Source organism: Ipomoea triloba, chromosome 3 (genome assembly GCF_003576645.1).
Source record: "Ipomoea triloba cultivar NCNSP0323 chromosome 3, ASM357664v1".
Classification (NCBI taxonomy): Eukaryota; Viridiplantae; Streptophyta; class Magnoliopsida; order Solanales; family Convolvulaceae; genus Ipomoea; species Ipomoea triloba.
The window spans coordinates 5,180,181-5,250,440 of record NC_044918.1 but is presented as its reverse complement, the minus strand read 5'-3'; the positions used below and the strand labels follow the sequence as shown (position 1 = coordinate 5,250,440).

The 70,260-nt window shown below is 36.3% G+C and overlaps 7 protein-coding genes and 1 non-coding gene across 9 annotated transcripts; 4 read left to right on the top strand and 4 right to left on the bottom strand.

Moving 5' to 3' along the window:
* Positions 1 to 6,030: 6,030 nt before the first annotated feature.
* On the bottom strand, positions 6,031 to 13,591 carry LOC116013818 (zinc finger CCCH domain-containing protein 44). Of its 2 annotated transcripts, none has more exons than XM_031253751.1 (11): positions 12,954 to 13,591; positions 12,676 to 12,755; positions 12,026 to 12,213; positions 10,648 to 11,635; positions 10,423 to 10,550; positions 9,771 to 9,830; positions 9,637 to 9,687; positions 9,471 to 9,541; positions 8,781 to 8,935; positions 8,591 to 8,665; positions 6,031 to 8,507 (listed from the first exon to the last, which is right to left on the bottom strand). In XM_031253751.1, the coding sequence occupies exons 1-11, from the start codon at positions 13,355 to 13,357 to the stop codon at positions 6,265 to 6,267; spliced, it is 4,443 nt and encodes a 1,480-aa protein (XP_031109611.1). In that variant the 5' UTR covers positions 13,358 to 13,591; the 3' UTR covers positions 6,031 to 6,264. The 2 variants fall into 2 exon arrangements, with proteins under 2 accessions (XP_031109611.1, XP_031109612.1); XM_031253752.1 differs by having other exon boundaries at positions 10,648 to 11,632.
* Positions 13,592 to 20,102: 6,511 nt separating this feature from the next.
* Positions 20,103 to 24,874, top strand: LOC116014372 (UPF0183 protein At3g51130). The gene is made up of 15 exons (XM_031254419.1): positions 20,103 to 20,471; positions 21,052 to 21,134; positions 21,406 to 21,480; positions 21,748 to 21,815; positions 21,897 to 22,002; positions 22,109 to 22,169; positions 22,257 to 22,423; positions 22,707 to 22,769; positions 22,963 to 23,010; positions 23,104 to 23,217; positions 23,324 to 23,423; positions 23,506 to 23,579; positions 23,884 to 23,988; positions 24,345 to 24,401; positions 24,541 to 24,874. The coding sequence occupies exons 1-14, from the start codon at positions 20,372 to 20,374 to the stop codon at positions 24,390 to 24,392; spliced, it is 1,212 nt and encodes a 403-aa protein (XP_031110279.1). The 5' UTR covers positions 20,103 to 20,371; the 3' UTR covers positions 24,393 to 24,401; positions 24,541 to 24,874.
* A 1,716-nt stretch (positions 24,875 to 26,590) lies between these two features.
* Positions 26,591 to 26,663, bottom strand: TRNAE-CUC. Its single transcript has one exon. It is a non-coding gene; the product is annotated as a tRNA-Glu (tRNA).
* A 58-nt stretch (positions 26,664 to 26,721) lies between these two features.
* LOC116012210 (protein CHAPERONE-LIKE PROTEIN OF POR1, chloroplastic) lies at positions 26,722 to 29,994 on the top strand. Its single transcript, XM_031251699.1, has 5 exons — positions 26,722 to 26,843; positions 28,203 to 28,357; positions 28,449 to 28,549; positions 28,973 to 29,417; positions 29,676 to 29,994. The coding sequence occupies exons 2-5, from the start codon at positions 28,242 to 28,244 to the stop codon at positions 29,824 to 29,826; spliced, it is 813 nt and encodes a 270-aa protein (XP_031107559.1). The 5' UTR covers positions 26,722 to 26,843; positions 28,203 to 28,241; the 3' UTR covers positions 29,827 to 29,994.
* A 1,448-nt stretch (positions 29,995 to 31,442) lies between these two features.
* LOC116014433 (fructose-bisphosphate aldolase 2, chloroplastic) lies at positions 31,443 to 33,602 on the top strand. The gene is made up of 6 exons (XM_031254486.1): positions 31,443 to 31,700; positions 32,005 to 32,274; positions 32,397 to 32,506; positions 32,599 to 32,689; positions 32,779 to 33,048; positions 33,149 to 33,602. Exons 1-6 carry the CDS (start codon positions 31,527 to 31,529, stop codon positions 33,425 to 33,427), a joined length of 1,194 nt encoding a protein of 397 aa, XP_031110346.1. The 5' UTR covers positions 31,443 to 31,526; the 3' UTR covers positions 33,428 to 33,602.
* A 157-nt stretch (positions 33,603 to 33,759) lies between these two features.
* LOC116014431 (probable serine protease EDA2) lies at positions 33,760 to 39,963 on the bottom strand. Its single transcript, XM_031254485.1, has 12 exons — positions 39,659 to 39,963; positions 38,641 to 38,766; positions 37,779 to 37,934; positions 36,853 to 37,035; positions 36,466 to 36,582; positions 35,972 to 36,025; positions 35,816 to 35,887; positions 35,180 to 35,373; positions 34,949 to 35,043; positions 34,770 to 34,844; positions 34,486 to 34,569; positions 33,760 to 34,136 (listed from the first exon to the last, which is right to left on the bottom strand). Exons 1-12 carry the CDS (start codon positions 39,824 to 39,826, stop codon positions 34,021 to 34,023), a joined length of 1,440 nt encoding a protein of 479 aa, XP_031110345.1. The 5' UTR covers positions 39,827 to 39,963; the 3' UTR covers positions 33,760 to 34,020.
* An 11,589-nt stretch (positions 39,964 to 51,552) lies between these two features.
* On the bottom strand, positions 51,553 to 53,016 carry LOC116014044 (lactoylglutathione lyase-like). The gene is made up of 3 exons (XM_031254031.1): positions 52,765 to 53,016; positions 52,540 to 52,657; positions 51,553 to 52,207 (listed from the first exon to the last, which is right to left on the bottom strand). The coding sequence occupies exons 1-3, from the start codon at positions 52,935 to 52,937 to the stop codon at positions 51,860 to 51,862; spliced, it is 639 nt and encodes a 212-aa protein (XP_031109891.1). The 5' UTR covers positions 52,938 to 53,016; the 3' UTR covers positions 51,553 to 51,859.
* A 3,984-nt stretch (positions 53,017 to 57,000) lies between these two features.
* On the top strand, positions 57,001 to 61,073 carry LOC116014426 (probable serine/threonine-protein kinase abkC). Its single transcript, XM_031254479.1, has 5 exons — positions 57,001 to 57,240; positions 57,821 to 59,150; positions 59,323 to 59,592; positions 60,474 to 60,629; positions 60,799 to 61,073. Exons 1-5 carry the CDS (start codon positions 57,233 to 57,235, stop codon positions 60,916 to 60,918), a joined length of 1,884 nt encoding a protein of 627 aa, XP_031110339.1. The 5' UTR covers positions 57,001 to 57,232; the 3' UTR covers positions 60,919 to 61,073.
* Positions 61,074 to 70,260: the final 9,187 nt, after the last annotated feature.

The following is a 70,260-nucleotide window of genomic DNA, read 5'->3' as shown; positions in this document are numbered from 1 at the left end:
TACAGTTGGACATTGTTATACAAAAATTACCATTAACTTCTAAATGTTAAATTCTCCACTTTTTTTTCATATGGATAAGCCTCAAATGACATTGAGCTATTTATGAAAGTGAATTTAAAAAACTCCAATTAGACAGTTAAATTTAGAAAAAGAAAAGGTGCAATTAATTCTATTTAACATATTATTGCAGGTAATTTTTAAGTTAAAAATAATGCCAAAGACCTTGTGGTCTAGTGGCACTCGGTATCCCGGTTTACACTCCCACATGAATGATGAGAGTGGGTTTGAGCCTCAGTGGAGACAACTGTTGACTCGATACTAAATACGCAAATTTTACTGTGGACGTCGGATGTTAAATCAAATAATAATATGTTTTGATGACTTAAATGTTCAATTCAAATAATAATAATAATAATAATAATAATTTATTGGAAATTAAATATTTAAAAAAATTTAAAAGCTTATGGTCAAACTTTAAATTTTACTATTATTAATAATAATAATTTATTAAAAATTAAATATTTAACCAAAAAAAAAAAAAAAAAGCTTGCGGTCAAGCCTTAAATTTTTTAAAATAATATTAGTATTATTATTACTATTAGTATTTTACCGGTGCGATACACAGAAAAGGTTATGTTATTATTAATTTAAATTAAAAAAATAGAAAAATAAAAAGATGTTAAAAGGTACAATATAATAATGTAATTAGACTTCCATATATTTGGCCAAGTATCTATTTTCATATCATACAAAATTTAAATTTAACTTTTATATTTTTAATATAGTCACTAATCATATACATATTTAAATAAATTTATAGAAAAAATTTACATAATTAAATTGATTTATTCATAATTGTGTTTCATATATAATATAATTCCAATAGTATGAATAATAACTAAAATAAATATATTTAGAAAAGAAAGAAAAAAAATTTTAAATTTTGTATGAGTAAAATTTAAATTCTAATTGGACACATTTTCTTATATGATTGTATAATATATTGTATATGCACATAATATTTATTAATATCTATATAGACAAATTTTATAATATAATTTTTGTAATTATAATTTATATTGCTAAATTTGTAATTAAAATAATTACATTTAGAAATTAAAAAATTTAATTTTTTAATTTTGTATGATTAATATAGTGCAAAATATATGTATGTATTTATGAAAAAATACTAAATATTTATGAAATTTTATAATTTCATTTCCTTAATTATATTTCATGTTTTATTAATTATAATTAAAAATTACATTTAAAAACTAAAAGAATTTAATTTTTAAATTTGTATGGAATAATGCAATACCTAACTATATTACGTATTTAGACACTTTTATACATACATACATATGCAAAAAAAAAAAATATTGTAAAAATGAACCTACAACATTTTGAAAATTACTCAATATTACATTCAAAATTAATATAATATAATAATTTAATATAATTATATGTTAATTTAAAACATTAAATAAAAATATCAATATAGGTGTAATTTAAAATAGAGTAAATACCCAAAATAGTCCCTCGACTATAGCATAATTCACAAATTGGTCCTCGACTTATGATTTAATGTGGTCCTCCGTTAATGAGCCCGTCAACTCGCCGTGAAACAGAAGGGTAGTCACGTAATTTCACATGCTCCATGTCTTCTCCCTTAACCCGGTCGTTATAAGCTCTTGAAGAAGCATGTTTATAGCAGAAGCCATCTTTTTCAAGCTTGGCTGCAGAAGCAGATCAAAATCTAGGTTGAAATTAACCAGGTAATTGAGCAAGAAAGTCAATATTAAAAGATTCCATCAAAACTCGCACTCTCTCTCATTTCCACGTCTACTCTGAATCTGAGCTATGGCGAATTGGTCGATGAACTCTTCCCTCGCTCTTCTCGTTCTTCTTCCTTCCTGTTGCTTCGCTCTCCTCCACCACCGGCACCGCTTCCGTGAGATCTCTCAGAACCCAGCGTTCAGTTCTTCCGTAATCGCTAGGTTAATTTCTTGGAACAACTGGATCTTGATCTCAACCCGGATCCGTTGCGTGTTCTGTTTTGCATGTAATATTGTAAGAGAAATTGGAGTTTTGGCGAGAAGTTGATGCGTTAGGTGGCGGTGGTTGAGCGTCGGTGAAGTGGTGAATTGAGTTAGGAAACGGTGCCTAGGATTCTTCGCTCGGAATCGGTGTTGGTGGCTCTAATTCGCCGGATTTCGTGATTTTTTTCTCCGCCGAGTTCTTAATTTGGGAATTTGATCCGCGATCTTGTGGGAGGACGCGAAGGAAACGACGTCGTTAGTGCAGCTGTTAGGTTGCTAGAAGATGCAACAAGATCAGCGCAAGAAGAATTCCAAGGAGGTGGAATTTTTTACAGAGTATGGGGATGCCAACAGGTATAAGATTCTGGAGATTATAGGGGAAGGGAGCTATGGTGTTGTTTGTGCAGCCCTGGACACTCATACTGGGGAAAAGGTAGCAATAAAGAAAATAAATGACATTTTTTAGCACATCTCTGATGCAATTAGAATTTTGCGTGAAGTGAAGTTGCTTAGGATTTTGAGGCACCCTGATATTGTTGAAATCAAACGCATTATGATTCCTCCTTCGAGGCGGGACTTCAAAGATATATATGTTGTTTTTGAGCTTATGGAATCTGATCTTCATCAAGTTATTAAAGCCAATGATGACTTACGCACGAGCACCACCGGTTTTTCCTCTACCAGATGCTACGGGCTTTGAAATATATGCACACAGCCAATGTTTATCATAGAGATCTTAAACCAAAAAATATATTGGCGAATGCGAACTGCGAATGAGAAGACATGGAGCATGTGAAATTACGTGACTGCCCTTGTGTTTCACGGAGAGTTGACGTCCTCATTAACGGAGGACTACATTAGGTAAAAATTGGAAAGTCATGGATGTTATTGGTTAAAATCATAAGTTGATGACCAATTTGTGAATTATGCTATAGTCGAGGGACCATTTTGAGTATTTACTCTTTAAAATATCTTAATTATAACATTTTAATGATATATTTTTTATGTTAACTTAATGTGTATTTAAGAATCTAAATCTAAGTTTTTAAAAAAATATGAGTTTTCTCAACAACAAAAATATGAGTTAATATCCAAAATAGTCTCGACTATAATGGATTTTCTCAATTTCGTCTAAATGACTTTGGTGACCTAATGTAGTCCCAACTTTTGTGTTTTTACTTATTATAGTCCTCCGTTTGTTAATCCGTCAAGTAGGTGTTAACTAGAGCGTCAATCATGTAATTTCAATACTTCCTTCTTTTTACTCCACCAGTGAGAGCAACTGTGACTGAAGCAGTCAATGAACCAATGATAGAAGGAGAGGTGATTGCAGTATGAAATTACAGAAGCCAGAATTGAAGTTATAGCATTCGCAAGTGGAGCAAAAAGAAGCATACCAAATCATCTCACAACCATTATCACAGATTGCGCACACAAATTCAAACTGGTCATCTTCATCGTCATAATAGCCATCTTCAAAAGTTTCATCATCACCTAGATCATCAACTATAAACCCTGAAAGGGTTTTATCATTTACCTACGAAAAGACAGTCAACATGCTAATAGAATTGTTGATAGCCTATTTTTAACTTACCCTACATCCTATCTACTCTTGAATTTTTAAACTGCAGGAGTGTTGTGTAAATGTGTAATGAGTTTTTCAGATGTAATCCTAACCTCATCAAGAATTATCTTCTTTAATTTTCAGGCCTCTCTTTAAGGAGTGTAAGTAATACCTGAAGAACAAAGCATGAATTATTCTATAATCAAAGATTATATATAAGAATAAAGAATTAACAATAATATTTTTATAATAATGTGGTAAAAAGCCTCAAGATCAATAAATAAATATTTTGCACACTCCCACATACACATAAATACAGATGCTTTAGTTTCCAAAGGAATATTTCAGAAGGAAAATAAAATTTAAAAAAAATCATTAGCAGATTGAGAGATTCTCTGCATGAAGCATATCGATCAATAACTCATAAGAAGGTTCACAAGCCTTGAATTTAGCCAATACATCATCATATTTTACAACTTCGCCTATAAGGTCCATATGATCCACTAGATCATTGTCTGAAGGCCTTGGCTCAAACTACAAACAGAGGAATAACATTTAAAAACCAAAAAACAAATATAAAAGATGCCAAAGACGTTGTGGTCTAGTGGCATCCGGTGTCACTACTACATTGTAACAGAGTGAGACTGTTTGTGCTTCAGTAGGTTGAGAAAGAAAATCCAACTATTGTTTTTATGTAGCACCCAAATGTGTGATTTTATGCTTGATAAATCAAATTTCCAAGCAGTAACTTTCTCATAAACCTTCATATTGCCATTATCAGCATCCCCACGTAAAAATATATGTTTCTTCTTCCCATTCAAACGCTCACCCTCTTTCTACTGAACTGATAAACCAAGAGAATGAAATAGGTTAATCGTTATCGTCCACAAAGTCATCGCAAGTGGAGTAAAAAGAAGCCAGTATTGAAATTACATAATTAACCCTCTAATAAGTGTAATAGCGCATGTTTATAATTTGGGATGAGGATTTTCAATAAGTGGAATTGTGCATTTTAACACACGTTGTGGTGCATTTGAATACGTAGAATGGTGTATATTTTAGCACATGTTTTCTAATATGTGTAATAGTGCATGTTTATAATCTGACATGAGGCACGTTGTGGTGCATTTTAATACGTAGAATGATGCATTTTATTACGTATGTTGATGCATTTTAAGTGAATAGGTGCATTTGGCTATAGTGTGGAATGGTGTGTTTTGATCTATCCTCTGGTGCATTTTAGTACGTAGAATTGTGGGTATTTCAACACATATATATTGAACGTTGATTTGCTGACTTGTTGTAATCTAGTGGCTGCAAAATAGCCGCACTGTCGCACCTAAGAAGTAGGTCGCACCTGAACTCTACTATATATATATATACACACACACACATATATACACACACACAATCATAAGAGTCAATAAAGTTTATTCTCAAAAAAAAAAAAAGAGTCAATAAAGTTTATTCTCAAAAAAAAAAAAAGTCAATAAAGTTAAGTCTATAACGGGAACTAAAAAATGACCGTCAAATTATTTGATCAAATAAATTGTTCAGATTATTTTGATTTTAGTATTTGATAATGGCAGGACCAAATGTAATATAAATTACATAGTCATGCACCTAATTAAAATTAGAAAGTTTCCACCTACAATCGAGAGGTCGTAGGTTCGAACCTCAAACTCCTGGGTTTGAGCCAGTCAGCTATGGGTGATCTAAGCTGGTTTACCTCCTCATAGTCCTTTGTCGGCTAGGGTCACACAGCGAGGAAGCGTTAAAACAACAACAAGAATTAGAAAGTTTTAATAGTCAAAAGAGCAAATGTAATTCATGTATAATAGTTTAGGACTAAAAGTAAAAGTTCTTTTTATCTCATACTCCGTATAAACGTAACAATCACGTTTAGAGAGTACATGAAAGTGGAAGAAACATTGAAACAAGTATACAATTGTACAAATCCAATAGAACAATAAACATACCTATAACCTATTACGTACACGGAAGCATTGACTATGATAAATGAAATTACGGAGTAAAAAAGAGCCATCTACCCACGCTTTACGATTTTCTTTCCTTAATTCCTCCCGTTCTGGCCAGTCCTTTTCATCTTGATCGGTTTTGAAATGTTTCTCTTCTGATTGCGAAATCTAATATTCCCACTATTATAAAATTAATAATCATCATAATCTAATACCTCCACGGCTCCACTACTATAACACTAATCCACATTCGATTGAAGTTACACCCACTACAATCCAAATTCAACTTCAACGTAAATTACACATGTAAAGTTTGACGGTAACTCTTACTCGAAGAAAGCTTACATATTTTTGGATTTTCGGGTATCAGATAATTTGGTATTCAAAGTAAAAGAAAACAAATGAAATAATAACAATCATAGATACTACTGCAAAATGACAACAAAAAAAAAAAAATCTAAATACATATATCTTTACGACACAACAGAGAGCCATAGCGGATAACCCTATTTATGATAGTATGCCATTATTTGGAAGGAAAAATTTTTACTTTATGCCATTTAGCTAATAATTTCCAGGGGAGTTAAAAACATTAGCAGCTTACTCTAAACAATTGATTGCACATCAAAAATAAACAATAAAAAGGTAATTGCAGTTTAAGCGGCATACTGATGGATGGTATTCACGGGTGTAGATAGTCGCATGATGCACCCTTTTTGCAACGCCCACTCTCGTAAAATTTACATACCCGTGCTTTGGGAGGAGGTCTTGAATGCCCTCCGCCACTGCCACCGCCACCGCTAAATGATTGCCTATTCCACGCTGGTCTACTCCTACCATGACCTGAGTACCCTCCTTGAAATGCCCAGTCTCTTGGACCAGGAAACCTCTCTGCCGCGTGCCTCCTTTGGCTATCCCATGCTGGATTCCCATTGAACGCACTGCGATTAGTGTTTGGATTTCTCCAAGCTGGCTTGGAACTGGTACCTGGACCTGGATTTGCATATCCCTGAACTGATTGGGGTGCTCCATAGTTTGCATTTCCTTGGGTAGTCCCCCAGGCGGTAACCATAGCTTCTGATCCTCTGCTTTGATCCATTGCTGAGACTACTGTATTTTGACTCACAGTGCAAGGCACATGAGGACGAACTTCTGAACCAGAGTGCCCCTTACTAAAGGACACATCAGTTGATTTTGTTTCTCCCTCACTACTGGTAGATGAATGCCCATTGCACCTCTTTGAAGGATCAAAACCATCTGTCTGACCTCCCCTAACTAGTTCATTTGTCACAGGTGATTGACAAGGTAATTGTATATCCCCTGTGGAGCTATAAGCATCACTTTTGGCAGGACCAAGTGCAGGGCTCATCTCCTCGATGGAGCTAAAGTCACTCTTACTCCATTGCATCAGGTCCACATTGCACCTCATGGCTGAAGTAGGTGAACCTAGACCACTTTGAGCTTGCGATTCCATTGCATCAACTTCAGCTAATAGATCAGATACTGACTCCTCAGCCAAAGTGCTGAACTCAATCACATTTGAGGGTGGAGATGAATGAGTCAGTTGGTCGGCATTTGAAGCAGGAGTTGCAACTTGATCACCAAGTACTTCTGGTGGTTTCAGTGATGAAACAGATACAAGACCAGGATCCCAATCCTCGACAGGAGGTTTAGGAGTTGGTGAATTACCGCCCCATTCAGTTACTTCAGGAAGTTGCACCCCATCAACAACTAGACTAGTATTCGGGCTTGGACCTGAATCTTGAATAGGAATATTTGAAGGCAAATGTTCCTTGGTTTCAGTAGTCTGTCCACATTGATTATCATTGTTTGCCTTTGGTGGTGGACTTGGCATATCCTGGATACCTGAACGGTGAAAAGGAATATCTGAAGATAAGGAAAGTAGTTCTTTTGCAGCTTGAAATTCCAAGCTCTCATAATTATTCTTGGGTGTGGGACTGGGAAGATCTGAGACATTTATTTTTCCATTCTGATCAGGTGAATCACTTGACTTGGTAACTGATTCCAAATGAGTGCCAGAGTCTGTGTTTTCTGAGTTTGTTACGGGTAAGGATCCAAATAATTGACCCATAACGCTCTGCATATTATATTGCATCTCATGACTGGCCATGTCAGTTAGCTGAGACATGGTGTTACCATACAATTTCTGATTTCCCTGATCTGTATCAGTATGAAGCCCACCACTGTCATGCCCTCTTTCCTGTTGTGCGAGACCCAAATGCACTTGCCCATCACTGGATGAATGCATCATGTTACATTCTTGAGGTTTCTCAGAACACGAATTATTTTCCTTCAGCAAATTCAAGCATTGCAACAAAGAACGGGGCTTCAACTCATCCGTCCTAACAGCATTTGGATGGACCTTATCATCACTATGGTGCCCTTCGCTTTCTCCAACTGTTCCATTAGAACTTCCATGCCACCCAGCATGGCCTCTGCTATCCGAAGCTGCTTCAACTCCTTCATCTTTGATTGTTGCATTATCCAAAATTTGAGAAGCTTTATGAAACTGCCCATGCAATGCATCACTTAAAAGTATTGACTCATTATGCTTGTCACTAATCCATACCCTCATATCAGGTGGAAACAATCCTGTTTTGTTCCACCTCCTCAACTGCATCATGCAAAATGGCCCTTGTATGTGACCACTAGGATCACGGTAATGCCACAATTTTTCTGTTTCACTATCATCACTAGAAGGGGCTGAATTTTCTGTTGAAAGACTCGCAACTGAAGTTTCAGAACCACATCTAACCACTGACTTATCTACCTGACCACTAATCACTGAACCACAAACAGAAGTCTGATTTCCTCGTTTCCCCAAAGTATGTACTCCAGATGTCTGTCTTTTTTCATTTGGCTTATTTTGAGCCATAAGTGCAATAACAGCCCCCTCCACTTTAACTATAAAAATATACAACATTTCTAATTATATGACAAATTGAATTTTCCAAAGACCTAATCAACACTTCAGTTGAAGATTTTACCTTTCTTCAAGGGGGGTGGTATTTGCTTGCTTCCACTCTTATTAAGCCTGGGGTTTCTTTGCCTCAGATTTTCATCTGCATAATATATCAGGGACAAAGTACTCCTCTATAACTAGACAGGTGAAGTAAAAATAAAATAAAATAAAATAAAAAGCAATCATTTGCAAAAAGATTATCATATCCCAGAGACCTTGTTTCTTGTCTTCGGATCCTCCAGCATCTTCTTCAGATTCATAATTAGGGTTCATCTTTGGATCAGTATGCACCTCAGGAATTTCAAGCATTCTCCTACGGCGTTCCTCAGGTGTCTTCAAACACTGCAATTTCTCTATACATTCTCTGAGAGTGAGATAGTTAAGGCATTCCAAATACTTAATCATGTTCCAGATTCAGCAGCTAATCTATCTTAATTAACTCAATGAGATTGAATAAAATACAATGTGATTATCTAACTGAACACTGAACTACCTCAATGTTAAAACTAAAAAGGAATCTCCCTCACAAGCTTTCTTAATATAAAGAAGCTATAGTGTCAACAATTCAAGAGCATAATCAGCAAAGCTCTGGAGAATTATAGACTGTCTTCTTCCCTCTGAAGAAAAAGAAACCAATGTTGTACTTTTATTACTTCAGAGAACAGTTTAAACCAGACTATTGGTTGACTGAATTTGTTCTTCTAGTAACGTTAACAACTTATAGCATACACATAACACAATCCTAAAACAGTATGAACTATAAATGATAACCATTGGAATACCTAAAAGTAGAAAGGACCTTTTCCTCTTCATCTTTTTCTTATCTCTTGAATTTAGGCCAAGTTTGAATTAAGATGTCAAAAACTGAAATTATAATCAACATAGACTGTACCACCAAAGGATATTCTTTCTTGCGTCCATTCTCACTTGCTCTATCACGAAGATGGTTGAGCCGCAATATCTCTGATTCCAAGGACTGTATATGAAAATGAAAAGTCAACAACAGCAAATAAAAAGAAAATGGTGGGAAAACAAAAAATATAAGTGCAAGCATTAATCAAAATATATTACTTCATTCAGTTTTACAGGTCGGAGTGCCATTGCTTTCTTCTGTATCTCACCCTACAAGAAAGTATGTGTTACCTGCTACTGGTCCTAGTAGCATTTTGCAAATACATAGAGGGAACATCAACATCAAGACTTACAACAGTCATCCGTTTTACAAGCCCACACTTAATACTTTGGCGCAATCGTCTGCATTCATCCTGAAAAATTGCAAAATCTAGTTAAAGATTAAGACATCGGTATAGAAGCAAATTCTTGATGTTATAGAAAGAATTATGACCATATAGCATTTAAGGTCATTTGTTTAGAGGATAGGAAAAGAGCCAAGAGAGAAGAAAACGTTAGCATAACATCGCATAGAAGTATAGAACAAGATCTTTTACAGCACATGCACATGAGCAAATGAGACCATCAAATTTAATGATGTACTATAAAAGGTATTCGTCTTTTCCAGATGATGGTCAATGCCAAATGTCAGAACTAGCAACACGGACTTTTTATTCAGGAAGAAAAATAATTGCATGTGAAAGGATCAATCATCAAAGACAGTTTCCTATTAAAGAGAGTCCATTAACACCCAAAAAACCAAAAGAAAAAAGGAAAGGTTTTATGTCTTCAACTTTATGGGATGATGCAAAAAAGGGATTTTAGAACTTTTTGGATCAGAGAATGCAACAGGATAGATCATATAATAACATGAGAAGTTTTGACAAAACGGAACAAGCCTATATGAAGGAGATATATGTATGTATGTCAAGAGGCACAGGAATCATACAAAACCTTTACCCTTACCTCAGAGAACTCTTGATTGGAAAGAGTATCAATAGCTACAGCTTCTTTCTTGTCCAAGTTCAATACTTCAAGCATTATATCTGTTGTCTTCTCTCCAATCTTGTATGGTGTGGACACCTTGCTTGTACCTTCATTCAAGATAACATTTTTAGTTAAGTCAGCAATACCTAACTTAGCCAACTGCAAAAGTTAATAAGTGCTTTTAAGAAAGTAATGCATTTATACCTACAACATGGACAAGCCTGTACATATCCTGCTTCTGATTGCTACCAGTTATTTTTATCCGGACAATTGACCCAACAACATCATCATGGAACTTCTGTGTGTCTTCCATGAGATTTTCCATCAAACTACGCCTCAAATATATAAGATTTATATTATGAGCATCAATTGCAGCATACTCATCAAGACTAACTTGTGGAGCTTTTTCTTCACCCTTTTTGCATGTTTTACGTTTCTTATTTTTGATTATCAAGGATGAGTTAATGCTACTTTCATCAGTCTCCAAATGGCTAGAAATATCACCAACAATTCCAGCTGGTATAAAAGCATTTTTCTGGGTATCCTCTTTTATAAGAAAGTGGAACTCTATAAGCTTCAACATTTCAATGTGTCCAAGACGTGGTTTTCCAAAGAGATTCTTGAGCCTAAGATCACAAATAATTTGACTCTTCTTGTGTGGGTCTCGAAGATTATTCCTCTTTATGTAGTCTAGCAAAAGTGCCTGAACATCAAACTGAGATAGAGCTGATATATCACCATTTTTCATGTGTGCAACAAACTCCAACAACTCTTTAGTTGCCCATTCTGTGTATCCCTTCATAGCAGAGCCATTAGCAGAGCCAAGCTTATCCTTGTTTGGAGGCACATTAGGATCCATCAGCCCCAAATGTTCATTAGAAATGGCAATACCTGCATTTTCTGATTTCGCAGTGCTTTGATTCTCAGAACTTAAAGAATCTTTCTTAGCTATCTCTTCCCTTTCCTTGTGATTATTAACTTCTATTTGCTCAGAAGACTTGCCAATAACACTTTTACTATCATTTGCATTAGCTACTTGGAGGTTGCTCTGTGCTGCAACTGCTTCTTTCCACGGATTTTTTGCTTGAATAAGCTCATTTAATGTTAATGATAACTTTCCTTTCAAGTACATCCAATATACCTTGAAAAGATACTCCCAGCTAGTTTTGTCATCAAAATCTACTTGAACCTGCTTAGGTTGTGATAAGCAGTGTAAATAATAATTGCATGAATTAAAAGCTCAGATTTTTTTTTGACTTTTTTTTTATGGTGGGGAGGATAAGAGCAAAAGAAAAGAGGCAATATCAATCATTCAATCATCATGTAAAATGATACTGTCTTATCCTTCCCATTTAAAACTTTCTAAGGCTGGGCTGGCAAGCAAAATCCAAGAAAAGACATATTAGTCAATCCTTGTTGCCAATACAGCTTGAAACGCCAGTATTTAAACATGCTGGAGCAAGAGAAACAGTAAGGGAGCAAGGAGTGCAGTGATGTTTGAATAGTCTTTTAAATGAAACTGCCCAACAAGAATTTGCAGAGCAATCAAATATGGAATTATTTTAATGTACAAAGTGCATACCATTTCCTTATTTGCTTCATCTTTGTTTTCAATCAACATGATAGTTCTCATGCACGTAGAACAAAAGCCTTTGTTTCCTCGGACAGAGAAGTAATCAGCATTTGTAATGCAACCCTTGCATAATGAATATGTACAAGTATAGCACATATAATGGGAAGCCTTCTGACACACACTACAAATATGCCAACCTGAAACCAGTTGTAATATCACTTTGTAAAACTACAGAATTCTACAATGTAATTATTGTGTGAAATATCAACTATAGCAATTAAAACAAAACACATTTTGGCATATGCCACTTAATAAAAGAAAATGAAATGGAAAGGCACACTTCAAGCATCAAGAACTATAGAAAGGATCCTAAATATCTCATGAATCATCCTATATATCAAAAGAATGGAACAAGTAACAAGAATATTATTATATTAATGCAAAGCTTAAAAGTAAACCTAGACTAATCCTCTACTCTTGAAATTGACCTCACACTTGGTATTACACCACCTGAAGGTCCATCCTTGTACAGATTTGAAGATCAATGAGCAGATAAAGTTCAGAGTCCCAAATCATTCAGATTGGAAATTTAATAATATAACAAAGTACAAATACATCATAGCCAACCTACAGTATCAATAGTTGAAATGAAAGCATACCACAATTCCATTTAGCCTTAGAGCGGAAAAATGCCTCATCCCGCTTGATACAAGCTGGATGATATGCCTTGGGGCATCCCCTATCCATTAAGAAAACAAGTTATAATAAAATTCAAGCATGCAGATACCGGAGCTCATATTTCAACTTTAATAGAGTATCAAGTAATTCCGGCATAAGATTAAAGTATATTTTGCATCCAAAAGCAATAAAGAACTCAAACAGGGCCCAAGCTACAAAAAAGTACGGAGGAGTATATACACATATCTCGACTACTCACTTGCGATCGCACAGCACTAGAGAACCACCATCGAAGCATATAAAGCACACGTCTTCCTCCTCCTCCTCTACCTTCCTTTTGGGCGGTGGAGGTTTCGCCGCAGTCTGCCCCCGCGGCGGCCGCCCCCGCTTCCTCTTCTCGGGGCCGATCACCGCCGCCACTGAAGTGTTGTTCACACCAGCAGCCACCGTAGACGGCGGATTCCCGCCACCGACCTGCATCACCGCACCACCGACCAGCTGCGCGCCATCCATAGCCTGAACAGATGAAGTACACTTCCCTTGCGCCCCTCCCAAACTCTCGCGCCGCACGGTAGTAGTAGTCGTATCGCGGTCAAACCTTTGACTCTCGGCAGCTCCCAAACTCGGCCGGTACAGCTCGGAGGAATTATTATAAGGTTCCATGGTGAAATCCGCTAACAGAAAAAACCCTAGATGAAACTAAATTGCGTAGCGGTGTCGAGCTCTGATCGAGAAATGGAGAAGCTGATCATGACTGCTCCGACGTCGTTTCAACGAGTAGAAAACTCTGAGACGAAAAACAGAGAGAGAGAGAGAGAGAAGAGCGGAGATGTAGGTGTGGTGGTGACGTACGATTGGTTGTCTGCCTGAGAAAGAGAAAGAAAAGAAAGAGAGATGAAGTAGTGGGGTGGGGGGTTGGGTAAAGTTTTCAATTTTGGGTAAACAAAGTCATGTTGCTTATTACACATGGATCGTCAAACGCGGCTCGTGGGGCTTCCTTTCTCTTTCTACGGTAAATTTGAAACCGGGAACCGGAGGGGAGGGGGGCCCTCACCACCCTTGGACGGACACCTTTGCTATATTAACTCCACGTTTTTCTTTTCTCTTTTTTTTTCTTATATTATTATTAAGACTCATTAACACCTATATTGCACCTATCTTGCACGAAAACTTCAATAATTTATATTTTCATATTTTTCTCACATAGTTGTTTTTCCGTTTCCATACATTCCAATTTATCACCAATAATCATTGTTGTGCTATTAATTTTGTCCAGGCTTTTAATCAATAATTCAATATCACCTTATATATATGTTTTACGGAGTATTATACTACACACGCACATTGCACGAAAATAATGTCCAATATGAAAAATAAATAATAATTATACTAAAATATGTTAAAGAGAACAATAAGAAATAGGTTATACTTGTGTAAGTCTTTTCACATGTTTCAATTCGTGAAATAGGTCGGTATAACATAATTTGGGTCATAAACAACAACCAAAAACCAACTCATAATACTAACTATGACCCAAACTATGTTGATCCGACCCTTCTCACGGATTAAGACTCATGAGACGATCTCACACAGGTTTTTACCATAAAGAATATATAAAATATTTTTTTAGATTTAAATCCTAGAGATTATACATTGAAAGTTTATGATGGGTTATCTGGAAGATTATGCCTTAAATGTTATGATTGGTTTATGGTTGTACTTTTTTTTTTATTTAGCTAAGTTTTTAGCTTAAATTTTTTAATGAAGCAACTTTGTGTGACACATGTTTTGAAATACATCATGTACTCTTTTTCCTTCGAGTAAGTTTTTTCTACACAATTTTTCTAGCAAGATTTTTAACGAGACATGAGTATGAGTTGATAATGGTTAAGGAGAGCGTTATAAATATTTTGTGGTGTATGGCTATTATCCACGTTTTTCGTATATTTGAGTTCATGTACGGTTATACTGAGTTATACATGTATATGAAAGAAGTTATCAATAAAAAGTGATAATTTTCCCTTGGTTTTGAACTTCTTATCGTCTTCTTCTTCTCTCATTCTCTCTTCTTTATTTGTTGTATATGGATTGAGCTCATGATTATGCATGTTGATACAAGAATACACCAAAATTACAACACAACCACTTATTTTCCTTAAAATCGATATTCAAAATAATTTATTTCCCATTTAATTTAAATTCAATTCATTTTTACAAACTGAACCAACAGTAAATCTCTTTCTATATATATAATATAAAATTTAATTAATTATATAATTTCGTCAACGGTGTTATCAAATCATTCAAGCATATCTGTTTCTTTTTATATTTTAAGAAATTATGCTGTGTATTCAATGTATCATGCATCAAATGTAAAACACTACTATTTTTAGAATTGAATCATTTAGAAGTTATATATATATTGTAGTACGTTGGAGGAGAACCTCGAAAATTTCCAATACTATTTTTAGAATTATATATATATATATATATATATATATATATATATATATATATATAGTCATAATTAGGCGTGGCTACGTTAGAAAATGCATCACACAAATATGCACTTTTAGGTACGCATCACAAAAAAACACGCCACGTAAATATACACCACATGGGGTTAAGAAATGCACCATTAGGGGCAGGGGAGTTATAGTGCATTACTTTGGGCGTGTGGAGTGTTTTTTGGTATTTTTGTGTATTTTCATTGTGTTTTATTTTCTAACATTGAGTGATATATATTTGCATACATAGTGGTATATTCCGCACTGGCCGCGACCACATTTGAATAGAAATATATATATATATTGTAGTACGTTTGAAGAGAACCTCGAAAATCTCCAATACTATTTTTAGAATCATCTAAAAAGACTATTATTACATAGTACAATTGAATATATGATTTGTATCGATTATGTTTTCTGAATTCTGATGTTATCCTTACTTGAATTGGAGTAAATAATTGCTAAATTAATAGTTTTTTTTTTGGTAAATTTCCAGGGTCTTTCTCCGTCCGTTTAAGGGTCCGGGGCCCACCCACGTTCGCGGTTGGAGTAAATAATTGCTAAATTAATAGTTTTTTTTTTGTTGGTAAATTTACAGGGTCTTTCTCCGTCCGTTTAAGGGTTCTCCCAAAATTCCTCCCCACAAAGAGAGCTCAATTGCCACTTGAGCCACCCCACTGGGTTGCTAAATTAATAGTTAATGTGTAGATGTACGCATGCGATGCTGAAACAAAAATAAAAACAGCAGTGAACGTGCTTGTCCCACAGGGTTATCGTCAATAGACTCTCCATGAATAAAAAGTAAAAACAACAATTGTCGTGCTAAAGCCTATATGTATAATTGTAGAAATAAATAAGTTATCCTAAAAAAAATACATATCGATAATTTTCAATGACGAAATCAATTAACCTTTGAGATTTTTTATTGACTAATAACTTTTGGCTCAATAATGAAAACTACATGGCCAATCAAATTTGTGAAAACCAACCAAACCATTTTAAGTTGACAGTTATAAATGAATTATTAGAATATCAAAAAAGAAATGTAAATAACACACAACAATCCAATATAGAACGAAATTGCAATAAAAAGTTACCAATTAGTATATTGTTATCCACACCTTTGGGAGTCTCCAACGACCTAAAATCCTTGAGTTTAAATATGTGTTTGGGAAAATCGGATTCATCTTGATCCGTAACACTAATAAAAGTGTCATTGTTCACTTTCATAATGTACTTGTGTTCGCAGGACGTACTTAAACCTCACGTGAGAGGTTTGCACAGCGAAATTGCGAATATCATGGATTTTCGATTCCTTCAAGAGTTTGTTGAATTTTTCGACAATTTCTTTGGGGATTTGTAAATGGGCAAATTCCTTGAGGGAGTCACTCATAAATATTAATTAATAAATAAATAATATAAACTTTATAGTCTTTCCTATCATGATATATTATTAATACATAAAATATTATTAATAGACCCGCACGACTTAAACCTCATGCGATGCACCATAAGATTATATATTTATAAGGTTTGTTATATTAATATAAAAAATAGTAATGTTAATAAAATTCATGTATGCAGAAGATATGTTACGGTTATTCTTTTACGAATGATTAGTTATTGAACATTTACAATATTTTTTTTTTGCTATATTTTGGAATGAAAAAAAAAATGATTAGAAAGTTAGGTACATAGCACTAATTATTATAAAAATTAAAGTTTATTACAAACTTTTTGGTAAACGACGTTGGTAGTTATTGAACATTTACGATATTCTTGTTGCTGCTAGACCCAGATCGAGAGAGATAAGCAAATTAAACCCAGCAGGACGCCAGCTCGTCGGAAATCGTCGTCGATCTGCTGTGTCATCACCGCTAGAGAAACATCACTTGTGGCTGCTGTGGTTGGGGAGAAAATACCGGCGAGAGTGGGAGAGAGAGGTCGGTGGCCGTCCACTGTTCGAAGGAGACCCACTCACATCGCCAGAAAGTATCGCCGCTACGTCGTCGCTTGTCGATGCTCACTACCGTCGTCACCGCTGTTGTACCAAATACAGAGGTCGTCGTTGGTTCACGCAGGTCGGAAAAGGGAAAAGAGGGATGGCGAAGAGTAGCCGGTGATGCTAGTTCGGGCGTGCTGTGTATTTCGTCTGAGAGAGAGAAAATGAGGGAGAGAGAAAAATGGCGAGAAGAACCGAAAGAGGAAGAACAAGGTGGCGGTAGGGCACTAAATTGTTACTTTTTAAAGTCAAGTACTCAAATTAACAAGTCCACATAATCACAGGACCAAAATATAATTAACTCAATAAATTAACTACTTCCACAATTATTGGAAAAAAAAAAAAAGAGGAAACAAACATCCGAAACACAAAGGTCAATTCATCTTTTACTGTATATTACTTCTTTTTTTTTTGTACTATTAACTCTGTTACAATGTAGTACCTGGTTATATTACTTAATAACCAGTATATATCTCAATTCATCTTTCCCTTTATGAGTTTGCATATCCTTTTAATTAAATGTCAATTACAAATTTACAATCAAAGAATACGGTTAAAGCCATCCATATAACACTTATTTATACTGCCAAAGACCTTGTGGTCTAGTTGCACCCCACATAGGAGGTGGTGGGTTCGAGTCTCAATAGAGGCGGTATTGGCTCTTTGTTCTTCATTTCGTGGAGAAAGTAGCTTTGAACAGATACTACATCTTATTTATGTCCATTGTGGAGTTGTTTGTGACAAATGCTAAATCTATTTGTCAACAAATTATAATTGTATACTTCATTTTTTATTATTAATGTTTTTCTTTAATATTTATAAATAGTCTAAATTTTAGCTTATTTATTTTTAATATTTACAAATATATAATATATGTCGTGCATCGTATAGGTGAATTACTAGTCCAAGAGAAGTTTATAACATTGCTATATTGCCATATTACGTAATTGATCTCTTTTTACCTTTATTTTAATTCATTAGTTATATTAACTATCATTTCTTCTGGTATTTCCTTTTAACACTTTATTATAATTGTAAAAAAAAAAAAATTAACAGTATTTTTTATGTTATTTCAAATATATAAGTTTTATATACTAATATTAATATAAATATTTTAAACTTTTTATTTATATACTAATACTAATATAAATATTTTAAACTTTTTATTTATACACTAATACTAATATAAATATTTTAGCCAACAGCCTTGACTAAAGCATGGGCATGGTGATTCATTGATCAATTAATATAGCAAACAGCGCAAGAAGCTAGGCGTGTTAATGGGAGACTCAGATGCATGCATGAATAACCGAGCTTATATAAGAACGATCTGACCCCCTACGACTGATTACACGGACTAGATTAAGACAGTCAGATTCAACCTGGACTTCCCCTACTGCTTACTTCTTTGAATTTGATCCATGACAGTGCTTCATTGCATGCCAACGCTTTCACCATGAGTGGATATTGCACATAAACTAGAGGGTCATTTGTAGCAACTATGAAAGTCCCGCCATCCTTAAATAAACAAAGTCCATAAAGAGCCCGCACCCTCTCGTAGGTGAAAGGCCAACGTCAAAACGACATATGGTTGGTTATATCTAAAGGGTGACGTTGACGGCTAGTGCACAACCAGTTGGAAAATGGTGCGACTTTAGGAACCCGTCGTAAACAGTAGCCACGCTTGCAACATCAACAATGCCCTTTGCTGAACAACTCTAGGCACACCTTGACATCCTAAACCACCATGTTTATGGATTCCCACATAGTGTACAGAATCACCATAATAGGCACCAACTACTCCTTCTTACGCAAATTACCACTAACTGTCCCGGTTTGTGAGAGTTAATTATTAATAAATACTTGGAAATATATAAATTAGTTATGAGCTAATGTCACATCAAATTACATAGTAAAATTATGACTTGAATATCTCATGTTGCTCAAATCATTAAACAGCTATACGGGTATTTGCTTTACATTTTATCATTATTTTGATTCTTAATATTTATAACAATGCCATTACAAATTTTGAGACAATACTGAGCTAATAACTAAAATGATAAAGATGATCAAATAACAATGCTGGTATTTGTCTTACTAATTATGCAACCACTTAAAGCATGAAAGAATCTTTCCATTCTCCTTATAAACGTTTTTGGTACATGCATATATATGTGATTTGAATCGAAACAGATGAATGAGATACAAAAGTGCTAATAAAAAAAAGTGGAACAGTAGTGAGGAATAGGATTCCAATATTTTAGTATGTAAACACATCAATTACTTATCATTATAATCACCCATTAAAAAGTAGTCAACACAATTACCTATTACATTATTAGTAACCAATTAATTATCGACAATTTCACATAGACATAACTCAGTGGTTGAGTATATAATATTTGGGACAAGTAATTAATTATTGAATATATATAATATTTGTTTTTTTTTGTGTGATGAGGAAAATTCGCAATTACTATCAACTAAGCAATGGATAAACTTTGTTCATATGTAATAGCTCGTAAAAAATAATTATATAGTATTTATAAAAAATAAAATAAAATGCCCATAAAAAGTTAAGTGTACAATTATTGTAATAATTTTGATTAAGAAAAAGAATTTTACTATATGTACACTTATTTCTATTCCGTCACTTTTATCAACATCCCGTGGGTTCAAATGAATATGTCAGGATCAATATTATCTGAGAGAGTAAAAGTTAAGAGTAAAATTTGAGAGTATAAGTAGTACTTTGGTAAGAAAAAAACATAAGACGTATGAAATTGTCTGAAACTGAAAATAAGAGGGTCAAACTATGGTTTCAGCCGCATGAAAAAGGTCCGGGGGCAATCTCGGCAATTGCAAACAAAAAACCAGCTTTGTGTTATTTTCTTTTGTGTTACGCATACGTTTGTCAAATCCGAACAAAAATTTCTTGCGGTTAAGTTGATTCCCTCGCCTTCTGAGTTCTGCCTTTCCCAATTCCAAATTCCATCATCATCGTCTCCGTCTACTTGAAGCAATCAATCAATCTGAGCTGTTGGCGAAAGAGTTGGGAGTCCACGGCAAAAATCTCTTCATCCTCAAATTCAATTGGACATCACTATCAGCTATCGCAATTGAATTGATATATGTATTTTTTGTAATAATAATAAGTCCTTCATAATGATGCAGCAGAGACCGAGACGCAGGTGCGAAGGCACAGCCATGGGCGCCATCGTTTTCGATCTCCGCCCCGGTGCCGGCATCGGCCCCTTCTCTCTCGGTACAACAACTCTTTTTTTTTTTTTTTTTTTTTTTTTTTTGGTTTTAATTTGATAGTTTAAGTAATGAAAAAGTGTCAAATAGGTCATTTAACTTCTGATTTTGTGCAATTAAGTCATTGAACTTTAAAAAAATGTATGCGCAATTGGAACATTTTTTGCAATTTTTCCAATCATATTGCTTATATGGTATGCACTAAGAGTTGTTTTTCGTCTACCATTACCATTTTAGTTGAGAGTAAAAATTGAAATGTTTTTAACTCAAATTGCATTAAAAGAAATCGGAAATATAAGAAATCGGAAATATGTTCAAATTGTATATATTTTGCTTGTTTCATGCCTTGATGGCTTGATTGCACACTTTTTAAGTTCAGTGATTCAATCGCACGAAAGCTATAAGTCCTAGTCTATTTGACACTTTTTCCTTTTAAGTAATAATACAGGGTGATAGATGGGGAAAGAGCTGAATTTGGTGCTTCATAAAGTTGTTTAATGTTTTTGCTGGATTTTTGTTATGTTTAACTGTAAAGGTGTTGTTCATTGAAGTTCATCGACTTGTACTAATATCCTGTGATTTTGCAGGAATGCCGATTTGCGAGGCCTTTGCTCAAATAGAGCAGAAGCCTAACATTTATGATGTTGTTCACGTGAAGCATTATGATGAGGTATGGTTCAGTGAGAATATTTTTCGGATGCTATTCAGTTTCTGTAGCTTGATAGATGTATTTGACATAACAATATATTCCTCTCTGAGGCTTGTATTGTTTTGTATCTTTGTTTAGTTAACCACAAAAATTGCCCCAGGTGATATTAGCTGACCATGTCCAAGCATAGTATTCCTATCCATATACTATAGTTACAACTTTCTCTGTGATGCCTTTGACATCTAAAAATTCTTTCAACAGTCTTCCGACATTTAAATTTTGTTTTCTGCAGGATCCTTTAAAACTTGATATTGTTATCAGCTTCCCAGACCATGGCTTTCATCTTCGCTTTGATCCTTGGTCACAGGTGCTCTATCTGATGCTTGCATTCTACCTTCTGCTCGTGATTTGTTTAAGAGAAGATCTTTGTGTCTCTGATACTTTTTGTCTTCCTAGAAATTATCCTCTATTGTATTTTGCAGTTCTAGTTTTTTCTAGACAATGTAGATCTGAGCTGTTTAAGGGCAATTTTAGCATTTCAACTAAGATATAACCATTTATAGCAATGGGTGATATAGGATAATAGGATTATAATCAAAGCACGACTTATTGATATTAATTTGTTCTCTGTCAGAGACTGCGTCTTATTGAAATTTTTGATGTGAAACGGCTTCAAATGCGTTATGCTACCTCTCTGATTGGGTAGGTTTTTCTTTATCTCCTTTTCTATATATTTCATCAATTCTGTTAACTAAGTCTAATTTGTTCTCATCTTTCTTTTAGAGGACCATCCACACTGGCCACTTTTGTTGCCGTTTATGCTCTTTTTGGTCCAACATATCCTGGCAAGTATGACAAAGACAGAGGTGTTTACACATTATTTTACCCGGTATGTATTGCTGACAGTTATCAAATGAGTCTTTTATTCTTTTCCTATCTTATAGTATATGTCAATCAATGTACTTATGATATTTTTCTTGGACAATAATTTACAGGGGTTGTCGTTTGCTTTCCCAATTCCCTCGCAGTATACAGAATGTTGTCGTGATGGAGAAGGTGTTTTGTTGACGGGTTATTTGAAAAATTTGTTCAATTACGGAACTTTCTGGTGCTTATTTGTCTCTTTATTTATTTTTTATTTAGCGGAACTGCCTCTGGAATTCCCTGATGGCACAACTCCTGTTACATGTCGTGTCTCGATATATGATAGTTCTACGGGCAGTAAAGTTGGTGTGGGATCCTCGATGGACAAGGCCTGTGCTCCTCCTTTGCCCGCTGGAAGCCTTTATATGGAGGAAGTGCATGTTAAGGTTCGTTACTTTAAAACCTTTTTTTCTTTTACAGGACTTATGCTGCTATTTATTTTGTTACTAGTATATGCATTTTGTCAGTTTCCGAGAAAAAATTTTGAAGTTAGTCTTGCTAAATTGTATGTCTTAAGATTGAAAAACATCGGCTCGGGACTTAGGTCTTACCTCAAACCTGATGCATGGTGTGAATAAAGTCCATTTGAGTTTTAGTTATTTGTTTGATAGATGCTCTTTAATGTGTCCATTGAAAGTAATTGAGCATGCTAATTCTCGATGTGCCCAGCTAGGGGAAGAATTATGGTTTACGGTCGGTGGCCAACACATTCCTTTTGGTGCTTCACCACAGGTATTACGTCTTTCGTTTGATTACTTCATGGTTTTCTATATTTTGTGCTGGGCCTTTGATTTTCACTTGTGCGTGTATTCCAGACTGAAAATTGACTTGAAATTTTTAGAATTTTGTCATCTGCTCCAATTTGGATATTTTGATCAACAGTGAATGTAAACGTAGTTATTTGCCTTTTATTGCTTCTCTGCAGGATATATGGACTGAATTAGGCCGTCCCTGTGGAATTCACCAAAAACAGGTATGAACATGGATTATTTATATGATTTCATCTCGAGGAGTCGAGGTTTGTTGATCTTGCTATGGATGATGATTGATTTTGTGAGATCCATAGGTTGATCAAATGGTGATTCATTCAGCTTCAGATCCCCGGCCTCGGACTACCCTCTGTGGAGATTATTTTTATAATTACTTTACACGTGGATTAGACATTTTATTTGATGGGCAGGTACTTTATTGTTCATATTTGTACCTTCACTAGATTACAATCTCAAACTATTATTGCAAGTTTTCAAGTATATATAGTTACGTTTTTAAAACAAATTGTGATGCAGACTCATAAAATAAAGAAGTTCGTCTTGCACTCCAACTATCCCGGGCATGCAGATTTTAATTCTTACATGAAGTGCAACTTTGTTATCCACACTTCTGATCGTAAGTTTATTTCTTGAACTTGCTCCCGCTTTATATTTATATATAGAACTTGTTTTGTGATTATCTTCCAAATTACCTGCAGTTGGGGATTCGTTTGATCAGGAAGTGAACTCTAAGAACTCTATTACGCCCAGCACTAAGTGGGAACAAGTTAAGGTGAATCATTTGTTTATATATTTTCTTCTCAACCATAGTTTGGATTTTTCAAGGCGGACTCTCCTTTTGAGATGTAATTCATATAATATAGTTATGGCCCGACGCCCTCTATTTATTGACAATTGTGGGTTGGTTTTAATCCTTCAGTTCTTTAGTGCCATCTTAAATCCTTTATTTTCGTAAAACTCTTCTTTTGTGATCAATTGGGTACGTCTTGTACACTTATCTCTTTAACCGGCCTAACATTCACTTCAAAATTTTTTTTGTATTAGTCAGTTAATTTGCTTTGATGTTTTGGATACAGGAAATACTCGGGGACTCTGGTCAAGCGGCTATTCAAACACAGGGCTCTACGAGTAACCCATTTGGGTCTACTTTTGTGTATGGTTATCCAAATGTTGCGTTTGAGGTGAACCACTTCAACTTAAAACTGTTTTTTTTTGGTTATCCAAATGTTGCGTACTTGCATTTGAGGTGAAGCACTTCAACTTAATACCTTTTTTTTTTTGTTAAAAACACTAGTGATTCTTTACAAGGTAGTATATATTCTATACTTTCTCAATCTTTTTCAGCTCAAAGAATCAATGCCCCCACTACACCGGGGTTCGATCCTGTGACCATTCATTTGGAATGGTAACAAAGGTGCCATCACACTACATAGTAGTTGGCACTTCAACTTAATACCCTGTTATAAGTATCGTTGTTTATGCGCATCCGTCAACATTTGAACTTATTGGCAACTTGATTCCATCGATGTATATGCAGGTGATGAAGAATGGCCACATCGCTACTGTAACACTCTTTCAGTCATGATTTATAATGGTGGGTTTATTTACATAGGAAAAAAACAATTATAATCTACTTTAATTGAACACGCTAGATAAAATGGACAGAACTTTCATCGTTTACTCTGTGAAACAGATTGCAATATAAGATCTTTGCTACTTGCGATTGTTTGCAGGCTTCGGGTTGGAATTGTACATCACGATTTCCAGAAGAAAGCATGGCCGCTGTCCTGGTTGCAATCACGGTGGAAGTGTCTCGATGTATAGCTTTCTTCTATTGTATAGTTAATGCCAAGATCATAGCGCACCTAACTGGGAAAATTGTGTAATTTGGTTGAATCTGTATGTACATATGTGGAATGACACATTTGTTGTAGTTGTATGGTCTCCAAGCTGTTGTGATCTGACTGACTAAAGTTTCTATTACACCGTTGTGTATTACAATGAAGAATCGACCAGTGTGGAGAACTGGAGATGTGGCTACAATGTTTTCCCTGAAAATTTGAATAACCTAAGTGTGTTCTAAATTAGAAAGCATAATACGGAGGGTTGGTTTCTAGAAGACATCGAAAAAAAGATGTTTTCCAATTTTTAGTTAGAAAGTGAAAATGATCTTTTCGTACAGAAACATACATAGTTATGAGTCTATGATTACCTAACTACTACTGTCACTTGCCGATTCAACCAACTAGCACGTCCATGAGTCCATCAATCATTATACCATAGAGTCATGTTTCTTAACACGGTTTTATCCATTAAAATATTGGAAAAAGTTATGCCAAGATGGTCAAGAGTTCTTCACAGTTCATCTGCACATAGAAGTTACAACTTGTGTATTTAGATTGTTAGAAAGACACGCAAAACCATTCATAAAGGTTTATGAGCAACATAAAGAATCCATCCTAGCTCGAGAAGAAGATTATCCAGAAATAATGCAAGGTACATCTTCGCTCAGAACAAGATCATTCCCAAAGAAGTTTGGCCAAAAGAAGGACTTCAACCAGATGTAAGACAAGATGATGAAATCTACTATGAGAGAATCAAATTTGCGAACAACCAATACTACTATGAATTGGAGAAAGCTCGAAAAGAAGATATTTGGTCATAAGATCCATAGAGTTTTGGTGATATGGATGTTGTTCTTGATGAAGTTGATAAGATTGAGAAGGTTTATGCTCAGAAATCTCAAAAGAAAAGGACAGTCCATAAGAGCCAGTGGAATAAAGATGTTTGGAAAACAAAAAGAAGACATCTTGGAATGGATAGACAAGAATGAACTAACCACATGGGTTACCCAAGTTACTCCCGTTACTCTATAGAAAGTGATACGACCTCTGATGAAGACTCAGTACTGGATGTTTAGTTCTCTGGTGAATGGATGACTATGAAGCTAAGACAACCAGATTGGGACCCTCAGAATTGGAAAGGCAAGAGGTTTATGAGTAAGGATAAGATTCGATCTTATCTCCAGCAAAAGCATATATTATCTTTAAAGATAAGATTCCCTTCCTGACAGGGCATGTTAGCGTTATCTTATTTGGCGTATTGTATGAGTTGTATATTAGTTTTGGTAAAGTAACTTTTATAAAGCTACTTTATTAAAGGAGTCAATCAGGCCATTACTTTTGGTCAGCCATATGTAGTAAGTAATTATGTCTTTGTAATAATTGAGGACAGTTGTATCTAGCTGTATTAGGATCCAGAACCATCCTTAGTCTCTATAAAAGGAGGTTCAACTTATGTTGTAAATTATCAAAGTCTTATGAATTAAAAATTTCCAGTTCCTCTTATCACGTGTTTCTAAATTTCCAGTTCAGAGGTTTTAAGAATAGAATTATGGAAGGTATCCTATTAACAAATCCAAGCTAAGCTCTTCTTCTAAAAATGCTAGAAAGCATAACGCGACTTGAGAGTTTTATAGTGTCCAGAAGAGGCTTTTGTAGTACTCTCGCCTTTGTTTCTAGTTTCTTTAGAGGTTTTGAGCCGATCACCGATTTTTAATATATTAAATACTTATTTTTGTATTGAAAATTTATTTTTAGGTATATTACTTAAAATTACATTAAAAAATCTTACAAGATAAATAACGGATAAATGTTACTTATTAAAAATAAATTTTTATTTGGTCCAGAACATAATTTGCAAACAAGTGAAAAACCCAACCACTCGCGCTTTTCGAGAATTTTAGAAGTAATACAGAATGGGAAAAATAAATGATAAGACATCTTCCGTTGCCGGGAATCGAACCCGGGTCTTTCGGGTGAGAGCCGAATATCCTAACCAACTAGACTACAACGGAATTCGGTGAAAGTGTCTTCTACTATATATATAACTCTATGGACTAACTTCCCAAAGCGCCAAAACCCTCGTTGAGACACTCTCAAAGTCCTATCCATTGTTGAAGTTGAAATGCTCGCTTTTGTGCTCGTTGCGAGTCGAAGGAAGAGGAGAAGAACATAGCATAGCGAGTCAGAGCCAGGTTCCTTTTCATCATTTTGCTCTAATTTTCTTTAACGTATGCGCGTTCTGCATATCTCAGTTTCACGATTTTCATAGTTATAAACGAATCATAAACAATGAATAAATTTTTGCTTTGAAATCTTCATAGCAAAGGGCGTTTTCTTTTTCCTGTTTTCTTTAGAATTTCTAAGGGAAGCAGTGTTTGATGCAGTTGAATGTTATTTTGATATGGTTGGTTGCTTGTTTAATTTGGTTTCTTTGTGTTTACTGTCAGTAGTGTAGTGGAAAATTGGTGTTCCTTTTGATATGTCTGATATTTCTGTTTCAAGAACATATTTTGTGTATTTTGTAGATTATTTCATGACTAAGCAGCTTTCCACGAATACCTTCTGCGTTCAATTCAGGAATTTTCATTCACTAGACAATGTAGCTTGAAAACTTCACACATATTTTGTGTTGTATCATACCCACATTAAAGTTGATCTTTTGAATGTATTTTTCTTGCCTTCTCATACTGTGGTTGGGGGGGATGTGGAGCAAGGGAATGTTAATTAATTGAAGTTCAGTTGTTACTGAACCAATTTAGGCCCTGTTTGGTAAGTGGCTGTTAGCTGATTGGGTTGGCTGTTTGGGTTAGAAGGTATGATTTATTGATAGCATTAGCTGATTGTAGAAAGTTGTTTGATAGATTAGCTGTTAGCTGATAGCTGTTTGGTATAGTTTCTTTTCTCAAAAAGCTAATTGAAAAGGCTGTTTCAAGTAGCCTTTTGAATTTTAGCATTTTGGAGTTAAAAAAACTTATTAACCAAGCAACTAATAGTGGTCAAATAAGCCAAAATTGGCTGATAGGCTGATTATTTACCAAACAGGGCCTTAGTAAGAGTACTATTCAGCCATTCTTCTACTTTTGGGGTATCCACCCTCCGTTGGATGTAAACAAAAAAAAAAAAAAGAAGCCATTCTTGTTCTGTAATGGAATGCCACTTTCCTGTGCATTAATATCTAATTGACATGCTTGTGAACTTAGGAGGTTTTTGGTGGTCTAAAAGGTCTATCTATCAGTTGGGAGGTCTGTTGATCTATTCCTGTAAAGTGGGTGACTGCTTCAGCATAATTTACTCACTTATTTTTTTTTAAATGTCTTTTCACAAATTACCTTTTGTATTCATTGGTAATACCAAATTACCATTTGTATTCATGAGATATTGAGATTTTTCACCTGCTTAGTGTTGGGAAAAAAATACTAGTATCATGTTAGTAGAACTTAGCTTCATATTTAGGATTTTGGGCTTTTTCAACGTTTGCTTCCTTCAGTTTAGCTATTGTTTTGCTTACTTATTGCAGCTTTTTAATTAGTTCTCTTGCAAATTTAATGCAGCTTCATAGTGTCTCTGGTTTCACCGCTTTGTAACCTGCAATGGATATGTCTGGGTTAACTGCTAGCCCATTGAGATACAACCTTCATCTACCTGTGCGATGTCTTGGCTTGCCTAGCAAAAGGGTCCTGGTATTTCCTAATGTATCGAGAACTAGGTATTTACTCCATTATGATTATATTCTAAAGATGGTTTACAATTGATTGGGTATATTATAACTGCTTGTTTTCATCTCATTAATCATGAAGATTCTGGGTTGACGTTACAAGGAAATGTAACATACAACGAAGTCCTCTAATCAAGTGTTCAATGTCAGCTTCCTATGGTGATTCCATGGGCGATGCTGCCGGTAAATTGGATTCTGCTATTCTTTTAAATTTAGAGTATTTTCCTTAACTAATACTATTTGTTTGAAGGATGCTCAGTTTGGGTTTTCAATCATAAGGACAAATATTTGATTTGGCTACTTTGTGCTTTAGATTTGTCTTTCTCAAAGGATGTGACATAGGCTGGAAAGAAACTGCTTCTTGAAGTCTGATGATTCAAATCTAAATACATAGTTGTACTTTGTGATGAGGAAGTTTTATATGTTCAGATTAATGGGTCTTCTTAAACTTTTATTTGTATACTGTACATGAGTTGCACCTCTCTATTTATCTCTTCCTGCTTGATACTGAAGTTACAACTATATTCTGTTTGCTCTAATTTAGGTTTTCCAGCTTGTTATTACCCAATGTCAATAGCCTTTGCCTTCTAATTTTCTTGAGTGTAGCTGTTTTTCCTAGGATCAATGTAATGGATCCATACAAACGACTTGGAATCAGCAGGGAGGCTTCTGAAGAAGAAATCCAATCAGCTCGAAACTTTCTAATACAAAGATATGCTGGTCACAAACCAAGTGTAGATGCGATTGAATCAGCCCATGATAAGATAATTATGCAAAAGTTTCATGAAAGGAAGAACCCAAAAATAAATATTAAGAAAAAGGTCAGGGAAGTAACTCAATCTAAGGCTGTGCAGTTGGTTGCAAGCAGGTTCCGTGAGCCGTCAACATCTTTCTTGATGAAAACTTCCATTGCTTTCATTGTTCTTGGAGCTATTACAGTTCTCTTTCCAACTGATGAAGGTCCAACTCTTCAAGTAGCCATTTCCCTGATCACTACCGTGTATTTCATTTATGACCGGCTAAAGACCAAACTTCGCGCTTTTCTCTATGGGTATGCTAATTATCATACTCTCTTTGCTGAATTTCTGTAAATATTTGTCTCTGCCAAATACGAACATATGTGTGAGTTTTTGCTCAGTTGCATGACATAATTTGACCCCACTGGTTATAACATTATAGCAAGTCTCATTTCACATGATTAATTATGAAAAGAAGCTATGAAGCACGATAGTGCTAAATGCTTTCCTGCAACTCCTTTAGTCCTTAAAGTCCTCTATCTGTATCGGTTTCTGATGTCCCTTTGTTGCAGGGTTGGCGCTTTTATTTTCTCCTGGCTGTTAGGAACATTCTTGATGGTATCGGTAATCCCACCTATACTTAAAGGCCCCAGGAGTTTGGAGGTTACAACTTCACTGATAACCTATGTGCTGTTGTGGGTTTCTTCCACATATCTCATCTAGGGTTCTGTTACTTTCTTCCAATTTTGTAAGTTGATAGAGGTAAGGCCGGGGGTACTGCCTCTGACATTTGAAACAGAATGTAAGTTTGCAGTTTATAAATATATATTTCTTAACTGAGTCCCACCCATTTGATTAGAAACGACAATGCACATTCTCAATTTTTCTGGTTATTATCAAGGCATACATAGTTAACCTATGATCAAGAATTGTAGGTGCATTCTTGTGTTTGTGTGGGCATCTCTATGCTTACTTTCTTGATCTGCAACGGGTGTTGAAGTTTTTGTTACACAGGCAACAGCCTAGACTAGTCATTGTTGTCGTTTGTGGCTACGCAATTGAATGGTTCGTGTCATTGGTTGTGAGAAACTTTATTCGGCATTAATGATTTTGGGCCACTCACGCGACTTGCTTTCGTTGTCTCTAAAATTCATCTTTTTTCTCTGAATTCTAGTCTCTGGGAGATCTTTTTGTGGTAGAAAGGACTGCAAGTTTGGGTGTATATGGGGGTTATTTTTAGGCCGTTCATTTGTGAAGAAGGGGATTCTGGCAGATAGTTGGGAGATTTTAAGGAGGACCCAGGTTGAAAGGAAAGTGTTTGCTGTTCCTCTCTTGTTCATAGAATCATTCTGGGGAAACGTCAATCTCCTCAAATCAACTTCCCTTCGAAAGGCTGTGATTAGCCCTCTTCCATTTTTGCTAAAATAAAAATAACTTGGCCCAATTCCATGCTTTACCATTAGTAGTTGTTGCTCAATTGTTATATACCATAAAATAAGGTTCATATTGCATTGTGAACCATGAGCTACAGGTACTGTCAAGTGTCAATTGCATGTACAATATGTGTTAATTACAGATACAGAATCTGAAGATTATTTTTGGACCAGGGTCTATAATGCAAGGTAGATCCTAGTCCATGGTATAATTTGCCGTTGTTGCTAACATGGTGTTGGTGTAACCTTTTCATGTTTGGAAATTTTATGATCTTAGCTCAAATTTAATGAAAGAAATGTGATTGCGCCTAGTGTTTGGCTCTTACTTTTTATATGGTGCACACGACAAATAAAAGTCAATTTTCTAATCTTGTAGTTACATTTGACCATTAGTAGTCCACTTACTAAATGCTTCACATTGTTGGGTTAACCGTTTGTTGAATGATATTGTTAATGTTAGAATCAAGTGTTTATAGTTGCAACTTCATTCCTATATAGTGGCAAGATACTCGACTTAACTCTCTCAGTCTTTCCGAACCATTGGATCTAATGTTATGCTATATCATTCGTGGCATTAGTTGGACACAAAACTGGTGGCGAGTTTCTTAAGCCACCATGCTCACTTCTCACTTTCTGGTTCCAAAATTTTGAAATAGTAAGATTATAATATGTGGTTGAGTGGAAACAAGAAGAAAAAATGAGATCATAAACTTTCAAAGCCAACCACTGATTTGTGTTGAAAGAGGGTAAGTTGTAAACCTTCTCTAGAGACTAGAGTCATGCCAAGTAAGCAAGTTATCAACCCACATGGCACAAGCCAATTGGCCAGCTTATCATGGCCTCAGATGGTATATCTCCCAGGAATTATAAATACAGTGAGCATACTCCTGCAGTGTTGAACACAATAAACGCTAGCCAGTAGAGCAGAGGAGAAAGATAAGCCTCAGTCCTCACCTCACAGAGTGTTCCTACTACACAAGCAACAAAACAATGGCTTCAACATCTGCATCTCTCCTCAAGTCATCTCCAGTTCTCGACAAGACTGAGTTTTTGAAGGGACAGGCTCTCCGCCACCCTTCAGTATCCCTCGTTCGGTGCCACCCTGCACCCTCCTTGGGCTTCAGCATTCGTGCTTCCTACGCTGATGAGCTTGTCAAAACCGCGGTACTATTTCAACCTTCAACTCGTTTCACTGTCATGGTTTTTCCTTATTTTTGAACTATGTTTCATGGTTATGGGCTTATGGCTAGCTCCTATACTTTCAAGATTATATTCTTGTTTCTGCATGCTCAGTGTTTCAGTATCAGTCATTTAGTAAACTCAATTTGAGTTATGAAAGAGTAAATTGGAGTTAATTAGTGCCCAAAGAGTTCCTAATAGAAACCTGATGTGACTACTTAGATATTGAGAATTATTTATAAGAATAATAAAAGAAAGATATCTAATCTGAAAGTATATATGTGTATAGAAAACAATTGCATCACCTGGGCGTGGAATCTTGGCCATGGATGAGTCGAATGCTACCTGTGGGAAGCGTCTTGATTCCATTGGACTAGAAAACACGGAGGCTAACCGACAAGCATACAGGACTCTGCTTGTTTCAGCTCCTGGACTTGGAAAGTTCATCTCTGGTGCCATCCTCTTTGAGGAGACACTCTACCAGTCCACTGTTGAGGGCAAGAAAATCGTTGATGTTCTTACCGAGCAGGGTATTGTTCCTGGTATTAAGGTTGACAAGGTACTGACTTTTTCCTTAGACAAGACAGTTCTGAATCTTGTTCTCTGAGAAACTGAGATTGAAAAATCAGAGTTGTATTACTTGCCTTTAGTGATTGATCTGATAATGTCTGGAAATTGCAGGGTCTTGTGCCTTTGGCTGGCTCAAACAATGAATCTTGGTGCCAAGGTCTTGATGGCCTTGCTTCCCGCTCTGCTGCTTACTACAAACAAGGCGCCCGCTTTGCTAAATGGTATGAAAAATCTGAATTCGATTCTTGAAGGTACAGAAAGAGCATTTTGAGATTTTGGTGCTTTTATTCACCCATTCTCTGTGATCTCTCAGGCGTACAGTGGTGAGCATTCCCAATGGTCCCTCTGCACTTGCAGTCAAGGAAGCAGCATGGGGTCTTGCTCGCTATGCTGCCATTTCTCAGGTAACTTCTGAATTCATAAAAATCAAATCTAGGAAAGAGTGTTTGTCCTACAAGAGAATCATAGATGAGTTTTCTGTCTGTTTTTACAGGACAATGGTTTGGTCCCCATTGTGGAGCCTGAGATCTTGCTTGATGGTGAACATGGAATCGACAGGACCTTCGAGGTTGCCAAGAAGGTGTGGGCTGAAGTCTTCTTCTACTTGGCAGAGAACAATGTCATGTTTGAGGGTATCCTCTTGAAGCCCAGCATGGTTACTCCAGGAGCCGAGTGCAAAGACAGGGTTGCCCCTGAAACAGTTGCAGCTTACACCCTCAACCTCCTCAAGAGCAGAATCCCTCCTGCTGTCCCTGGAATCATGGCAAGTATCCAAAAAAAACACACAAATGGAAATCCTAGTACTTATGCTTCTCTGCAGTTGTAAACTAAGTTATCAGTGTTTTTTTTCTATGTTTGTATAGTTTTTGTCTGGTGGGCAATCTGAAGTGGAGGCTACTCTCAACTTGAATGCCATGAACCAATCTCCCAACCCATGGCACGTGTCTTTCTCATATGCGCGTGCGCTCCAGAACACATGCCTGAAGACATGGGGTGGAAGACCAGAGAATGTGAAGGCAGCTCAGGATGCTTTGCTCTTAAGAGCACAGGCCAACTCTCTTGCCCAGCTCGGCAAATACACCGGTGAGGGCGAGTCCGAGGAGGCCAAGGAAGGCATGTTTGTCAAAGGATATTCCTACTAAGATGCTCCTACCACCAAACTTCTGCACAGGCACTGGATAAGCAACTTGCAATGTAGCAAAAGTAAAAACTGCATAATTTTGTATTCATATAATGCACGCGTACTTCTAGCGGTTTACTATGTTCATGCACTTAATGGGGTTTCAATGTTTCAAGGAAACACTTTATGTTTTCAGATGTTGAAATGTGTAGTTTTGGATTAATCCCATAAAAGTTCCCATAATTTCATCTCAGAAAGAAATCCAAACAAATGAACCTTCTCAGAAAAGAAGGAATATGCTCAAGAAAGCCATTGGTCTTACAATAGTGTAGTGATATAGTACAACAAGACGAGTTTTGAGAAAGATACAATAAGCATTGGCATCAAAATCCAACATTACAATTATAACGGAATAATATACACATATCATTACAACTGTCATCATGAAAAGCGATATACACATACGAAGTTGTAGATACGTCATTATTCAGGGATGATCAATTAAACATCTGTCGGCAAAGGTTATAACAGGCTTAGAAGTTGGTAGAGTACTAGAGTGACATAAAAACGCTTCCAAGTAAAAGTAGAAGCAGCTGTTATCATATCGCGGTGTTTTTACCATGAACTCCTACCTGAAGATTGACACTGAGACAACCAAAGATCTATGTGCTCTATGATCTCTTTTCTTACTTTGTTTACTTCGTCTGGGGAGGTGCAGTTCTTGGCATCACCTGGAAATGGAAATTGTTAAGAATCCCACATTGAAAAAACATAAGAGAGAACATATGAGTTTATAAGGCCATTGGTTAGACTAGCTAATTGATTGGATTCAGACTTTTAGTGTGGTTGGCCCTTGTGCATTATAGCCCAATCGAGTGACCTTGTCCCAATCTTAGATTATAAGATGGTATTAGAGCCTGCTTTGGTCCACTTTGTGTTCACCGGGTTGTCTACCATTTCAAGTGGTAGACCGGTTAGATTCAAAATGACCCGGTTGTCCACTTGAGGGGGAATGGAAGAAAATAAAGCAACTCTGCCTATATGACGTAAATGATGGCAGTGGCAATAATCAATGCATACCTTCAGGGATTAAAGGAGACTGGGGGCAGCCACGCATATCAGTTCCATGTCCACAGTTATGGCAAGTGATAATGTAAGACGGCACTACAGATTTAAAAGGCTTCAGTTAATTACTCAATAGATCCTGATATTCAAATACAATAATTTGATGTACTAACGGAACATGAAAACACTTCATGCAGCATATGTTTGTCCATCGCCTAGCCAAAATGGAAAATTTACTCCCTCCCTACCCCCCACCCCCACCATTTCTATACAAGCATTAGTGATATTGTGTAACTTACTGTCCGGAGATGAAGTTTGTTTAGATGCATGTCGCCATGGATCTTGTGATCCATTTGTAAAGACTATTTTTGAACCTGCCAATTAGAATTTGAAAACTTAGTATAAGCCCCTTGTTGATATATAAGCCTGCTTATACAAGTCATCGACAGTTAAAAATTTAAAGAAAAAAAAAAAGTACCGGCAATTTTTGTGCCACCATAGTACAAATTGGTTCCATCAACATCAGGATATATTCCATCCCCAAAGACATTCTTGCAGAGGTTCAAATGATAGCTGCAAAAAATAATTTGGTTTACCATGTTGATCCATCACCATCAGGTATAGAATTGCACAAATATCAAAAGTCAAGATGCAAAAATATAATACAAAATATAATAAATAAATAAATATGCAAAAATATAAAACATACCTTGTATCCACCCTTGAGGAGCGAATACTATCATTCGCAGGGGCCACCTGGAAATACGCAACTTCAGTACAGACTTGGAACCACCACAAGCGATCAGCAGTATCACCATTCTTTAGATGTTCTTGATTGTATGAATCAACACTAACACCAAAATACTCAACATAATACTCCTTCACATATTTGGCATATGCATTCTGCAGCGAAAAAATCCAAAAAGTCAATTAAATGTGAAATCAATTGACTAGAACACGTACAATATTATATGCGGTTGCTTGGTATAATATAAATGTCCAAAGAACTTCCTAAGTAAGAAAACAGACAATTAAATATTCGGAGAGGTTATACCGCCGCTACAGGCCACAAGTACATGTTAACTATTCAATAGCGCTTGTTTATCAAGGTATTACTTAAAGTTTAAGAAGATTGCCACCCCCTATTAATTTTAGTTTCTCTAAGTAAATTAAATTGCAAAGATCCAAAATTTATAACAATCATTCAATTAATTCATCAATGTGCCCAGAATTAAGCTTCTCATCTTTCTTACTGATTGATTCAGGCAGATTCAACATCAGAACCATCACTCTGCACAAAAGGGAAATCCAAGGTAACAAAGTTATGGCAGCAATAAGAGCTTACCACTAAATCCGCTCCATTCTTCTTTGCTTCAACGAGAGGATCACAGAGTGCATCTGGGTTTCCATACTGAATCTGAAAATTGGCAAAACTTGTATAGATATAATTGACTACAAACAATATGGACTCAAATAAACATCCAAAACAGTAATTGCTCACCGCTGTAACTGCAGCATCAGCCAGAAAATAAAGGAAATCCCCATCATTTTTTAGCTGTAAAGAAATAAACATCCAATGAACTGTCCAAAAATATAGCATGGAACTATGGGATCCATACAAAGTGCACAAGATTAAAGAATAGACTTTTTTGAAATTTGATCATTTATATTTAGTTGGAATTTAAAACAAACAGGATGGGGACAATGAGACAATCAACTAAAAATCCCCAAAGAGGTGAATAGTTTTGAAACCATCAAATGTCAACTCATATGGGAGTGCTCCCTGTCATGCCCACACTGCCAAGTAACCATTATGAAGGCATGAAGCTCAAATATATCTGACATATTATGGGAACAAATTCTTAAAACAGATAAATCCATCTGATGATTGAGGTGTTCTCTTCTAAGTTGACATTGTCCACAGAAACTGAAGTAACATTGTAACATAGGAAAGCAGGTATCACAATCAACCCAAGCACCAGAGATATTTTATACCTCAGCAGCACCAAAAATGGCTTTTGTTTCTTTATTATTAGATGCAAGCTTCTTGTCAACGAGTTGAGTAATTTCTTGCAGTACACTTTTACATTCAGGGCCTGCAGATTCCCCAACCTGCAGCAGGAAATTCAGTATTATCCTTTACTTTTATTACATAAATTTTTCCCAAATTTTCAACAAATAAAGTTCATCATAAGCTTCATACAGGAGCAAGTTGTGGAACTGAGCTGAAATGTGCCAATATGAAATCAAAACAGAAAAAGAGAAATGCATAGCAAGAATTAAACATTGACACTTTTCATGAAATTTAAATTGGGAAATTTTAATAAGGGCAAGCTACACCCTTATTCAAATATGACAAACTGACAATGAAATTCTTTTCACCTGCTTATCAAATTCCGTGAAGTTGAATATAGCAAGAACAACTCCAGAACTTGCAAGACTTCCACATGTTAGATGAGGGAACTTCAATCGAAACCAGGCACTAAGGGCTCCAGCATATGAAGTGCCAAAGACAAACCATGGATTATCAGCATTAGATTTATTGAGCTTAGCATTCAAGGATTCCTACATCACAAAAGAAAAGTCACTCACAAATTAATATTTGCTATGTTTAAGGCCTAAAAGGTTAAGAACAAAAAGAACTTTATAATGCTTTGGTATGGGGGAAAAGCACATTCTAACCACCACTGTTTCGTAGAATAAAATGCCAAAGAAAGAAAAAGTCAACAGTTCAACAATCATGATACATCAAATATGAAATATCTTCTCACATTGCACACATTTGGACCCAAAAATTGCAAGGCAAAACAGTACTCTCTTGCAGTATTATCTTGTTAACCAGTAAAAGTTATGTCAGATCAGATCTTCCTGCATCATGCTAGTCCAGGGAAGAAGATGTACCAAATCTTGTCCTTTTTTTTTTCTTTTCCAAAGAGATCGTTTATAGGCTTGTACCCTTAAATAAAGGTCAAGATGTGAGCATTTCACCACTACATAAATAGCAACTTTTAATAGCACATCCATTAATCATCATTTTAAAATAAGCATCCATGTTCCCATCATATATCTAAAGCTGGAAAAAATCTAAATCTGATGTTTGAGTTTGAAAGTAACTCATCCTCCCAAGATACTATGGATATCTGCTAATTAATCAAAAGAAACGGATGAGTGCCTCAATAGAAGTACAAAAGTGCACAACAACCCACATATTATATATCAGTAGATCAAATGCTCAATACCACATCTTCTAAGGCAATAGCACACCCTACACTTAAGTGCATAGAACAAGCTACAAAAGAACAAGGTACCTGATAATATTGACGGAAAGCAGCAAGGTCAAAAAGTGCCTGCTTTGATGAAAGATATTTCAGGTTCTCTGTGGTCAAAGATTTAAATGGTGAACTCTTGCCATAATACCGATGCTCAAGAGAAACAACAGCACCTCCAAACTTCTTAGCCAAAACCTATATGGGATTTCATGCTTCAGAAACTACTCCTAACTACTGAAACTACAAATCACAATACAAAGTAAGAAATCACATCTAATTACAAAGAATAGTTTACCAAACTAATTCCCATATAACCAGAATTTATTCTAACTTTCCAACACCATGAAGTAAATAGTTTTATGCTATAAGATCCTTAACCCAGCTAATAGTCATTTACAGACAGTGAGATTTATCAATAATAATAATAATAATTACGAGTACTAAAAGAAAGTTCAGATTAAGCCGGCACTAGACCTAAATGAAAATGAACCATGAGAAAAATTCAGCATCAGGGCAAAAGCCAAAAGGGCAGTGTCTAGAAGTTTTGGGATACAGAACTCAAGGTTACACAGAAAAAAAAAAAAAAAAAAAAAAATCATCTGAAGAACCTTTGAATTTGTGAAATGATTCATGTTAAGAAAATCAAATAGCATGAGAATTCAAAACTTTGGCAGGATATTCCAACATATAAATTACATTGGCTAAAACATTGTTAAATAATGAGTTCTATTCCCTATTTCCCTCATATTCTATCTATTGGATATCAACTTTTGTTACATTGATATGCATCTCCATGAAAAATGACACTAAACACAAACAAAAAGAGGATATTCAGTAAATTTGGTAGAAAACTAAACCACCCAAGACAAGAATCAAGTCGGTAAAAGTTTTGCGAACATACACCGATGTAGTCATTAGGTATCCCATTACAAGAAGATTCCCCGCATATTTTCAAAAATATTGGTCCATCAGGAATGCGGAAGTGGTCAAGAAACTCATAATATCGTTGGCTGAATTTACGATGGTCCTGCAATCCAGCAAAAGTATCAGAAAGATTTACTGTTATAATTATCTTTGAATACAATGCACATACAGCTTCTGTTCTGACAGGATATAATCAAATACTGTCCTTCTTTTCCCTCAAAATTTATTAGGGTGTTTTGCAAATGGCTGCCAAATAAAATACAGCGCACTTTTATTTTTAATTTATAATACCTAATAAAGTTACAGACTTGCTTGTCCAATTAAACACACATTATACCTAATAAAGTTACAGACTTGCTTGTCCAATTAAACACACATTTTTCCCGAACCTTCAGTGGTGACACTACTCTCTGGTATTGATTAAGGAATATTTAACAACTAAGCGGGTTTCCATTTTTCTCTTAACCACGGTGATAATAATCAACTCCAAAATAGCAAATACAAACTTATATGACTTTCATAATAAGCAACTCCAACATTCTTTTGCAGTCTCATTTCATATGGGTGTTGACCAGCATCCTCAATGCATTTCCCCAATGACAGAAACAGTTCATCCAAAGAAAAATTTAGTTTCAATTTCCAATTCATTAAAATAAGATAACACTATAAAATAGTTAAATAAGCATTTTGTAATAAAAGTGAGTCATGTTTCTGTCAAATAGAGTCTCCAAATTGTTCTTGAGGCGTCAGACAAATATTTCTGCAAGCATATAAATCTGAAAAATAAAATCTACAGCCTTTATTACACAATCTTCAAAGTGAACAAAGCTGTGCATAATTCATCAAATCAATCATAACAAATCGAAACTAACATAATTTATCCCAAATGCAGTAAAATCATTCACCAATTTACTCGCACAACTTTGCGTGCACGTGAAGAACATCAGAAATACGCACGGAAAGATACAGAGAGATAAAAAGAGGCGATTAATTACATAAGGAGAGAAGTGATCGAGAGTTTGATTGAGCCAGAGTTCATCCTGGGTCAAATACTTGCTGCTTTCAGCAGAGGATAGCTGGAGAAGACGTGACACTACGACGCCGTTTGAAGTTGCCAGAAATGACAGGAAGAAGACCAAGAAGAAACATGGAGTCAGCTTCATGATGATCTGATTATCGTCCCTGTTCTTAAGCCACTCAAATCGCACTGCTTATGATCCCTTTTCTTGTCACAGGCCAAAATGTATAGTCCTCCCCTGACGGCTCGGACTCAGAGAATATATATTATCAACTTTAGAAAAAAATGGCGAAATCCTCGCCCCAGCCCCATATCCAAGACTTTAAGCTATCTTATTTCAGTAATATTCTCACACTTTTAAAAATGAATTTACTTTCACATTATTAAATTTAGGGTCCCTTAAATTTATAAACTTTTTATTTTTTTAAAATATCATTGCACTTCTTACTTTTAAAAGTGGTTCACTCACATTTTATAGTATAAATATAATAATAAAATAACAAATTAAAAAATAAAAAAGAAATAAAAGTCAATTACAAATTTGCTATTATAACAAGTTTGTAAGCCACATAAATTAACAAAATAAAAATTCACATTACTTTCCACGTAATCTTGAAAGTAGTTCACTTGTTGGGATAAGGATACCCTTACAAAGGATTTCTTAATTTCTTTTTAAACACAATATTTAATAATGAGATTATAATTTTATTGTTGTTTAAAATTAAAAATTTTGAAGAAGAAGAAGAAGAAAAGTTACAAATAAAATATATTTATATATATTATAATTAACTTTTCCGTTACAAATATCATACAACATTCATTTCACACAATACTTGTTCCCATGTAGAAGTGTTTGGGAGAGTTTCTATGGAAGAAGACTTAGAGGGAGAAACTAAGGGAATAAAAGATATGTCAAAACAAAATGCTCCAAGCCATTTAAAGTGAAGATCTCGCCAAAATAACCGCCTCGGATTCGCTATAGGGCACGTGGTCACGATGGGGTTCACGATGTGAACTCCACCATGAATTTTCAGTATAGTTCGCAGGTTCCAGGGGTCACGGTCAAGTTCACGTCATGACCTTGACTGTGACCACCCACTCTATGCAGCATCTCTAGTTTCTAGGCCATTTTTCACCTTGTACTAGCCTTTATGGTGTTCATAAAAGTTGTAGCCCTTTGAGTTTTCCATTCCAATGCCACTTGAATGACTTAATTTGGATACTCATATCTCGAGATATACTCAAAATACCGAGACGTCACCTGTCAGAGAAAAAAGTGCAAAGCAGAATGGTGTCATGCTAGCAGTCCCGGAGTGACCACCAGCATGACCCATGTTCTTCACTTCAAAATTCATATTTCTTCTCTCCTTTGTTCCTTTAGGTCCCCGGGTCATGTCATGATACTTCCACTCGCTCTTTTTCACTTTCTTGACATCTCCTAACTCTCAGAACATGCCTTTTTGTCAAGATAATTTCAAAACACATCCATTTGAGCTCGAATTTACATATATGATGTTACAATCAATGCCCCCAAATCACCTAAATGACATAAATGAATCAAATAAGCACATACTTAGCTTCCAATTATCATGAAATCGTATGAGTTTGATATCAATTATGCACGTAGAAGTACTAGGAATTTGCACTTATTAACCACCAAGTACACTTATAGTCCAAACAAGTTTGGCGTATGTGATGTGGGAGTGGAGATTGCATATGATGATTTAAATTTTATCCAATGGTTGGAGAAGGTGTTGTAGAGTTTTCAACAAGATTTTGTGGGGTTAGTGGCATCAATTTTGCATGAAATATGGAGGGGTTTTTACTAAAATGTGTCATTTTGTGGGAGAAGAGACAGGGGTAGGATACTTTTTGACTTGAATTTCTTGTCAGAAAATACAAAATGCATGTGAGACATGCGTTTCTGGTATAATATGTCTCATGCCTTGCTTGATACTCGGGAGTTCATGATAATTAACCGGCAATGATTGAGAAACGCATGTGGGACATGCATTTTGTCGTATTTTAGCAAAAAAAAAAAAAAATCATTTTGAATTTTTGAGAAACTCATTTGCAACTAGGAAATGAGTTTTTTTTTTTTCTTATTTTGTACAACTTAAAAAAATGTCCTTTTCTTGTCTCGATCTTCTTCCACAAAATGACACATTTCTGTCAGTCTCCCAAATATGGATGGCTAAGAATAAGGTAGTTTTTGAAGGTTTCATGTATATGGCAAGGATCATTTACAGGCTGGTTACAAACAACTAGACTTGCAAATTGGAGTGGTAGAGTATGTACCTCTATCTGCTTTGCATTGCATGGTGGTGAAGTTGTGCTGATGGGTAACTTGGGTTGATCAATGAACATATGAAAGTGGATTGTGAAGCAGGAGCGTCGTCAGTAGCATGGTAGTTTGTTTGTAGCACTGACGCCATAATAAATCAAACTACAAATACAACTTCCTAGGGGTTTTATGTTCGCACGGTGGAAGTTTGCTTCAAATGGACCTATCGCATGTGTCTGGACCCATTGTTAGCCGAGGCTAGCTTTAGCATGCAAGAAAGCTCTGTTGGGAAACATTAAAGACTAAGGCCTTTGGTCTGCTCCCAATACCATTTCTATTTCCTAATTTTGAGGGTTCCTTTCAGACCTTGTCCACATAACTCAACAACCAGAAACGTGTTTGCATGTGGAAGCATGTACGTGGCTTCATGATCCACTTTCCTCTCATTTTTGTGGCTACCTAAGAATAAGTTGGTTATGTTTGTAGTATATAAACATCATTTCCTTTACTGAGAAAGACACAACAAGAGCTTAATCTTCTTCCCTTCTTGCCTTGCGTATTACTGTCTGAGCTAATATATACAAAGCAGGTTCTGACCTGCTATTTGCTTGTGTGTGCCGGTCGAAAGCATAGATTCCCTGGTTTAAATGCTTTTAAGGTAGTGTTCTTAACACGACACACAATTCCTTTCCTCGTTCACTCCAAAATCTCTCCCAGCACACAACCTAGATTAAACCTGTATTTAGCAGAGGTTCGTAACCTTGCTTGAGTCGCACATACACTTATAAAACCCAACAGTTAAAAGCATTTAGCTAGTTATCAACCTATGGCGATGCCAGCAAAAACTGATGTCTCCATCATCGAACCTCTGACTGGGGGACTCAATTACCGAAGGTGGTCAGCAAAAATAATCATGCTCTTGGAAGACAAAGATGTTGACTACGTAATCCATACTGATTACTCATCACTCAGCCCAGCTACGCACTCCACGTCTACACAAACTCAGAAGCAAACTGAGAAGGACGATACGCAGGATACGGCTGCTGACGCCACTCTTGATCCGAAGGCACCTGCACCAACGCCTTCAGCTACATCATCACAGGTCAGTGCAAAAATTGAAAAGGACAACAAGACTGCTCGAGCAATAATTCTGCAATGTATGTCAAATTCGTTATTTGACATGTTTTCTGGCCATAAGTCTGCCAAAACAATTTGGGACCTATTGCGCCAGAAATATGGCACTGACGATGCCGGAAGAAGGAAATATGCTGTGGGGCGATGGATGAATTTCAAAATGGTAGACACAAAATCCATAGTCGAACAAGTGCACGAATTCGAAAATCTAGTTGCTGATATGAATGCCGAAGGAGTAGAGGTAAATGATGTATTTTTAACTGATGCTCTTATTGAGAAGCTACCTGAGTCCTGGTTGGACTTCAAAAATAAAATGAAGCATGAGAGACGCAAGTGGACCCTACAGCAGTTGGTCAACAGCCTAAACATTGAAGAGGAAAACCGCATAATGCTCAGGTCTGTTGCTTTCCTTGACAATGCCAAAGCTAACGTTGTTGAAACAGGTGTTGGCGTTGAAAGGCCAAAAATTGGTGATCAAAAGAGACACAATAAAAAGAACTTCAAGAATAAATCCAATAATTACCAGCCGAGGAATGGCAAAATCCAGAAGAACGGAAAAGATGCTGGGTGCTTTGTTTGTGGAAAAAAGGGCCATCGAGCTGCTCAGTGCTACCACCGCAAAGGAATTGAACAAAACAATCAAAAATCCAACACTGGAAGGTCCAAGAACCAAGCTCACCTGTTGGAAGACACGGAGAACACTGAAGTGGTAGCAGCGGTGATAACTGAAGCCAACATAGTGGGAGATCCAGAAGAGTGGGTCGTGGACACAGGTGCGTCTCGTCACTTCTGCAACAACAAGGACTTGTTCAAAGTGTTTGAACCTATCACTGAAGGAGAACAAGTATTCATGGGAAACTCCAGCATCTCCCAGGTAAGTGGTAGAGGGACAGTAGAACTTATGTTATTCTCCCAGGTAAGTGGTAGAGGGACAGTAGAACTTATGTTATATTCTGGGAAGCAGTTGATGCTTAAAAATGTGTTATACGTCCCTTCCCTTCGTCAGTTGATGCTTAAAAATGTGTTATACGTCCCTTCCCTTCGTAGAAACTTAATTAAAAATGTGTTATACGTCCCTTCCCTTCGTAGAAACTTAATTTCCGATGTGTTATACGTCCCTTCCCTTCGTAGAAACTTAATTTCCGGAGCCTTATTAAATAGGGCCGGTATTAAGATGGTGTTTGAGTCTGACCGCCTGGTCATGACTCGTTATGGGAAATTTCTTGGGAAGGGATACTTGCGTGGAGGGCTATTTGTGTTAGACGTTACTGTAATTAGGCCTTTTTCTCGTGAGGGTCGTACTGCGACCTCTATTTATGACTTTCTTCCAAATTGGCATGTTATAGGCAATAATAATAATGGTTCTCCTTCTGCTTATATCTCTGTCTCTGTTAACATCTGGCATGGTAGATTAGGACATATTGGTACAAAGTGCTTAAATAGACTGAAATGTATGAATTTGTTACCAAACTTGTCTAGCGATTCGTACACTCAATGTGAAACATGCGCCGAAGCCAAATTTGCTAGAAAATCTTTCTCCTCTGTAAATCATCATACCACGTCTGTGTTAGAATTGATTCATTCTGACTTAGCAGATTTTAAAAATACTGAAAGTAGAGGTGGGAAACGTTACTATATTACGTTTATTGATGATTTCTCTCGTTATACAAAATTATATCTTTTAAGATCAAAAGATGAAGCAGAACAAAAATTTATGGTTTTCAAAGCAGAAGTAGAAAACCAATTGGATAAAAAGATAAAAAGGCTTCGATCAGACAGAGGAGGAGAATATGAAGCGAATTCTCTCAAAAGGCTGTGTGAGTCTTCAGGTATAATACATGAGGTAACTGCTCCTTACACACCCCAACAAAATGGCATAGCAGAAAGAAAGAATAGAACTCTTAAAGAGATGATTAATGCAATGTTAATCAGCTCAGGTGCTCCAGACTCCTTGTGGGGGGAAGCTGTTATTACAGCTAACCACATCTTAAATAGAGTTCCCCATAAAGGGTTTGACAAAACCCCCTATGAGTTGTGGAGAGGGCATACCCCTAACATAAAATACTTTAAAGTATGGGGCTGCTTAGCAAAGGTAGGACTACCGTCCTTCAAAAGGCCCAATTTGGGACCTAAAACAATAGATGCCATTTTTGTTGGGTATGCTAAGAACAGTGCAGCTTACAGATTTATGTGTCTAGAGAATCGCTCCATGTGTGAATCTAGAGACGCTATCTTTTTTGAACATTTATTTCCCTTAAAAAATTCTAATGACTTATGTGTTGACAGACTTCAAAGCAATGATCATGTTGTATTCCCAAGTAGTACAAATGATACTGATGATGAGCTTAGAAGAAGCAAAAGGCCCAGAATTGAGAAAAACTTTGGCTCTGACTTTATAACATATCCCAGAATTGAGAAAAACTTTGGCTCTGACTTTATAACATATTTAACAGAGTTGAAAGACTTAAATGATGACTTTATAACATATTTAACAGAGTTGAAAGACTTAAATGAGCTATGTGATCAGCTCATTTGTCAACTAGTTTTAGAAGAAGAGCCAAAGACCTTTAAAGAAGCCATGCGTTCTGTCGATTCTACCTTATGGAAGGAAGCAGTCAAAAGTGAGTTAGACTCAATACAGTCAAACCTCACTTGGGAATTGGTGAATCTACCCAAAGGGTGTAGACCGATCGGCTGTAAATGGATCTTTAAAAGGAAGTTGAGGCTTGATGGCTCAATTGAAAGGTTTAAAGCAAGGCTAGTAGCCAAAGGCTACACTCAGAAGTTTGGTGAAGATTACTTTTATACATATTCACCAGTAACAAAAGTCGCTACCATACGTGTACTCTTTGCTTTAGCCTCTTTACACAGGTTAATAGTCCACCAAATGGACGTGAAAACAGCATTTCTAAATGGTGATTTAGAAGAAGAAATATATATGGAACAACCTCCTGGATGCATAGAACTCGGCCAGGAAGGAAAGGTATGTAGACTTAAGAAATCTCTTTACGGCTTAAAACAAGCCCCCAAGCAGTGGTATGAAAAGTTTCATAAAACTTTATTAGACCTGGGTTACTCGGCTAACCGGTCGGATGCCTGCTATACACTAAAGAGATAGAGTCTAAAGTTGTGATTATATGCCTCTATGTAGATGATATGCTTATTTTCAGCTCAGATATTGAAACAATAAATGAGGCTAAGAGATCACTCTGTGAGAAATTTGATATGAAGGATCTGGGGGAAGCCGATGTGATACTCGGGATAAAAGTTACTAAAACTGAGAAAGGGTATCTTCTATCCCAAAGTCACTATACAGAAAAACTTCTAAAGAAGTTCGACAGTTATGATGTAACCCCGGCCAAAACCCCGTATGATCCTAGTATCAAACTATCAAAGAATACTGAGGCGAGTGTGTCTCAAGAAAAATATGCAAAGATAATTGGGAGTCTAATGTTCCTAATGAACTATACTAGACCTGATGTTGCATTTGCAGTAAACAAGCTCAGTCGCTACACTCACAACCCAAGTGCTCCGCATTGGGAGGCACTGAGACGAGTACTTCGGTACCTTAGAGGCACTGTAGATTGGGGACTCAACTATACAGGATACCCAGCTGTGATGGAAGGGTTCTGTGATGCAAATTGGGTAAATGACAGTGCTGATGTAAACTCGACTAGCGGATATGTGTTCACCATGTGTGGTGCCGCTGTATCGTGGAAATCAACTAAACAATCATGCATTGCTAGATCAACCATGGAAGCTGAGTTCATAGCGTTAGATCTAGCAAGTCAAGAGGCCGAGTGGCTACGAAATTTACTGGCAGACGTGCCATTGTGGGGGAGTCCAACTCCTGCTGTGCCTATACATTGTGACTCACAGACCGCGATCTGTGTTGCACAAAACAGTGTCTACAATGGGAAAAGAAGACACATAAGAGTCAGACATGAGTCTATAAGACAGCTAATGCTGAACGGGGTTATCACAATGGAATTTGTGAGATCTGAGAGGAATATAGCAGATCCTCTCACAAAAGGCCTAAATCGAAAGGCCATCCTTGAAACTTCAAGGGAGATGGGATTAAATCCAAACGAGGTAAGGAATTCATGATGGACACCACCTTTGTGGTCAAACGAAATCATGGAAAGACTTACACCTATACTATGAGTGTATACTCTGTAGCCTGAATGGGTGGTCTATGTCGAGATAGACTTGACAGAGTTAAAGTCTACGCTAAGGTAGACTAAAAAGGGAATTTCGAGGTCAAAGTATTTGACTGTGCAGAGCTTGAGTTAAATTGCACATTTAAGTTCAAAATTTAGCTAACTGGCGAGTGCAAGAAGCAATTCACTCACGGATAGTAAATTACTTAATTATGCTGCATGTCAGTTCAAGTCTCTGACCCTGACATAAAATTAACTCTTGCAATTGTTTAGCTCAGATGTTCTCCTATCCAACCCTTACCTTTAAATGTGTGGGGGATTGTTGGGAAACATTAAAGACTAAGGCCTTTGGTCTGCTCCCAATACCATTTCTATTTCCTAATTTTGAGGGTTCCTTTCAGACCTTGTCCACATAACTCAACAACCAGAAACGTGTTTGCATGTGGAAGCATGTACGTGGCTTCATGATCCACTTTCCTCTCATTTTTGTGGCTACCTAAGAATAAGTTGGTTATGTTTGTAGTATATAAACATCATTTCCTTTACTGAGAAAGACACAACAAGAGCTTAATCTTCTTCCCTTCTTGCCTTGCGTATTACTGTCTGAGCTAATATATACAAAGCAGGTTCTGACCTGCTATTTGCTTGTGTGTGCCGGTCGAAAGCATAGATTCCCTGGTTTAAATGCTTTTAAGGTAGTGTTCTTAACACGACACACAATTCCTTTCCTCGTTCACTCCAAAATCTCTCCCAGCACACAACCTAGATTAAACCTGTATTTAGCAGAGGTTCGTAACCTTGCTTGAGTCGCACATACACTTATAAAACCCAACAAGCTCTTTTGTGGATCAAGAAAAAAGGGTTGGGTAATGTTTGAGTAGAAATAGATTGCCAGAACCTCTGCCGAAGCTTAACTAGGAATACTTTAGATTTTACTTATCTTCATTTTGTTTATCAATACTATGTTTCGTTGCTAGGTTCTATTAATTCTTGTCATTTTAGTGTGATTCTTAATTAGATCAATGAACCAAGTTGTCTATGCTCTAGTGTTGACTTCCGTGGGCTCCTCTAGTTTGAGAATTTTCCCCTCCTGATTATATTTGCATATTTTAATTTAATATTCTCTTTGTGTTTTAATTAAAAAAAAAAAACATATTCATTAAGTTTGAATTTAAACTATTTTCAAATATTAATCCCCCCAAATTAAATATGGGCGGTGCATGCGGAACGCATACNCTGACTTTATAACATATTTAACAGAGTTGAAAGACTTAAATGAGCTATGTGATCAGCTCATTTGTCAACTAGTTTTAGAAGAAGAGCCAAAGACCTTTAAAGAAGCCATGCGTTCTGTCGATTCTACCTTATGGAAGGAAGCAGTCAAAAGTGAGTTAGACTCAATACAGTCAAACCTCACTTGGGAATTGGTGAATCTACCCAAAGGGTGTAGACCGATCGGCTGTAAATGGATCTTTAAAAGGAAGTTGAGGCTTGATGGCTCAATTGAAAGGTTTAAAGCAAGGCTAGTAGCCAAAGGCTACACTCAGAAGTTTGGTGAAGATTACTTTTATACATATTCACCAGTAACAAAAGTCGCTACCATACGTGTACTCTTTGCTTTAGCCTCTTTACACAGGTTAATAGTCCACCAAATGGACGTGAAAACAGCATTTCTAAATGGTGATTTAGAAGAAGAAATATATATGGAACAACCTCCTGGATGCATAGAACTCGGCCAGGAAGGAAAGGTATGTAGACTTAAGAAATCTCTTTACGGCTTAAAACAAGCCCCCAAGCAGTGGTATGAAAAGTTTCATAAAACTTTATTAGACCTGGGTTACTCGGCTAACCGGTCGGATGCCTGCTATACACTAAAGAGATAGAGTCTAAAGTTGTGATTATATGCCTCTATGTAGATGATATGCTTATTTTCAGCTCAGATATTGAAACAATAAATGAGGCTAAGAGATCACTCTGTGAGAAATTTGATATGAAGGATCTGGGGGAAGCCGATGTGATACTCGGGATAAAAGTTACTAAAACTGAGAAAGGGTATCTTCTATCCCAAAGTCACTATACAGAAAAACTTCTAAAGAAGTTCGACAGTTATGATGTAACCCCGGCCAAAACCCCGTATGATCCTAGTATCAAACTATCAAAGAATACTGAGGCGAGTGTGTCTCAAGAAAAATATGCAAAGATAATTGGGAGTCTAATGTTCCTAATGAACTATACTAGACCTGATGTTGCATTTGCAGTAAACAAGCTCAGTCGCTACACTCACAACCCAAGTGCTCCGCATTGGGAGGCACTGAGACGAGTACTTCGGTACCTTAGAGGCACTGTAGATTGGGGACTCAACTATACAGGATACCCAGCTGTGATGGAAGGGTTCTGTGATGCAAATTGGGTAAATGACAGTGCTGATGTAAACTCGACTAGCGGATATGTGTTCACCATGTGTGGTGCCGCTGTATCGTGGAAATCAACTAAACAATCATGCATTGCTAGATCAACCATGGAAGCTGAGTTCATAGCGTTAGATCTAGCAAGTCAAGAGGCCGAGTGGCTACGAAATTTACTGGCAGACGTGCCATTGTGGGGGAGTCCAACTCCTGCTGTGCCTATACATTGTGACTCACAGACCGCGATCTGTGTTGCACAAAACAGTGTCTACAATGGGAAAAGAAGACACATAAGAGTCAGACATGAGTCTATAAGACAGCTAATGCTGAACGGGGTTATCACAATGGAATTTGTGAGATCTGAGAGGAATATAGCAGATCCTCTCACAAAAGGCCTAAATCGAAAGGCCATCCTTGAAACTTCAAGGGAGATGGGATTAAATCCAAACGAGGTAAGGAATTCATGATGGACACCACCTTTGTGGTCAAACGAAATCATGGAAAGACTTACACCTATACTATGAGTGTATACTCTGTAGCCTGAATGGGTGGTCTATGTCGAGATAGACTTGACAGAGTTAAAGTCTACGCTAAGGTAGACTAAAAAGGGAATTTCGAGGTCAAAGTATTTGACTGTGCAGAGCTTGAGTTAAATTGCACATTTAAGTTCAAAATTTAGCTAACTGGCGAGTGCAAGAAGCAATTCACTCACGGATAGTAAATTACTTAATTATGCTGCATGTCAGTTCAAGTCTCTGACCCTGACATAAAATTAACTCTTGCAATTGTTTAGCTCAGATGTTCTCCTATCCAACCCTTACCTTTAAATGTGTGGGGGATTGTTGGGAAACATTAAAGACTAAGGCCTTTGGTCTGCTCCCAATACCATTTCTATTTCCTAATTTTGAGGGTTCCTTTCAGACCTTGTCCACATAACTCAACAACCAGAAACGTGTTTGCATGTGGAAGCATGTACGTGGCTTCATGATCCACTTTCCTCTCATTTTTGTGGCTACCTAAGAATAAGTTGGTTATGTTTGTAGTATATAAACATCATTTCCTTTACTGAGAAAGACACAACAAGAGCTTAATCTTCTTCCCTTCTTGCCTTGCGTATTACTGTCTGAGCTAATATATACAAAGCAGGTTCTGACCTGCTATTTGCTTGTGTGTGCCGGTCGAAAGCATAGATTCCCTGGTTTAAATGCTTTTAAGGTAGTGTTCTTAACACGACACACAATTCCTTTCCTCGTTCACTCCAAAATCTCTCCCAGCACACAACCTAGATTAAACCTGTATTTAGCAGAGGTTCGTAACCTTGCTTGAGTCGCACATACACTTATAAAACCCAACAAGCTCTTTTGTGGATCAAGAAAAAAGGGTTGGGTAATGTTTGAGTAGAAATAGATTGCCAGAACCTCTGCCGAAGCTTAACTAGGAATACTTTAGATTTTACTTATCTTCATTTTGTTTATCAATACTATGTTTCGTTGCTAGGTTCTATTAATTCTTGTCATTTTAGTGTGATTCTTAATTAGATCAATGAACCAAGTTGTCTATGCTCTAGTGTTGACTTCCGTGGGCTCCTCTAGTTTGAGAATTTTCCCCTCCTGATTATATTTGCATATTTTAATTTAATATTCTCTTTGTGTTTTAATTAAAAAAAAAAAACATATTCATTAAGTTTGAATTTAAACTATTTTCAAATATTAATCCCCCCAAATTAAATATGGGCGGTGCATGCGGAACGCATACAAACCAAGTCAGTAAATTGAATTGGGAGAAAATACAATATAAGAATACGACATTAATAAGATTTTTTTATATATATAAAAAAATGGAAAACTATTTAAGTTTGTAAAAGACAATATAATAAACAAAAACACAAACACAAACATGAATACATGATATTATTTACTTCAATTCAAATTTACTTTATACAAATTCAATATGCAATAATCCATCACACACATACCATTACCAAACCCCCCTTTGGTTTTTGCAATACAAGCTGGAATGCGAAATTGAGTACGTTTTGTACTCTTCTGGGCAAATCATAAATACTTAATTAATTAAACAAGCAGCATTAACACATACATTAAGTTTCTAATGTATGCATAATATGTGATTTAACGTTTGATCTTGCCGTCTTTCTTAAGACGAATAGAATCAAACGTTAAATTTGAGAAATTAAATTAAAATGAGAAGTTGAGCATGTCCATGCTCAAGCTCTCCATCATGAGAGTTGTCTCCATGAACCTGCGGCAGGGACGAGCATCGAACCCAGTTGTAGCCCCACCGGCGGCGGCGGCGCGTGGACGATGAGCTTCCATTTTGTTGAAGTTGGGATTCTTGAAAGGGCAGGCGAGGGAAGCGACAGGGCGCATTGGGATGTTTTCACAGTTGCATATTTCAATCATGTACCCATCCGGGTCGTGGAAAAAAACTTGGTCCACCGTTATCCCGTCCTCCTCCACCACCGCCGTCACGTATCTCATCCCCATCTCTTCCAATCTCTTCCTCACCACCACCACATCCGTGCACTTGATTGCCCAAACAAATTAAAAAATAATCTCTAGTTATACACGCGGTACATATCAGAGTTAATTAATGAGTTATATTCATGGTTATTTTTAACTTCTAAATTATGCGCAAAGTGTTGGATTATTCACTGAAAGAAGGATTAAATCCGTCACTTTATTATGTGATATATTAGTAGCAGAAATAATCCTTAAAAAATTAAAATTGCTACTTGACACATAATTTTGGGGTTAAAAGATAGTCACACATATTACATACAGCCATACAGGTATACCTGAAAGATAACTAAAAATATAATTTTTTTTATATATTGAAAAATGAATAATTTAATTACCTGAAAAGAAATGTGGTTGTCCTTGGGATTAATTGGACGAGGGTGGTTCACAGTGTCATCACAATCTTGCAGGGATTCATTTTCCAGCAAATGTATGCCAATGCCATAGTTGTACAACCTATGTATGTATGTACAAACGTTTGACGAAAATTAATGTACCTAAGCTAGTACGTACTATCAGCATTATAATCTATCTGAAATTGATGAATAATTAATTAAGCTTACCAAGCTCCACGGAAATTGAGAGAAGAAGGGCGTTTAACAGAGCAGAAACCCAAGATATCTTCGTAGAACCTGACAGAATCCCAGACATCCTTAACCAGAATAGAGACATGGTTGAGTGAGAGAAGAGGCAGCGGCTGCTCCAAACTCCTCACTTCCTCAATCTCCATCATCATTTCTTCAGTTTCTGATATGATATATAGATATTGGCTGGATAATATTCTTAATTAGTATATATGTAGCTGATGAGATGAAGTGATAGATCTATCTGCTGGGGTATTCTTAATTTATAGAATGATGAATTGAAGCGTGAATTGAAGTGTTGTTTAATTTCTGGTGTTTCCCTTTCTGGTATTGTGATCGAGGTGCCAAGAACCTTCCAGGTAAGTTCCTATCATATGGCATATAAGAACAAAGTTGTATTCCTATGTTGATATATCACCATTTCACATGTGCATGTAATTTTAAAAAATTACACCATATATTAATTAAGTGCAGACTTAATTTAATATGCATGGTAGTCTAGGACTATTTTTGCTTTGTAACCCTAGCTGACAAAGAATCGCAAAGACGTAAATTAACTTAGATTAGGTTGTTGCTCATACTTAAGAGATTCAAATTAAGAAATTTAATAGGCCGCTCATATTGGTACTCAAACTTGTAATATAATGGTTATCAAGTCAACAGTCTGACCAACGTAGCTCAAATTAATAAAGTCAATAGACTGCACACACTGAGAGTCAAACTTGTAACATTGCGGTCATTAAGTCAACAACATGATCAGCTTAGCTAGCTAGGTTGCATGCTAAAGTGATTTTTTTTTTTTAATCTTGAGAATTCTCACCACTCCGCCTTTAAAACTTGGTGGAGAAGATAAATCGCAAAGCATTCAAACTATTGTAACATGCACTACGAAGAGTGTATGGCATGTTTCATGCAGGATAGCCTTAGTGTATAATTAGAGAAAAATGAAGGAAGGTGGAGTTTGAATTACTTGCACGTTTTCCCCAATGGAACAGTGTGATGGCTATAGTTTTGTGAAGTTAATGAAGAGTTACGTTGATCGTAGGTGTAAAAGTAAACATAATTATAACGGAGTATATTGCAAAGTACAAAAGAAAGATTTTGAACTATTAATGTACAAAATAACACCATAAAGAAATTAGCTAGTCATCATATATGCATTGTTAAGTCCACACTTTGGGCCAAAAACATTGTGGTTAAGGGGCATAGTTGTGACTCGTCCAAGTGAGAGGTCATAAGTTTGATCCGCCCTGTTCCATGCATACTCTCTAGTAATGTCTACAGGTTTATCTTGTTACCCTCTATATAATATAATGTCTACCGATTTTTCATATCACCCTATATATATAAAAGAAGGTATAAATTGTCTATAAAAAAGTGTCAATTAATTTCATCCATTTATCTTGAGTTTATCAACTGTATAAGATGTAGTGACATTTTCATAATAATAGATAGCGTAACTAAAAGTGTATACACTTGAGTACGCTATTATAGATTCTGATGTCACTTATCTGCAAATGCATTATCAAATGATTGCAAATGAATCGTACTAATTATGAAAATGTCACCACATTTTTCCTTTAATTTCATGCTCTTGATCCTCCTAAATGAACGGATTAGATTAATATGTATATTCAAATGAGAAATGCCACCTATATAAAAATTGTAAAATACAAAGTGCACAAAATTACAAAGTGCATCCACTGATATGTGAAGTGCAACCTTTTGAGCGCATATAAACGTATTATCGGATGCACTTTAATTTCCAGTTATGCATAATTCACTTAAAATTTTAAAATATTTATTAAAATGTTACCATATTTTCTATTTTTAATTTTTTCTTCCTTAATTTAGGGATATGATGCCAATCTTTTTCCTAATCAATAGTTAAGATCAGTTTACAATTTTTTGCTAAGAAGTCGTTCTCACAAAATTATATCCCTCTATATATATATAATCTCATGCAAATAAATAAACAAACAAATAAATTGTTCTCTTTTTGACGCTCTAAACCTCATATATTGTAACAATCATCTAAGATTTGTTCTAAACTTACTTAATTATTATTCATTATACTAACTTTCATTATATCCAAAAGTAGTATTAATTACACAACATGTACTGCTTTCTAGCTTGTAGGTGAATATAAGACTTTTTAAGAAAATGTGTTGTGAAATGTATATGAATATTTATCCCAATGATTTCTCTAATTTTTCCTAAATATCATACGAAATTTCTTGGATGCTTCTAATTTCATACGTTTTTACAACTTTTATGTCAAAATATTTCAGCCTCTTTTCCTTTTGGGGCAAGCTACGCGGCTGCAACAGTGATAAATCCATGATATTATCATTATTAAGTTACAACTTTGGCACAATATTAAAACTTGACCAAGCTTTATTGATCATAAAAAAATTTATTTCAAAAAGAAAATCACCTAATAATTATATTTAAATTACCATCAACAAATAATTATATCAAGATCTTTAAAATATCAATGAATAACTAGAAAAATCATAACTGTGTTAAAAAAAAAAAGAAAAAAGAAAATCATAACTACTGAATAAAGAATTACATACTGATTAAATATAAAAAATTATTAATAGATTTTTTGTTTTAGTACTCTGTTATACTTTTTCAACCTAATGAAGCACAAAGAGTCAACAGTTGACTCCACTGAGAGGCGAATTCACTCTCATCATCTATGTGGGAGTGTTAACCGGGACACCAGATGCCACTAGACCACAAGATCTTTGATATTAATAGATTTCATTGTTGTAAAACTTGTAGTTATGTGAACTATTGACGAGTTGTGTCATTAGTGCCACCGCCCGGGCCACCAAAGATACAACTTATATATAGTACAAGTAAACTGAGTATGAGCCCAAATCTACATTTGATAATAATTTTAAGTTTCTCAAACATGACAACGACTAATTTTAGACTCAAATGTATTAATCGTTCAAATTGTTATTCAATGGACCATAGTTTACACAACACTATATGGATCATGGTCTAATATGATTGTCAAATGTCAAATGAAAATATAGTAGAATTAAAATGATACTTTAATGTTCTAAAATGAAATTAGGAAAAATTACTCTGTGGACCCAGGTCCACCTTGCAAGGTGAACCCGTATCCAAAATACACAATTTGCATACTGAATGTTCACAATTTGAATTGTGAACATTTAGTATGTAAAGTGTGAATATTTAGTATGTAAATTATTAGTGTGTGTGAAAAATAAGACTAAAAAACATAGCTCATGTAGTAACGTATAATGCCATATGAAACTGCACTAGAATCAAAATAATACTTTAGTATTAATATAATAAAACTAATGTGTTGAAAATAAAACTAAAAAACAGAACTCATACAATAACAAATATTTTCAAATGAACATAAAGTTTAATTAAAATTATATCTCAACGTTATTATAATAAAACTATTGTGCGTGGAAAATGAAACTAAAAAATAGAGTTCATACAATAATGTACATTCTTAAATGAAACTGTAATATAATTAAAATGATACTTTAATTTTGTGCGCAAAAAATAAACTAAAAATAAAGTAATATTGTTAATTAAATGAATTAAGTGATAAGTCTATGCTGCTAGGTAGACCATGATCCACGGTAAAAATTGCTCTAATCGGACTTTATGGGTTGAAATTCAATGCAAGGCTTCGGCAAATTATGCTATGGAGTATGGACTCAGGGTCCACATTACAAGGTGGACCTGAGTCTATGTTTACAAATTTAGAATTTTATATTCACAATTTTACAATTTTATATTCACAATTTTAGATCTCAATATACAAAATTATTACATTACTCAATATTCACAACTTTTGAACTCTATATTCACAATTTTATTATATAGATTCAAAAATTGTGTTATATTATTAAATATAGAGTTTTCATACTGTTGAAAATAGAGTTATAAAATTGTGAACATGAAGTTATAAAACTGTGAATAGAGCTATGAAATTGTGGATATGAGATTATAAAATTATTAACATAGAATTATGAAATTATAAACATAGGATTATGAAATTGTGAATATAAACTCGGGTTTACCTTTGCAAGGTGAATCCGGGCCCTGGCATAAGAGGTGGAAGGCTTCAACTCCGTTAATCCGGGAAAGAAAAAAAAGTTGACTGGAAAACAGAGCATTAAACACAGAGGCCTTGTGTTCAATTATCCACCACAGGGACAGGGACAGGGACTCATGTCATGGCCTACGCTAATTGCTCCTTCTTGCCCCGCTTGGGTTCTCAACCTAACCGGAGCCCAAAGTTTTGTTTGTCGGAGGAGCAACAAACGCTCAAACTATGTTATGAATTCATGACACCTTCTACTGCTTTTCTCCCCCACCACCTTCGCCGGAAAATGCTAGTCGCCGTCGCCGCCGCCGCTCACATCGCCGTTCAGTGACCGTCTCCGCCATGTCAAGGTCCTCTCTTTTCGTGCATTTCTCTCCCATTCTTTTTTTCCTGCGTTGGTTCATGCGAATTCGGTTTTATGCTTACGGATCTGTTTCCTTTTGCCCCTTTTCCCTGCTCTTATACTTTTACTGGTTGGGAGTTGTTTAATCTTGTTTTCTCTAGGCAAAAGTTGCACTACTTTATATTTATTCTATAAATGACTTATGTTGGTACTTGATAGCATAATGTCATCATTATTAACTTGAAAATGCAAAGACTCCACCTTTTCTTATTTGAGTGACTGAGGAAACCTGCAGCAAGTACTTGATCATGTGTACTGAGTAACCCTAGGTGGCAAAGGAGTTAAACCAATTTAGGTTGATCATAGTTTATCTGCTCAATTTCTCAAATGAAGAAGGCCAATAGGCCGCACTGGCTGGGGAGTAAAACTTGTAACCTTTTAGTTATCAAGTCAACGGTCTAACCAACTTGGTTGGGGCCAACTCCACCTTTTCCTATTCTTTCCAAGTATGAGAGTGTTCTTGGCTGCAAGATGATGTTTCACTGTATATTCTCATGGTTAGTAATTGAATTGGCGAGTGTTTGCAGGTTCTTGGCAATTGAAAATATTAAAAGAGTTGCACAATCCATTCAAAGAAACCAGTGTGCTGTCTATTCACAAGGAGTGAAATATGGATGGTTTACTAGGATTGGAATATGTTCTCCCCGATATTCGTATCATGTGCAATATATATCTCCAACTAGAGGACATGTTTCATTCACAATGTATAGAATACAGAAGAATTTCTACTTCTACAGTAGTCATTCTGCCATTCCAACCAGAAATACAATTGCACAACATGCCCATCTTGTTTGGGCAAGGCTCTCACAAAGGGTTATATATAGAGGACAAACTTTTCTTGCTATAAACAGAATTGCTCAAGCGGTTAGTTTGGCTTTGAACCGCTCTTATGTAGTTGTTCCTGGTCTATTTGCCTTAACATGTGGAAGAAATGTAGCACTGGCACAAGCTCCGCAAGGAAAAGATTTTGTTAACCGAAATGATACATTATATATGCGAGCTCAAGATGGGCATGCTCTCTTTAGCTTGGCATTAGAGTCCATGGTTGATGGTGTTGCTCTGCTGTTAAGAGCCTTTTATTTGGCAATTCTATTTTTCCCGAGCATAGTAATGGCTCCCTTTGCAGATGTCCTTGGACCTCATTATAGGAGAATCTGGCTTCAGGTTGTTCACAAAACACTTGAAATGGCAGGGCCTGCATTTATTAAATGGGGCCAGTGGGCTGCTACACGACCAGATCTCTTCCCTCGAGATTTATGCACTGAACTATCAAAGCTCCATACAAAAGCTCCTGAACATAGCTTTGCCTATACAAAAAAGACAATTGAAAGAGCTTTTGGCCGCAAAATTTCTGAAATCTTTGATGACTTTGAGGAGAAGCCTGTAGCATCTGGAAGTATTGCTCAAGTTCATCGAGCTTCCTTGCCAAACCGCTATGGTGGCAAGGAGACCAAGCCGATAGTTGTTGCAGTGAAGGTTAGACATCCTGGAGTCGGTGAATCCATAAAAAGAGATTTCGAGATAATCAACTTAGTTGCAAAGACATCAGCATTTTTTCCTGCACTTAAGTGGTTAAGATTGGATGAAAGCGTCCAGCAGTTTGCTGTTTTTATGATGTCCCAAGTGGACCTTGCAAGGGAAGCTGCCCATTTAAGCCGTTTCATTTATAATTTTAGAAGATGGAAGGATGTTTCTTTTCCAAAGCCTGTTTATCCACTAGTACACCCATCAGTATTGGTGGAAACTTTTGAGCAAGGGGAAAGTGTCTCACACTATGTTGATGATCTCGAGGGGCATGAATGGCTTAAAAGCTCACTTGCTCATATTGGCACTCATGCACTTCTCAAGATGCTTCTGGTAATACATATGTTCTTTTTTTTTTTTTTGTTTCTTTGTCTTGCACTGCAGCTTTGGTTGGGCCTTAAATATCAGTGTTTGGTTTTGTCCCAGCAATAAGATGCATTTATTGTTCTGCTTGATCATGAAGTATGCGACTTGGTTGGTTTCTTACAATTGTTTCTTATTTTAGGTGGACAATTTCATCCATGCTGACATGCATCCTGGAAACATCCTTGTTCGGGTAGCCCCGAGCAAGTCTTCATGGAAATGCATCTTCAAATCAAAGCCTCATGTTATTTTCCTTGATGTAGGCATGACTGCAGAGCTTTCTCATAGTGATCAGATGAACCTACTGGACTTATTTAAGGCTGTAGCTTGTCGAGATGGCCGCACTGCAGCAGAGTGCACTTTGAGGTTATCAAAGAAACAGAACTGCCCTAACCCAGAGGCCTTTATTCAGGTGGAATATTGCATTTTTTTTTAATTGTTTTAGATGCTCAAAACTTGCATGTTCATCTGAGTTCTTTCAGTCAGATAACAAGAAATATGTGAGATCACAAAGGCACCCTATTCTCTTTATTTCCTTCCCATTTCACCAATGAAGCAAGAGCAGAAGAGCTTGAATCTATTAGTTAGAGATTCTAATTCTGTGCCTTGATCCTACTTTCTAGTCGCCTTGAATACCTATATAAAGGTATTTAGGACAAGCTTTGTAATCATGGGTTTAAGTGAGAGTAAGCATCAGAAAACATCAACCATCTGCAATAATATTCCTTGTGTTATTTTCTTTCTATCCCGTGTTTGCTATAATAGTTGTTGCGACATCAGTTTGAACACACCTCTATTCTGCAACTTTATACTTCAATATTCTACACGTTTACCTTTGCCAATTGATCTAGTGTGCAGGCATTCCAAGAATCCAATTGCACCATCCATCCCCTTAGCCCAAAAGATTGAAAAGGTTATGGGGGTGTTTGGTAAATAACTGTTAGCAGATTGGGTTAGCGGGTTTGACTAGTTGATAACATTAGCTAATTGTAGAAAGATGTTTGGTAAATTAGCTGTTAGCAGATAGCTGTTTACATGCAAAATGACTTTCTCAAAAAGCTAATAAATCAAACACTTATATTTGTTGTTCTAGCATTTTGGAGCAATAACCTGTTACAGAAAGCTAAATAAATCAAACACTTATTTTGGTTGTTTAATCAAGTCAAGCAGGTAATAGTGGTCAAATAAGTCAAAATTGGCTAAGCTAATTATGTTACCAAACAGGGCCTATATTAACTCAAATAATAGGAAAAAGAAGATGATAAGGTGTTTGAATATGGCATTGTGCAACAGGAAGTGAAAGAGTCTTTTGATTTCTGGGGAAGTCCAGAAGGCGACTCAGTCCATCCTGCTGAGTGCATGGTGCAACTGCTGGAGCAAATCAGGCGGCACAGAGTGAACATTGATGGGAATGCCACAACTGTGATGGTCACAACTTTAGTCTTGGAGGTAGTTTAGTTTCTTCCTCTCTCTGGTTTCTGCTTGTTGGCGGTTTAGCATGTTAATGAAAGATGGTTTCTTTATGCCTTACAAAATATCTTGAGGTTTTAAAACATGATCTTTATCCTTGAGGTTATATGATGGTATGAGTGGAGAGTTAAGCAGTGGTTTTGGGCAGGGTTGGCAGCGGAAGCTCGATCCAGATTATGATATAATGCAGACGTTGCAGACAGTGGTGTTGAAGGCAGACTGGGCAAAGTCACTTTCTTACACAATTGAAGGACTCATGGCACCTTAAGAATCTTGTTAGATGGACCAAGGTGGTGTTTGGTTGGGGACTTTTGCACTCTACTATGGGTTATGATATTCATTAAAATGTTTGTTTGTTTACTTTTGTTATCTTACTATTGGATTCAAATCTTTTAGTAATTACAAAAATCAATTATTGTTTCACTCCTTTATTTTTAAACAATAGAACTAAAAAAAAAGTTATTGTCCATGTATTAAATATGAAATTTTAATATATAACATATATCATTTTTAAATAATTAATTAATTATTTATTTTGATTCCAATTTTTATTTACTATCAAACAAAGTGACCCATTTTACTTAAAGTCATTACCATTTACCATTATCACCTATCAAGTATTTAATTCCCATTTCATTTCGATTTAAAGTTTGAACTAAAACCACTCGAAATTTTGGGTTTCATTCATGTCAAGTTGTCAACCCACTGGTCTTACCAGATGGGCCTAATATGGCTAAATCAACGACCCATTACAAAAATTCTAAAACCACCTTGTCCAATTACAACAATATATAGAACAAAATTCAAGAAAACAAAAAAAAAATAAAAAAATTAGGGTGCATTTAGTTCGCACATGAAAATTAGAATCTGAATGAAAATCAAATACTTAATAATGATAATAGTAGTGAAAATATTTTGTATGTTGGTAGTAGGGTGGAATTAGAATGATTATCAATATTGATGTTTGGTTATGTATGACCTTATAATGAGAATAAATGTTTTAAAAATACAAAAACAATAAATCAAAATAATTGATCATAATATAATGGCATCCAAAGCACCAATATGAACAAAGAATAAAAACAAAAATCTAAGGGATGTAGTGAAGGGATGATAGATCAAGAAGTGACAGATGAGGAGGGATAAGATGAAATGATACCCATTTTTAATTAGGGAATTGAGTTTTTAATGAATTCTACTACATCTATTCTCTGATGTGGCAATTGGTGATTAGTTATCTTCATTCTATGGGTTCCAATGAAAATGTCAACATCAAAATTTTGTGAGATGGAGTGAAAGTTGAGAGTAAAATTTAGGAGTACATATGAGTAATATTTTCCATTTTTTATTGAAGGATAATCAAATCTTATAGTTGTGGCCAAGCATCTTGTGCTCAAATGGCATGTAGTGACTCTCTCATATGGGATGTCATGAGATCGAGCTTTAGTGGAGGCGAATTGACTCTTAGTTTTTTGCCTTACGGTGATTGGCAACGGCGGCTACTTTTTGTTTTTCCTTCCTTTTTATAATAAATATTATTATTTTATATATTTTTATATTTTAAATAAAATAATAAAAATATATAATTATACAATTCTACCCATTTTTCGAAAATGAACCAAACACACAAAGACAGTTTTCCAGAATGCAACCAAACACAGAAAAGAAAATATTTTCTAAAAATCATTTTCCTGCTTTCCAAACACACCCTAAATGGAGAAACAATATTTTCAAAAAAATGTAAGAAACAACGTGCAAATATATAAAAAAAATATAGATATATTTGTAAATATTTTTTTCTTAATATGTAATTATTAATTATTCCATAATTAAAAATATAACATTAATAAATAAAAATAGTGCACCAAATCACTAATAAATAGCTAATAGTAAATACCAATTATCACAAAGTCAATCTAAAATAAAAATATAATGTTTACTCGAAAATATTTGTAACTTAAACACTTAAACCTTCTAATTGTTTATGGTTTCTTGATTTGAGCGATTTTTGATTTTTTTGCTTTGAGTCGGTAGCTATATTGACAAGTATATGTGTTTTTTTTTTTTTTTGAATGGCCGATTGACTTAGACTATTTAATTTGATTTACTTGAGTAGTGATTATGATGAGATCAATCGTAATTGTATTCAATAATGATCAGTCATAAACACATAGGTTACAGCTATATATATAAAGCTATAGTCATAGTCAGACTCAAACACAGACTCATAATATAACTATACTACGTAGAGTCCTAATACTCCCCCTCAAGCGGAAGGTATGGGAACAACCTGAAGCTTGTCTCTTAAGAACGAAAACCGAGGAACCGCCACAACACTAATATTCTTCGTTTTTTGATTATGCTGTCTACCCGAACTGCCGCCACGCCACGACGAGGAACCGCCACGGCCACGCTGCGGAGCCGAGCCACCGCGACCACGTTGCCAACCTCCGTGAGCCGCGAACGCCGCCGGTGCGTGATCGACAGCAACAACAACGAGCTCATCTCCGGCGATGAAGTCCTGTGCGCCCAACACATCTGCAAGCTCCTGCAACGTAACCGGACGTCCGCGAATCGCCAAGGCAGCGGTGACACCACGGAACTCCGGCCGAAGACCACGGAACACATACAGGTTTTGCTCCTCCAGCGACACCGCCCGACCCGCGAGAGAGAGATCCTCCACGATCAGGCGAGCTCGGCTGAGGTAGTCCACCGTCGACAAGTCACCCTGCCGGAGTCCATGGAGCTGCCGCGAATGGGACGCCGACGCAAGGGACTGCTCAATCGCATCCCAGAGAGCTTTTGACGTTTGCTGGCCGACTGCAATCGCCATGACATCTTCGGATAGCGACGAGACTATCATGGACAGCAAGGCTTGATCCCGACGCACCCAAGGTCCATACGCCGGATTGGTTTGTGGCGACGCACCTTCGGCTGTGGCGGGAAGAAACGCCGGCGAGCATGGAGACGTGCCATCAACAAGGCTAATAAGATCATGGCCACGCAAAAACGGTAGAACTTGCGTACGCCAAAACAAATAATTACGATGATTCAGTTTAATGCTCACAAAGTGATGAGCAGCGGGAAGAGAGGTTGCAGCAGGTAATACTGCAGACCCGGAAGCAATATCAGAAACGGTCCGTTCAGATGAATTGACAGATCCGTCAGCCATGGGAAGAAGAAAACCCTAGGCAACTGATACCAGATGAGATCAATCGTAATTATATTCACTAATGATCAGTCATAAACACATAGGTTACAGCTATATATATAAAGCTATAGTCATAGTCAGACTCAAACACAGACTCATAATATAACTATACTACGTAGAGTCCTAATACTCCCCCTCAAGCGGAAGGTATGGGAACAACCTGAAGCTTGTCTCTTAAGAACGAAAACCGAGGAACCGCCACAACACTAATATTCTTCGTTTTTTGATTATGTTGTCTACCCGAACTGCCGCCACGGCCACGACGAGGAACCGCCACGGCCACGCTGCGGAGCCGAGCCACCGCGACCACGTTGCCAACCTCCGTGAGCCGTGAACGCCGCCGGTGCGTGATCGACAGCAGCAGCAGCGTGCTCATCTCCGGCTATGAAGTCCTGTGCGCCCAACACATCCGCAAGCTCCTACAACGTAACCGGACGTCCGCGAATCGCCAAGGCAGCGGTGACACCACGGAACTCCGGCCGAAGACCACGGAACACATACAGGTTTTGCTCCTCCAGCGACACCGCCCGACCCGCGAGAGAGAGATCCTCCACGATCAGGCGAGCTCGGCTGAGGTAGTCCACCGTCGACAAGTCACCCTGCCGGAGTCCATGGAGCTGCCGCGAATGGGACGCCGACGCAAGGGACTGCTCAATCGCATCCCAGAGAGCTTTTGACGTTTGCTGGCCGACTGCAATCGCCATGACATCTTCGGATAGCGACGAGACTATCATGGACAGCAAGGCTTGATCCCGACGCACCCAAGGTCCATACGCCAGATTGGTTTGTGGCGACGCACCTTCGGCTGTGGCGGGAAGAAACGCCGGCGGGCATGGAGACGTGCCATCAACAAGGCTAATAAGATCATGGCCACGCAAAAACGGTAGAACTTGCGTACGCCAAAACAAATAATTACGATGATTCAGTTTAATGCTCACAAAGTGATGAGCAGCGGGAAGAGAGGTTGCAGCAGGTAATACCACAGACCCGAAAGCAATATCAGAAACAGTCCGTTCAGATGAATTGACAGATCCGTCAGCCATGGGAAGAAGAAAACCCTAGGCAACTGATACCAGATGAGATCAATCGTAATTATATTCACTAATGATCAGTCATAAACACATAGGTTACAGCTATATATATAAAGCTATAGTCATAGTCAGACTCAAACACAGACTCATAATATAACTATACTACGTAGAGTCCTAATAATTATAATTTTCTTCATCACCAAAAAAAAAAAAAAAATGGCCGCCATGACTATGATGTCAACCTAAGCATTCAAAATATCAAGTCGTATATCAACAATTTCCAAAATCTTTTCTTTCCCATCCCTTCAATTGCATTCGAAAATGACTTATATTCTTTAATTTATAACAATGGTCCAACTTGGTTAACAATTTTTCTAACTTTCCTTTCTTTCTTTTTGTGGTAGCCATGATAACATCAAATCTTACATGTTACATTTAAGACTTGAGTTTTTTGTTTTGTTTTAACTAAATCAGCAAAAGGGGAAGACTACTTTGCTTGGCATGCAAAAAAACAATATTGCAGTAGTAATTAAGTAATGGATAAAAAGGCATGCACATATTTCCACTTTTTATTATTGAGTGATCACAAAAGCTCCAAGCGCACGAGAGGGGATATTCTGGTTTTACTACAGACCAAATATATGTTGTATACATGCAAATTAAACCCAGAATTTTGGTGTTGATGACAATTACTATACTTTGCACTTTTCTTTGGGTGTTTTTGCACATGGAAGTGACTGATAGGCTTGTCGTCTGTGTATACATAAACACACATAAATGTGGAATGAAGCCAATGATATGATGGGCATTATTATTGTTGTAGATTATTAATTAAAGAAGAGCCAATTCAAGCACCAAACCCCACGTTGGTGTCTCAAAGATGATGAATTGAAGTGCTTCTGAAGCCACTTTGGTGGGGGCCAATCTCTATCAAAGTTGTGAAAAAAACACATTATTCATGGAAGCATCACCAGCCGATCATCATAGGCAAACTCGAGTGCCCTTCCCTTTGTATAGTAATCCTAAGCCAATGCAGAAGCGAGCTGAGAATCTATGGATTTGAAGTGCATATGGATGTGTATAGGCACCACAATGTTTTCTTTGAGATCTAGGCCACCCCGGCCAAACCAAGTTGATTAGACAATTTATTTTAATATCTGCTCATAGTTACTATCGCAGGCTTGAACCCATCCCTTCTCATGTGAGGTGCAACCGGGTGCTACTAGACCACAAGGTCTTTGGCACGTAGTACATGCTTTAATTTGATGTGACAGTCAACTCTATGCATAAAGTCATAAGTTTGAATCTCTATGTCACACGATAAAAAAATACTATGATGGTTCATGTGTTTCCGTGTTACTTCGTGCCCGTAAAAGAGTAGCCAACCCACACATGTAAGGGGGGCGTGTTGAGCATCACACACACACACACACACACACACACATATATATATATATATATATTCAACTGTTAGTTTAAACGAAGCACACCATTCAACTAGTACAATGGCATACAGTCCACATGTTGTTGTGTTGCTTGGTGCCCGTAATAGAATAGTTATCTTACACACGTGAGGGAGCGTGTTGAATATCAAATATATAAACATAAATATGTTGTCCAAGTATTAGCTTAGACTTTTAATTTAGATGAAACACACCATTCAATTAGTACAAGGGCATACAGTCTTCGGTGAGGTCCATGAGGATGATGCTTAGACTTGGATCAAACCCCGAAGGTCAAAATGCCAAAAAAAAAAAAAATCAATTGGCCCCATTTCGAGCTAGCACGAGGACATGTAACCTGGGGATGATGCTTAGACTTGGCGCAAACCCTATATGCCGTCATAATACCAGAAAAAAAATCTAGGGTGTGTTTGGTTTGCACATGGGAATCGGAATCAGAATGAGTATTAAATACTTGGTAACGGTAATGAATTTTGGTGAAAGTATCTTGCATGTTTGGAATTGAGGAAACGGAGGAGGAAGGAAAATGAAACCCTTATTTTATTAGCTAGGGAATGTGTTTTGCAATTAATGAGGTAATCAAAACTCATAGTAGTGTTATAAAAACCTGTGAACCAAACAATAACAATGGCTTTGATACCCGTTCTTGATAGCTAAACCTGTCAACCTTGGTTCGCTCATGAGAATCGGAATCAGAATGAGTATCAAATACTTGATAATGATAATGAGTTTTGGTGAAAGTATTTTACATGTTTGGTAGTAGGAGTGAATGGGAATGATTATTAATAGTTGGGAAAGCAGAGGAGGGAGAGAAATGAAACCCTTGTTTTATTAGGGAATGAGTTTTGCAATTAAGGGGGTAATCAAAGCTCATAGTAGTGTTTTAAAAACGTGTCAACCAAACAATAACAATGACTTTGATATGCATTCATGATAGCTAAACCTGTCAACCAAATACACTCTTAGACTTGGATCAAACCCCGAAGGTCAAGATGCCAAAAAATAATTTGCCCAACTTCGAGCTAGCACATAGACATGCAATCTGGGATGATGCTTAAACTTGGGTCAAACCTTGTAGGTTACAATACCAGCAAAAAAATCTAGTATTTCTTTGTTTGTTTCTTAATTTGCTTGTTAACCCTCATACATCAAGTAACTATATATTGTAAAACACGAGAATAACAATAGCACCCATCAAAACTGACAATATCATTGTCATTAGCATCTTATAGAAACAAAGAACTCAATCTCAATCTGATTAAATAGCATAAAATAAGAACAAGTCGGGCTAGTTAAGATGAGAATTACACTTCAATAAACTGAAGCTGGCTTGGGTACTTGATTTAACTTGACATAACTTTTGTGATGTAGATATAACTTGAGTCCTTATTATTTGATATTGAAGTCCCATTTTGTGTTACAAGCTAAGTACATAAATGTAGTCTTGGGTAGGGATGATGCTTAAACTTGGATCAAATCCCGAAAGTCAAGATACTAAAAAATAATCAGCCCCACTTCCAACTAGCACGAAGACGTGCAATCTGAGGATGATACTTAGACGACTTGGGCCAAATCCTGTGGGTCACAATAACAGGAAAAAAAATCTAGTATTTCTTTGTTTGTTTCTCAATTTGTTTGTTAATTCATATCCATCAAGTAACTATTGTAACACTCGCAAATACAAATATCACCCATCAACCAGAAAACGTTATTATAATTATATTTTCTTATAAAAGCAAAGAACTCGAGTCTCAACCAGAATAAATATACCAAAAACAAAAACAAGGCAGGCCAGTTAAAGATGGGAATTACACTTCCAAGTCTATTCAAACCAGATTCTTCTGTCAAGTGCAGAGGAGCCAAAAGAATGTTGTTGGGGAATGGTGTCAGTAGCTAGTTGAACCTCAGCTGCAAAAGTGGGCAACATTGGTTCAGTGACAAGGAATTTGAAGAGAATGACTTGTTATTAGTTAGTATATATAATTGGTGTAGTATGCACGTCAAGCCTAGCACTGACAATTACAGTTTGTACATACATCATACCTATCATACAGAACAAAAACTAAACCAGAAAAATGGTCCATTGAAAACCTAGCACAATGGGTAATAATACTAAAGATATCTCATCTGTCAGTGAAGTTTGCCATGTGTGATGTGTTTTAGTACGGGTTAAGAAAACAAAGACAACTCAGTAATAACTAGCAAAGATCTTATGTAGTTATGTGTAAGAAATTTCTCGTTCTCGGGTCATCATACTTTGGCCCCACAAGAATTATGAAAGAGTTAAATTAAGATGACTCAATCAGTTATTTCTTAAGTAGGAGGACTAGTGTTAGGTATTCATAAAAAGTCATCCAAAAAGTGAAACTCTCACACTGCGACTACCAAATCTGATCCAACCAGCGTCCTTGGGTTCGAGAATCATATATCTTTGTCACAATACATCACATTTTATCGTTGATTTAATGAAGCATATTCAGTTCCCGTCTGAGCAACACAAAGCAAATTAAAAAAGAAACATATATGTATATCTCAGTAGCAGTCAATTCCAAATCCCCCAATTATTTATGAGTGAAAACTTTGATTTTGGACCCCCCCCCCCCCCATTGGCTGCTTTTGAAACTGAATGTATAATTAACACGTTGCAGTGCAATTTTTGTGGGTAGGAAATAACCTTATTATGATACAATATATTTCTTAAAATCTCTGCAATTATAGCGATGATATTTCAACTAGAATTGGTTCTCTAGACTATATAGAAATAGTAATTTTCATTTATCATTTATATCGTTCATTTTTGTCTCTCAATTATTGGCTGGATAGCTTTTTTCGTTCCCCAATTTTTTGAGAAGTTGCTTTTTTATTTTTTAACCCAACGTACTCCTACAAAACTTAGGGACAATAAAAATAAAAATAAATAAATCCACTTCACATACAATTGAGAGACGTGTTGGCCAAGGGCTCAAAGAGTTGCGTCCGGCCAACATCTGCCATCAAACGTGGCGCTGTTTGCTACTATACGTAAGTATAATGAAATAAAGTTGCGCTTTCGCTACTAGCTTAGTAATAACTTTTGGTGTGGTGCATGGTAAATGTTTGATCTGACAATTGATATCACATGCATGCGAGGCCAAATGGTGATATGTATACTTGAAGAACTAAAAGTGCATGTTTTTTTTTTTTCTATTTAGTTATATGTTAACTTAATCACGTGAATGTTGATTCTGATTCTGTGAAAATATATATTATATTAAGAGATGGAAGAGAAATTAAAATCTATAATTCATATGCTATATATTCAAAGTTCATATAATTAAATGAAATCATGCAATTTCTGCAAGGAGACTCAGCTCTGGTGTGACCATCATGGATTGTAAGTTTCAATTCCTACCCCCAATCACTAATGGCCCATCCCAACCACTTGTGACTCGACATTTGCTATCGAATGAACCCAAGGGAATCAATTACCTATCAAAGTTTTATTAATCTTCCTCTACAATATTCTCTCCCACTAATTTACAAATGCTCATATATGTAACATTATATTCAAAAGGAAAAAAAGGAATTTTGTATGTAAGATATGCCCCATTTGATTTTGAAAATTACAACATTCGACTCCTTTTTGTTATTGTTCATTATATTATTCCTTTTCCACCTAGTACCTTTAATCTTTCCAACAAGCTTGGTTGTCTTCCAACCAGAAATATGACAATGAAACTTGTATGCGACATCTTCCTATTGACCACCTGAAAGTTTATAAGGAACTTAGGGTTAACAAGATAAAAATCAAATTTATCAATGAAAAAATCAATAGAAAAATTACTGAAATTCATAGATGCGTATTTATGTGGATAAAACATTGAAATCCATCCATTAAATAATGATAGTTATTTAATCCGGTGTTA

Bases quoted from the DNA above. Each gene is read 5' to 3' on its own strand.
- LOC116014426 (XM_031254479.1), top strand. The intron at 59,151-59,322 runs GTAATACATATG...TTCTTATTTTAG, and splicing joins CACTTCTCAAGATGCTTCTG to GTGGACAATTTCATCCATGC. The intron at 59,593-60,473 runs GTGGAATATTGC...ATTGTGCAACAG, and splicing joins ACCCAGAGGCCTTTATTCAG to GAAGTGAAAGAGTCTTTTGA.
- LOC116014372 (XM_031254419.1), top strand. From the start codon at position 20,372: ATGATGCAGCAGAGACCGAGACGCAGGTGCGAAGGCACAGCCATGGGC. The intron at 22,424-22,706 runs GTTCGTTACTTT...CGATGTGCCCAG, and splicing joins TGGAGGAAGTGCATGTTAAG to CTAGGGGAAGAATTATGGTT. The intron at 23,989-24,344 runs GTGAACCACTTC...ATGTATATGCAG, and splicing joins ATCCAAATGTTGCGTTTGAG to GTGATGAAGAATGGCCACAT.
- LOC116012210 (XM_031251699.1), top strand. From the start codon at position 28,242: ATGGATATGTCTGGGTTAACTGCTAGCCCATTGAGATACAACCTTCAT. The intron at 28,358-28,448 runs GTATTTACTCCA...TTAATCATGAAG, and splicing joins CCTAATGTATCGAGAACTAG to ATTCTGGGTTGACGTTACAA. The intron at 28,550-28,972 runs GTAAATTGGATT...TCTTGAGTGTAG, and splicing joins TTCCATGGGCGATGCTGCCG to CTGTTTTTCCTAGGATCAAT.
- LOC116014433 (XM_031254486.1), top strand. From the start codon at position 31,527: ATGGCTTCAACATCTGCATCTCTCCTCAAGTCATCTCCAGTTCTCGAC. The intron at 32,275-32,396 runs GTACTGACTTTT...TGGAAATTGCAG, and splicing joins CTGGTATTAAGGTTGACAAG to GGTCTTGTGCCTTTGGCTGG. The intron at 32,690-32,778 runs GTAACTTCTGAA...CTGTTTTTACAG, and splicing joins GCTATGCTGCCATTTCTCAG to GACAATGGTTTGGTCCCCAT.
- LOC116014431 (XM_031254485.1), bottom strand. From the start codon at position 39,826: ATGAAGCTGACTCCATGTTTCTTCTTGGTCTTCTTCCTGTCATTTCTG. The intron at 35,888-35,971 runs GTGAGCAATTAC...GCCAATTTTCAG, and splicing joins CTGATGCTGCAGTTACAGCG to ATTCAGTATGGAAACCCAGA. The intron at 34,570-34,769 runs GTAAGTTACACA...TTAAATCTGTAG, and splicing joins ACAAACTTCATCTCCGGACA to TGCCGTCTTACATTATCACT.
- LOC116014044 (XM_031254031.1), bottom strand. From the start codon at position 52,937: ATGATGATGGAGATTGAGGAAGTGAGGAGTTTGGAGCAGCCGCTGCCT. The intron at 52,658-52,764 runs GTAAGCTTAATT...ATACATACATAG, and splicing joins CTCAATTTCCGTGGAGCTTG to GTTGTACAACTATGGCATTG. The intron at 52,208-52,539 runs GTAATTAAATTA...TGGGCAATCAAG, and splicing joins ACAACCACATTTCTTTTCAG to TGCACGGATGTGGTGGTGGT.
- LOC116013818 (XM_031253751.1), bottom strand. From the start codon at position 13,357: ATGGAACCTTATAATAATTCCTCCGAGCTGTACCGGCCGAGTTTGGGA. The intron at 12,756-12,953 runs GTGAGTAGTCGA...CTTAATGGATAG, and splicing joins CTAGTGCTGTGCGATCGCAA to GGGATGCCCCAAGGCATATC. The intron at 12,214-12,675 runs GTATGCTTTCAT...AACTGGTTTCAG, and splicing joins TAAGGCTAAATGGAATTGTG to GTTGGCATATTTGTAGTGTG.